At 43.6% G+C, this 72,089-nt stretch overlaps 1 protein-coding gene across 2 annotated transcripts; it reads right to left on the bottom strand.

The window, feature by feature from the left end:
* Nucleotides 1-20,549: 20,549 nt before the first annotated feature.
* On the bottom strand, nucleotides 20,550-62,889 carry WASF2 (WASP family member 2). 2 transcript variants are annotated; one of them, XM_044288029.1, is made up of 10 exons: nucleotides 62,807-62,889; nucleotides 49,198-49,297; nucleotides 33,504-33,634; nucleotides 31,789-31,923; nucleotides 31,486-31,639; nucleotides 31,286-31,403; nucleotides 26,149-26,273; nucleotides 24,495-24,638; nucleotides 22,631-23,103; nucleotides 20,550-22,075 (listed from the first exon to the last, which is right to left on the bottom strand). In XM_044288029.1, the coding sequence occupies exons 3-10, from the start codon at nucleotides 33,631-33,633 to the stop codon at nucleotides 21,918-21,920; spliced, it is 1,437 nt and encodes a 478-aa protein (XP_044143964.1). In that variant the 5' UTR covers nucleotide 33,634; nucleotides 49,198-49,297; nucleotides 62,807-62,889; the 3' UTR covers nucleotides 20,550-21,917. The 2 variants fall into 2 exon arrangements, with proteins under 2 accessions (XP_044143964.1, XP_044143965.1); XM_044288030.1 differs by lacking the exon at nucleotides 49,198-49,297 and having other exon boundaries at nucleotides 62,807-62,887.
* Between the last annotated feature and the right edge of the window lie 9,200 nt (nucleotides 62,890-72,089).

Below are 72,089 nucleotides of genomic sequence, written 5' to 3'. Positions count from 1 at the left end.
GTCATGCGCCTCCTGCCCCGTCTGTCTGCTCCTTCCACTTTATGAATGAAGCAGGCAGGCGGGCGGGACAGGAGGCGCATGATGTCACACTGCGCACAGCAGCATAAGGGCGGGCAGTGGCGCTCTAGTTCAGCTGCCCACTGCCGGCCATGTGAGGAGTGGTGAAGTGGTGAAGAGGCCGCCGCTCAGGAGACTTGGAGCAAAATGTCCTGCAGCAGAAAGGTAGGAGCTGCCACAGGTGCAGTGCCCGGTGCTGTGCACACACCGGCCCCGCCGCAAGTGTCCCTGCCTCCTCCCTTCCCCCCACTAATACATTACTTTACTTTCTAGAAGGCACTTATGCGGGATATCTGTGGATGACGCACTTATGGGGAATATCTGTGGATGACGCACCTATGGGGGATATCTGTGGAGGGCACTTATGGGGGATTCGTATACTTGAGAAAGAAGATATCCAGCACCTCGATTTTTCGTGCTTAAACGATGTTTATTCCATAAACCAAGTGTACAGCGGTAAAATCCTCAGAGTACAAGCCCCAATACGGTCTACGCGTTTCGAACCCAGTGGTTCTTAATCCTGACACGAAGGTCATGATTAAGAACCACTGGGTTCGAAACGCGTAGACCGTATTGGGGCTTGTACTCTGAGGATTTTACCGCTGTACACTTGGTTTATGGAATAAACATCGTTTAAGCACGAAAAATCGAGGTGCTGGATATCTTCTCTCTCAAGTATACGAATCTGGGTCTCTTCCCATCCGTGCACTCTCTTAATTGCTGATGCAGGTAAGCTGGACTTTTACTATTGCTCACTTATGGGGGATATCTGTGGAGGGCACATATATAGCATCTTATGCTATACAGGTCCTTCTAAAAAAAATTGCATATTGTGATAAAGTTCATTATTTTCTGTAATGTACTGATAAACATTAGACTTTCATATATTTTAGATTCATTACACACAACTGAAGTAGTTCAAGCCTTTTATTGTTTTAATATTGATGATTTTGGCATACAGCTCATGAAAACCCCAAATTCCTATCTAAAAAAATTAGCATATCATGAAAAGGTTCTCTAAACGAGCTATTAACCTAATCATCTGAATCAACTAATTAACTCTAAACACCTGCAAAAGATTCCTGAGGCTTTTAAAAACTCCCAGCCTGGTTCATTACTCAAAACCGCAATCATGGGTAAGACTGCCGACCTGACTGCTGTCCAGAAGGCCATCATTGACACCCTCAAGCAAGAGGGTACGACACAGAAAGAAATTTCTGAACGAATAGGCTGTTCCCAGAGTGCTGTATCAAGGCACCTCAGTGGGAAGTCTGTGGGAAGGAAAAAGTGTGGCAGAAAACACTGCACAACAAGAAGAGGTGACCGGACCCTGAGGAAGATTGTGGAGAAGGACCGATTCCAGACCTTGGGGGCCTGCGGAAACAGTGGACTGAGTCTGGAGTAGAAACACCCAGAGCCACCGTGTACAGGTGTGTGCAGGAAATGGGCTACAGGTGCCGCATTCCCCAGGTCAAGCCACTTTTGAACCAGAAACAGCGGCAGAAGCGCCTGACCTGGGCTACAGAGAAGCAGCACTGGACTGTTGCTCAGTGGTCCAAAGTACTTTTTTCGGATGAAAGCAAATTTTGCATGTCATTCGGAAATCAAGGTGCCAGAGTCTGGAGGAAGACTGGGGAGAGGGAAATGCCAAAATGCCTGAAGTCCAGTGTCAAGTACCCACAGTCAGTGATGGTCTGGGGTGCCATGTCAGCTGCTGGTGTTGGTCCACTGTGTTTTATCAAGGGCAGGGTCAATGCAGCTAGCTATCAGGAGATTTTGGAGCACTTCATGCTTCCATCTGCTGAAAAACTTTATGGCGATGAAGATTTCATTTTTCAGCACGACCTGGCACCTGCTCACAGTGCCAAAACCACTGGTAAATGGTTTACTGACCATGGTATTACTGTGCTCAATTGGCCTGCCAACTCTCCTGACCTGAACCCCATAGAGACTCTGTGGGATATTGGGAAGAGAAAGTTGAGAGACGCAAGACCCAACACTCTGGATGAGCTTAAGGCCGCTATCGAAGCATCCTGGGCCTCCATAACACCTCAGCAGTGCCACAGGCTGATTGCCTCCATGCCACGCCGCATAGAAGCAGTCATTTCTGCAAAAGGATTCCCGACCAAGTATTGAGTGCGTAACTGAACATAATTATTTGAAGGTTGACTTTTTTTGTATTAAAAACACTTTTCTTTTATTGGTCGGATGAAATATGCTAATTTTTTGAGATAGGAATTTTAAAACAATATTAAAACAATAAAAGGCTTGAACTACTTCAGTTGTGTGTAATGAATCTAAAATATATGAAAGTCTAATGTTTATCAGTACATTACAGAAAATAATGAACTTTATCACAATAAAGTGCATGCGCTACTTTTTTGCGGTGTGGAGGCACAGCCAGAAGCTCCACGGAAGCACACTGTAGCACTCATATCCCGGATCCTGGACCCATTGAAGTGAATGGGTCCATGATGCGGGCTGCACACGGCCAGTGCCCGTGTATTGCGGACCCGCCGTATGCAGCCTGCAATATGGCAACGGCGGGCACACGGTCGTGTGCATGAGCCATAATAGTCCTTACTGGTACTGTACGCTAGGTTTTAAAAATGTGGCTCTCGAAAGAAATTTCAATCGTGGTTTTGGCGATATTTGGCTCAGTTGAGAAAAAAGTTTGCCCACCACTGGCCTAGCAGAAGATGCTCTGCTGGATGGCACACAGCCTTCCCCATGCAGGGGCTACTCTAGTCTATCTTCTGCAGGCTCGTCTGCTCTGAACTCCCTGCTAACTAACTCCTCCCTCTAGAGAGGGCTGGAATGGATAGAAACTAACTCTGCCAAGATTGCCGCCATCTGCTGGTGAACCAGGCACATTACACCTTAACAGTTGCAAAATAGGAAATACATATACACGTTATGTAGGATCTGAAATAAATACATATGATAACACAGGATCAACCATAGGGAATAGTGGAGGGGTGCAAAAAGTAGCAATACCACTTTGGGGTGTTACACATGGATGTCTTCAAATCACATTCAAAAGTATGGAATTTGATTCACACCGAAGCCATGTGAGGACATGGAGCAAGGAACTCTAGGAAGTTGGGATCACCCATACTACCATGCATGCAGCCAATCAGCAGCCAGCCAGCCCTGTGATGTCACAGCCCTATAAATAGCATCAGTCATCTTAGATTCTGCCATTTACCAGTTCACTTCAGGGAGATACGTCAGCAGGCGCTAGGGCCAGTGTTAGAAAAAACTTTACTGTGTCGAAAAAAACATTTACAAGTGCAGGGAAAGATTATTCAAGGTGTAGGGAAAGGATAGGGAGGAATCATTCCACAGCATTTATATTGAACAGAGTTCAGTAGGGGAGGTTACAGCCTGGGTAATAGGAAAAAACCCTATTACACCTTGCGGCACTGACTGGGGATCCAAATTGCCATTATACAGCTCTGCAATTCCAGCAAACCGTTCCTATTAGGGTGCAAGTGCTGTTTGATACAGCCATTATTAATAGGGTCCCTTTCTTATTTGCTGACGATGGTGTAAAAGGAGTGCATTGAAAGGACAACATTCACCTGTAAGGCTGAGTTCATACTTGAGTTATTTGCTCAGTTTTGGCCCCGTGACTGCCCAAATCAGTGAAGTGTGCAGTGATTCTAAGAGCGACGCCTGTCATCTGCATGTCATACGGACTCTCAGTATTATTTCACTCCCTATGCGTGTTACTGCAAGGCACAGTGTTCTACACCACTATAAAGGCTCTCTGCAGCAAGGAAATAGCCGTTTTAACGCGATTTGACGCAAAGAAATTAGCATCTGAACGATTTTTTCCGAAAATTCGGCGAACTGGCTGAATTGAATTTTATTTTTATTCGCTCATCTCTAGACTGCAAAATGTTAATTTAAGTGAAAGGGTCTGCGATCCGCATACAACTGCCCCACGGTCGGTGCCTGTGCAGAATGGGCACGGAGCCCTAAGGCCTCTTTCACACGTGCGGGTGCGTTACGTACACGTGCGGGTGCGTTACGGGAACACCAGTGATTTATCTGCGCGAGTGCAAAACATTGTAATGCGTTTTGCACTCGCGTGAAAAAAATCGCGCACGTTTGGTACCCAAACCCGAACTTCTTCACAGAAGTTCGGGCTTGGGATGGGTGTTCTGTAGATTGCATTATTTTCCCTTATAACATGGTTATAAGGGAAAATAATAGCATTCTGAATACATAATGCATAGTCAAATAGCGCTGGAGGGGTTAAAAAAATAAATAAAATGATTTAACTCACCTTAGTCCACTTGTTCGCGTAGCCTGGCATCTCCTTCTGTCTCCTTTTCTGAACAGGACCTGTGATGACATCACTCCGGTCATCACATGGTCCGTCACATGATCTTTTACCATGGTGATGGATCATGTGATGGAACATTTGATGAGCGGAGTGATGTCATCACAGGTCCTGTTCATGCAATTAATGCTCACCCCAGGTCCTGTTCAGCAACGGAGACAGAAGGAGATGACGGGCTACGCGAACAAGTGGAATAAGGTGAGTTAAATTAAAAAAATTTAACCCCTCCAGCGCTATTTGACTATGCATTCTGTATTCAGAATGCTATTATTTTCCCTTATAACCATGTTATAAGGGAAAATAATAATGATCGGGTCTCCATCCCGATCGTCTGCTAGCAACCGTGCGTGAAAATCGCACTGCATCCGCACTTTATTGCAGGTGCTTGCGATTTTCACGCAACCCTATTCACTTCTATGGGGCCTGCGTTGCGTGGATTATCGCACCGCAACGCACAAAGAGGAGCATGCTGCGATTTTCATGCAACGCATAAGTGATGCGTGAAAATCACTGCTCATGTGAACAGCCCCATAGAAATGAATGGGTTGGTATTCAGTGCGGGTGCAATGCGTTCAACTCACGCATCGCATCCGCGCGGAATACTCGCCTGTGTGAAAGGGGCCGAACAGTTTTTAAGGCTGGAAAAAAAGACATCCGTCCATCCAGTTCAGCCTGCTATCCTGCAAGTTGATCCAGAGAAAGGCAAAAAAACTAACAAAAAGTAATGAGGTAGAAGCCTTTTTTCCTAATTTAGGCTCCATTCACACGTCAACAATTATCCTTCCGCATCTGTTCCGCAATTTTGCGGAACGGTGCTGATCCATTCATTTCAATGGGGGAGTAATTGCTGTCCACATCAGCACTTCCGTGATGCAGTTCCGCAAAAAAAATGAAGCATGTCCTACTTTTGGCCGCAAATTGTGGTCCGCGGCCCCATTGTACTCAATGGGGCCGCAAAAAAGCGGATGACATGCGGAAAGACACCAAATGTCTTCTGCATGTCATCCGTATAATGGTATGGTACCCTAGCAGCATGTATTCTTCCTTCCTTTTTTATTTCTGCGGAAACACGGAACGGATGTGGATGCACTTTTGTAAAAAACTGAAGGTTTTTACGGAAACACGGATCCGCAAAAAAATGGACCGTAAGGATAATTGCGGACGTATGAATGGAGCCTCATGGGGAAAAATTCCTTCCTGACTTCAATCAGGCAATCAGAATACTCAATGGATCAACGACCCCTCTCTAGTAGCTATAGCCTGTAATATTATTACACTCCAGAAATACATCCAGGCCCCTCTTGAACTCTTTTAGTGAATTCACCATCACCACCACCTCCGGCAGAGAGTTCCATAGTCTCACTGCTCTTACCGTAAAGAATCCTCTTCTATGTTTGTGTACAAACCTTCTTTCCTCCAGACGCAGAGGATGTCCCCTCGTCACAGTCCAGGGTGTAAATAGATGATGGGAGTGATCTCTCTCCCTGATATATTTATACATAGTTATTAGATTTCCCCTCAGTCTTTTTTTTTTTTTTTTACTGAATAACCCTAATTTTGCTAATCTTTCAGGGTACTGTAGTCCACCTATTCCAGTTATTAATCTAGTTGCCCTCCTCTGAAGCCTCTCCAGCTCTTCTACGTCTGCATTGTTCACAGGAGCCCAGAATTGTACACACTGCTCCTTGCATATGTGGTCAGACTAGTGATTTGTACAGTGGCAGGACTATGTTCTCATCACGGGCATCATCTATGCCCCTTTTGATGCAGTCCATTATCTTATTGGCCTTGGCAGCAGCTGCCTGACACTGGTTTCTACCGTTTAGTTTGCTTTTCACTAAAATTACTACCGCAATTCCTTCTCCATGTCAGTGTTAGGGCTTGTTCACACGACCGTGCCGTGTTTTGCGGTCCGCAAATTGTGGATCCGAAAAACACAGATGCTGCCCGCGTGCCCTTTATAAAAATGCCTATTCTTGTCCGCATAACAGACAAGACTTATAATTTTTGCAGTGCCACGGAACGGAGAAACGGATATGGACCCACTGACGTAAATAGGTCCGCACCCGAATCACAAAAAATGTGGCTTGGATGCGGAACCAAACCACGGTCATGTGAATAAACCCTTACCCAGGGTTTTACCATTTAGTATGTACTGGTCACTTGCATGTGCATAACCTTACATTTGTCAGTGTTAAACCTCATCTGCCACTTCTCTGCCCAAGCCTCCGATCTATCCAGATCACTCTGTAACAGTATACTGTCCTCTTCTGTGTTAATTACTTTACAGTTTAGGGTCATCTGCAAAAATTTATATTTTACTGTGCAAGCCTTCTACAAGATTACTGACCACCAATGAATATAATTAACCACTTCACATCTGGGCCATTTACCCCCTTCCTGACCGAACCATTTTTTTTGTTGCAAATCTAACGTGTCACTTTATGTGGTAATAACTTTGGAATGCATTTACTTATTCAAGCCATGTAGAGATTGTTTTCTCGTGACACATTGTACTTCATGTCATAAATTTGAGTCAATATATTTCCCCAAAATTACAATTTTTTTTTAAAATTCTCAATTTCAATGCTTTTAAAACAGAAAGTGATACCTCATAAAATATTTATTACTTAACCCTTTCATGACCAAGGGTCATTGATGCCCCAGTGTCCAGGTCAAAATTTTCAAATCTGACATGCGTCACTTTATGTGGTAATAGCTTTGGAACACTTTTACTTATCCACGCCATTCTGAGATTGTTTTCTCGTGACACATTGTACTTCATGATAGTCATATATTTGAGTCAATATATTTCACCTTTATTTATGAAAAAATCCCAAATTTACCAAAAATTAGGAAAAATTCACAATTTTCCAAATTTCAATTTCTCTGCGTCTAAAACAGAAAGTGATACCTAATAAAATATTTTTTACTTAACATTCCCCATATGTCTACTTTATGTTGGCATCATTTTGGAAATGTCATTTTATTTTTTTAGGGCGTTAGAAGACTTAGAAGTTTAGAAGCAATTCTTACAATTTTTAAGAAAATTTCCAAAACCCACTTTTAAAGGACCAGTTCAGGTCTGAAGTCACTTTGTGGGGCTTACATAGTGGAAACCCCCATAAATGACCCCATTGTAGAAACTACACCCCTCAAGTTACTCAAAACTGATTTTACAAACTTTGTTAACCCTTTAGGCGTTCCACAAGAATTAAGGGAAAATGGAGATGAAATTTAAAAATTTCACTTTTTTGGCAGATTTTCCATTTTATATATTTTTTTTCTTTAACACATTGAGGGTTAACAGCCAAACAAAACTCAATATTTATTACCCTGATTCCGCGGTTTACAGAAACACCCCACATGTGGTCGTAAACTGCTGTACGGGCACACGGCAGGGCGAAGAAGGAAAGGAATGCCATACGGTTTTTGGAAGGCAGATTGTGTTGGATTGGTTTTCTGAACGCCATATGTTTTTTATTTTTCTGCCGATCGTCTTGTGCAGGGGCTCGTTTTTTGCAGAAAGTGTTGAGGTTTTTATTGGTACCATTTTTGGGTACATAGGATTTTTTGATCATTCATTATTACACTTTATAGGGCAAGGTGACCCAAAAATTGGCTGTTTTGGAACAGTTTTCATTTATTTATTTTTACAGAGTTCATCTGAGGAGTTAGGTCATGTGATAGTTTTATAGAGAAGATCGTTACGGACGTGGCAATACCTAATATGTATACTTTTTCTTATTTATTTAAGTTTTACACAATAATAGTATTTCTGAAACCAAAAAAATGATGTTTTAGTGTCTCTATAGTCTGAGAGCCATAGCTTTTTTATTTTTTGGGCGATTGTCTTAAATAGGGTATCATTTTTTGCGGGACGAAGTGACGGTTTGATTGGTACTATTTTGGGGGTCATAAGCCTTTTTGATCGCTTGCTGTTGCACTTTTTGTGATGTAAGGTGACAAAAATAGCTTTTTTGGCACTGTTTTTTTTATTTTATTTTTATGGTGTTTATCGGACGGGGTCCATCACATGATATATTTATAGAGACGGTCGTTACGGACGCGGTGACACCTAATATGTGTATTTTATTTTATTTTTTCATTTTTTTATAGGAAAAGGCAGTCTTTTTTTTATTTACATTTTTATTTATTTATTGATTTATTTTTACTTTTATTATTTTCACTTTTTTTTTTATCAGTTCCCTCTTGGATCTTGAAGATCCAGTGGGGCTGATAGTTGTACTATACTTTGCAATGCTCTTGCATTGCAAAGTATAATACTTCCAGACTGCCTGTAGGTGGCAGCACTGGACGCCTTTGCCATGGCAACCGGACGCTTTTGCAAAGCGTCCGGTTGCCATGGCAACCATCGGGCGCTGCGATCACAGCGCTGCAGCCCCGATGGTGGAGAGAGGGAGCCCCCTCCCTCTGTTAACCCGATGGATGCCGCAACCGCAGCATCTATCGGGTTACAGGAGAGTGTCAGCATAGAGCTGACACTCTGCTGATGGCGGCGGCTCAGGAATGGAGCCGCCGCCATCACACACACAGAATGGGGAATCGGGGGGTAGGGACAATATTGAGGGAGGCTGGGGCAGGAGGGGCGGCCAGAAAACTAATGCAGGGGGCGGGGAGGGGGCGGACCGCATGCCAATCAGGGCAGGAGGAAGCACATGAGCGCCGGCTGGGAACAGATCAGCGAGGCACAGATCGGGGTAGGGGGGGACCACAGAGGGGCACCAAAGGCTTGGAGGATCGGGGGGCATGAGGAACACTATCGGCTTTCAGGCTCTGATCTGCAGAGCGCAGATCAGAGCCTGAAACCGGCATTTTTTCACTGCCGCGATCCGATTGGTTAGTCTGTACAGACTAACCAATCGGATCGATTGCCGGCAAGGGGCCACTCCGATTGGTCCCTTGCCGGCATTACTGCACTGTATGCTGTCCGTGACAGCATACAGGGCAGGGGCAGAAGCTTTAATCCAAGCGTTTTGCAGCGCTTGGATTAAAGAGCTGCCAGAACGTTTATATACGTGGTAGCTGCACGGGGTATGTGCAGCTATCACGTATATATACAGATTGCGGTCGTGAAAGGGTTAACATTCCCCATATGTCTACTTTATGTTGGCATCATTTTGTAAAGAAAACTTTTTTTTTTTTCAATGCTTAGAATTTTAAACATTTTACGAAAATTTCCAAAAACCCACTTTTTAAGATCCAGTTCATTCTACTGACAGGGTAAATCAAGGGCTCTTTTTATAGAGCAGGTTGTTACGGACGCAATGATATCAAATAGGTCTACTTTGTTTCCGTTTCATATAAAGCATTTTTTGTGTCTCCATTTTCTGAACGCCATATTTTTATTTTTCTGCCGATAGTCTTGTGCATGGGCTTGTTTTTTTCCAGGAAGAGTTGATGTTTTTATTGGTACCATTTTTGGGTACATATGATTTTTTGGATCATTCATTGTAACACTTTATGGGGCAAGGTGACCAAAAAAAATTGGTTGTTTTAGCACAGTTTTTATTTATTTTTACAGTGTTCACCTGAGGGGTTGGGTCATGTGACATTTTTATAGAGCAGAACGTTACAGACGTGGCAATATGTATACTTTTTCTCATTTATGTAAGTTTTACACAATAATAGCATTTTTTTTAAACAAAAAAAACCCATGGTTTTAGTGTCGCCATAGCTTTTTTTGCAGGATGAGGTGACAGTTTGGCACCCAAAATAGTACCAAACGCCTTTTTGATCGCGTGGTGATGTGATGTTAGGTGACAAAAAATAGCTTTTTTGGCACTGTTTATTTTTTTTTTACTGTGTTCACCTGCGGGGTTAGGTCATGCAATATTTTTATAGAGCAGGTTGCTACGGACACGGCAAAACCTAACATGTCAACTTTTTTTTTTTATTACACTTTGACACAATAAAGCAGTTTTGAAGCAAAAAAAATATTAATAAACCATATTTTAGTGTCTCCATTGTCCGAGAGGCAAACTTTATTATTTTTTTTTTACCGATTGTCTTAGGTAGGGTCTCATTTTTTGCGGGATGAGGTGACAGTTTGATTAGTACTATTTTAGGGTGCACTTGGTGTTGCAATTTTTGCAATGTAAGGTGACAAAAAATGGCTTTTTTTGGCACAGTTTTTTTTATGATGTTCATCTGAGGGGTTAGGTCATTTGATATTTTTTTGTTTCACTTTAAAACATCATTTTTTGTTTCAAAAATGCTATTATGGTGTTAATGTCTCCATGTTCTAAGAGCTATAGTTTTTATTTTTTTAAGCGATTTTCGTATGTAGGGGCTAATTTTTTGAGGGATGAGGGGACAGTTTTATTGGTACCGTTTTGTGGGACATACGCCTTTATGATCACTTGGTGTTCCACTTTGTGATTTAAAGTGACAAAAATTGCTTTTTTTGACAGTTTTGTTTATGGTGTTTATCGGACAGGGTGGATCATGTGATATATTTATATGGACGCAGCAATACCAAATATGTCCATTTTATTTATTTATTTTTTAATTAATTGGGGACATTTTTTTAATTTATTTTTTATATGTGAAACTTTTATTTTATTTTTTTATAAAAACACCATTTTTTTTTATTTTACACTTTGCGTCCCCCATAAGGTCATACAAGACCTCTGAGGGACATTTTCCGTCACTTTTTTTTAATGCCACTATTGATTTTTCCTGTAACTGGGGCTCACATAGTAGTCCCAGTTACAGGGGAAATACAGCCCAGAGAGGCTGTACAGCAGAATACTTGTAGTTGAGCGCTGTGTATGCAGCGATCTGGAAGGCAGGGACACCTGGGAACTGTTCCTGCCTTCTCCCTGGGGTGCCCTGCTGTCACTGACAGCGTGCCCCTGACACAGCAGCTGCACGATTAGCTTGCAGCTGCGATCTGTGAATGGACATTTCAGAATGTCCATTCAGAGATAAACAACCACTACCCAGAAGTTTATAATCAACGGGCAGATCTGAAGTGGTTAACATTATACTGAGGGGGGGGCTGCAACGCCCCTGTCTTCTGTTTACATAACACAGTCAGTGTTGACAAAGTCTCCAGTTAGGCCCCTTTCACACGGGCGAGTTTTCGACGTGGTGCGTGAGGTGAACGCATTGCACCGGCACTGAATCCGGACCCATTCACTTCATCACTTATGCGCTGCGTGAAAATCGCAGCATGTTCTATATTCGTTTTTCCCGCAACGCAGGCCCCATAGAAATTAATGGGGATGCGTGAAAATTGCAAGCATCCGCAAGCATGTGCGAATGCGGTGCGATTTTCACGCATGGTTGCTAGGAGATAAGAGAGATGGAGCAACCTCGGACTCCATTAAAGTAAATTCATCCATCTAAAGTGTCAATTGAGGGGTTAAAATAATTTAAAAACATATATAAAATCTACAGAACACCTAACCCAAACCCGCACTTCAGTTAAGTAGTCCAGGTTCGGGTCTGGGTACCACATTCAGTTTATCACTTGCTTGCAAAACGCATTGCGCCCGCGCCATAAAAACTGAACAACACAACTCAATCGCAGTCAAAACTGACTGAAATTGCATGCGCACTCGCGTGGGTTTCCCACAATTCACACACGATGCATTCGGAGCAAATCCGGGACACCCGTGTGAAAGGGGCCTTAGGCCTCTTGCACACAAATGTTTTGTTTTCCGTTTATGTTCCTTTTTTTTGCTTTCCGTATATGGACCGTATACGGAACCATTAATTTCAATGAATCCGCAAAAAAAAAAAACAGAAGGTACTCCGTATGCCTTCCATTTCCGTATTTTCGTTCAAGGATAGAACATGTCCTATTATTGTCCGCATAACGGACAAGGATAGTACCATTCTATCAGGGGCCAGCTGTTCCGTTCCGCAAAAAAACTGAATGCACATGGACGTCATCCGTATTTTTTGTGGACCGCAAAATACTGAATAAGCCATACGGTCGTGTGCAAGATTCTTTATGTAAACAGAAGACTTTAGTGCTATTTTTCTAATACAAATGTGCAATTTCAGTAATTATAGTATATTATAAAAACGGTCAGTATCACTGCCTCTATACATTACATAAATAAAAGAATGACAGTTACACTTTAAGTAACCACACCCTCACTTTTTGCACTTCCTTACGTTGATACTTGTCTTTAGGAAAACAATTAGCTCAACACCACTGGCTGTGGGAGGTTTTAGCCGCCTGATCAAAATGTTAGAATTTACAAAAAAAAATAAAAAAAAAATAAAAAATCCAAAGAGGACTGGAAGCTAGACTAATTAATGAAAATCTACTTTTCACTGTAAAGTGTGTTTGTGGCACAACCTCCTTAAGCACCGATATTGTAGCCATCTTCGATACAGATATTAGGTTGCTCAGTACGTTCTGTCACTTTTTCTTGGTCTTTGAGCTAGTATAGTATACACTTTGTACAGTAAAAATATGAATAATTAAGATTACATATTTATCTAAGGGAACAGTGCCCTCTGGTGCTAATTATTGGAAATGCATCATCGTTACTACTGTATATTCTTCAGTTAGAGAAACACTGCTTTGGCATGGTCATGCCCTAAAGGTAAATGACAGCAGTATTTCAAAGGTGCACACTTTTCAGAAAAATTTAAGGGGTTGTCTCACTTCACTAAGTGGCATTTATCATGTAGAGAAAGTTAATACAAGGCACTTACTAATGTATTGTTATTATTCATATTGCTTCCTTTGCTGGCTGTATTCATTTTTCTATCACATTATACACTGCTCGTTTCCATGGTTACAGACCACCTTGCAATCCATCGTGCTTGCACACTACAGGAAAAAGTACTAGCCACCAGAGTGGCTGATGGTTTTTCCTGTAGTGTGCAAGCATGAGCACCACTGATGGACTGCAGGTTGGTCTGTAACCATGGAAACAAGCAGTGCATAATGTGATGGAAAATGAATCCAGCCAGCAAAGGAAGCAATATGGATAATAACAATACATTAGTGTCTTGTATTAAACTTTCTCTACATGACAAATGCAGCTTACTGACGTGAGACAACCCCTTTAACCTGTTGGGGACAGATGCCATTTTTTTTTCCTGTTAGATTTAGGGCAAAGTCCGCGAACACCCGTGCCCCCACGCACGCACGCACGCACACACACACACTCCCCTATGGCCCGCCGGATGTTCTAGGCTGAGGAGGCATATGCCCAGCTTGCCTCCGACTCAGAGAGCCCCAGCGAGGATGAGAATGGCCCCACTTTCCTCTTGTAATCTGCATCCTCCTCATCATCTAGCGATGATGAGCCCCAAAGGCGGCGCAAGGGGACCGGCGTGCCAGGGACCCTGTGGCCCACACTAGTACAAGCAGCTCTGGGGCTCGTACTAGTTTTCCAGCCCACCAGATAAGTCCACCTGAGCCCCCTACTGGTGAACTTGCACGGTGTACCCCAGAGGATTTTTAGCCTGTGATTCCTGATTTTGTTGGCCAACCAGTAATCCAGATTTCCACAGTGGGCTTCACTGAATATGACTGTTTTAGTCTATTTTAGTTCATTGCTCAACACCCTGGCTCCTATTTGGCTAGGTCCGGTGGCTGGACTCCGGTCAGTGCAGCCGAGATAAGGATGTTTTGAGGCCTCGTGCTGCTCATGGGCCTAGTCAAAAAACAGTGTCAGGCTGTACTGGAGTGGGTACAGTACGGCCATGACACACTCCTGTTTAGAGGCCCAAGGTGATCCTGCCTATGACCACCGGTACAAAATCAGGCTGGTCATCAATCACTTTGGGGCAAAATTTTGGGAGGCCTATGTACTTGGAAGGGAGGTCGCGGTTGATGAGTCTCTCATTGCTTTAAAGGGGAGACTCATTTTCCGCCAGTATGTTCCCTCTAAGCGGGCGAGGTATGGCGTGAAGCTGTACAAACTTTGTGAGAGTACCTCAGGTTACACTTACAAGTTTTGTGTGTACGAGGGGCGAGATTCCCGTATTCAACCCCCAGAATGTCCCCCCACTCTGGGTGTTAGTGGGAAACTTGTGTGGGACCTTATGCACCCACTGCTAGATAAGGGTTACCACCTGTACGCAGGGGCGTAGCGTGGGGGGGGCCGGAGGGGCCGTTGCCCCGGGCGCCAAATTGCAGGGGGCGCCAGGCATCCGAAATTTCAATGAGGGCTACGGGAGCCTATGGCTCCCGTCCCCTCCGTTATGCCCCATAGGCTTCAGACCACTAGGCCTGAAGCCTATAAGGCAGTAGAGGCGAGCGACGCAGGACTCGGTCACAATAACCTCACTGTGACCTCCTGCGTCGGGTCTCGCGAGATGACGCGATGACGCGGCGCAGGAAGGCACAGTGAGGCGTTCGTGACCGCCTGCGGCGGGAACAAGCGGGGATGGAGATAGGTAAGTATTTTTTTTTAATGTTAACTTACCTAATTGCAGAGGCTCTGGCGACAGTATGGGGGGTGGGAGAGGAGAGGACTGGAGCAGAAAGGCTTCAATGGCATTGGCACAGCAATAAGAGGGGCGATTATATTAGCAAAGAGGGGGGCCAGTACATTAATAACAGAGGGGCCATTACATTAATAACAAAGAGGGGGACATTATATTAGCAAAGAGGGGGGCCAGTACATTAATAACAGAGGGGCCAGTACATTAATAATAAAAAGGGGGCCATTATATTAATAATAAAGAGGGGGCCAGTACATTATTATTATTAATGTAATGACCCCCTCTTCATTATTAATGTAATGACCCCCTCTTTATTATTAATATAATGGCCCCCTCTTTATTATTAATGTAATGGCCCCTCTTTATTATTAATGTAATGCCCCCTCTTTATTATTAATGTATTGGCCCCCTCTTTATTATTAATGTAATGCCCCCCTCTTTATTATTAATGTAATGACCCCCTCTTTATTATTAATGTACTGGCCCCCCTCTTTGCTAATATAATGTCCCCCTCTTTGTTATTAATGTAATGACCCCCTCTTTATTATTAATGTATTGGCCCCCTCTTTATTATTAATATAATGGCCCCCTCTTTATTATTAATATAATGACCCCCTCTTTATTATTAATAGTAATGACCCCCTCTTCATTATTAATGTAATGACCCCTCTTTATTATTAATGTAATGACCCCCCTCTTTATTATTAATGTAATGACCCCTCTTTATTATTAATGTAATGACCCCCTCTTTATTATTAATGTAATGGCCCCCTCTTTATTATTAATGTAATGGCCCCCTCTTATTATTAATGTAATGACCCCCTCTTTATTATTAATGTAATGACCCCCTCTTCATTATTATGTAATGACCCCCTCTTTCATTATTAATGTAATGACCCCCTCTTTATTATTAATGTAATGGCCCCCTCTTTATTATTAATGTAATGACCCCTCTTTATTATTAATGTAATGACCCCCTCTTATTATTAATGTAATGACCCCTCTTTATTATTAATGTAATGACCCCCTCTTCATTATTAATGTAATGACCCCCTCTTCATTATTAATGTAATGGCCCCTCTTATTATTATTAATGTAATGACCCCCTCTTTATTATTAATGTAATGACCCCCTCTTTGCTAATATAATGGCCCCCTCTTTGTTATTAAAGAGGGGGCCAGTACATTAATAATAAAGAGGGGGCCAGTACATTAATAATAAAGAGGGGGCCATTATAATATACAGGGGGAATGAAAGCTATCTGTCTGGCTTCAGCTCAGTATTGGGGGGGCAGCAGGATGACAGTGTTGAAGGAAGGAGAGCATGATAGTAAAGTGAGGAACCTAAATTTTTTTCGGTGAAACTCTGCAGAGATGAGAAGCGGCTGAAAGAAGTTATCATGGTGGTCTTATCTCTGAATGAAGACGTCGAGGAGAGTCTACATCACAGGAGACGTCACTGGATGTAACAGGTATGGTGCGGTATTCTACTGTAATAATAATGTCCATCCAATATATCTGTTTCATGGTAGGGTTGGGGGAGAAGATTGAGAATTTGGCCCATACTGCCGCATTCTGGCCCCAGACTTCAGGTCACACTGTGTGTGTTCTGAATTCTGGGGCCTCACACCCATCTACTACATTATCTGTACTCAGAGAGTTATCTCTGTGTTATCTGAGGTGTAACATAGGACTGCTAGTGATCTACTATAGTATCTGTTAAAAGTGGCGTGCCTGGGGTAGGCTCGGGGGGGGGGCGCAATTTTTGGCTTGCCCCGGGTGCTGGCAACCCACGCTACGCCACTGCCTGTACGTTATACTAGTATCCCCTTGTTCCAGTCCTCGCTGCCAGAACCACGTCCGCTTGTGGGACCGTGAGGAAAAATCAACGCGGCCTCCCTACCCACCCCCTCCAGGTACCTATTCCCAGGGGTGAGACCCGAGCCCTTACCAGTGGAAACCTGTTGCTGGTCAGATATAAGGACAAGAGGGATGTTCTTGTACTGTCCACAATTCGTGATAACGGCATCACCCCTGTCCCTGTGTGAGGTACCGCAGTAACGGTCCTCAAGCCCAATTGTATCATCGACTACAATTGGTATATGGGAGGAGTTGATCTCTCTGATCAAGTCCTCAGGCCATATATAATGCCATGCGCAAAACCCAGGCATGGTACAAAAAGGTTGCGGTCTACTTGGAACAGGTTGCCTTGTACAAAACTCTTTTGTGCTGTCCCAGAGCGCTGGCAACACAGGGAAATTCCTTCAGTTCAGTTGAGGCAGTCCTCAAGGACCTGATCTTTTCTGACCGGGAAAGAGCAGGCCGGAGTACCTCAGGAACTCGAGGCGCCCGAATCGTCCCTGGCCAACACTTTCCAGGTGTAGTCCCCCATACTGAAAAGAAGGGGCGTACCCCAAAAAGGTGCAGAGTGTGTCACAGGAGGGGGATACGGAAGGACATCACCACTCAGTGTGACACGTGCACCAATCATCCGGGCCTCTGCATTGACGGTTGCTTCAGGGAGTACCACACTTCCATGGAGTACTAAATTTATAATCCCCTTCCCCAATTTTAATTTTATTTAGCCACTGACAATCAAAAAAAAAAAAATATGATTCTCAGACTTGACACCCCCAACTAAAATAAAAAAGTTGACATATTAGGTAATTGCCACGTCCGTAAGAATCTGCTCTATAAAAACACCCCATGACCTAACCCCTCAGATGAACACGGTCAAAAAGTCATATGCCCCCCAAAATAGTGCCAATAAAACCGTCCTCTCATCTCGCAAAAAATGAGCCCCTACCTTTGTTTGGCTGTTAACCCTTGCTTTGTTACTGGAAAAAAAGATTAAAATGGAAAATTTGCCCAAAAAAATAATATAGAAATTCTGAAATTTTATCTCCATTTTCCATTAACCCTTGTGGAACACCTAAAGGGTTAACGAAGTTTGTAAAATCAGTTTTGAATACCTTGAGGGGTGTAGTTTCTAGAATGGGGTGGTGGTTTCTATTATGTAAGCTTTGCTTCTAAACATCTAAGCCTTCTAACATCCCCAAAAAATAAAATGGCATTCCCAAAATGATCCAAACATGAAGTAGACATATGGGGAATGTAAAGTAATACCTATTTTTGGAGGTATTACTATGTATTATAGAAGTAGAGAAATTGAAACTTGGAAATTTTTCCCAATTTTTGGTAAGGCTACTTTCACACTAGCGTTCTGCTGTCCGCTCGTGAGCTCCGTTTGAAGGAGCTCACGAGCGGAGCAGAACGCTTCCGTCCAGCCCTGATGCAGTCTGAATGGAGCGGATCCGCTCAGACTGCATCAGTCTGGCGGCGTTCAGCCTCCGCTCGCCTCCGCACGGCCAGGAGGCGTGCGGATCCGTCCAGACTTACAATGTAAGTCAATGGGAACGGATCCGCTTAAAGATGACACCATATGGCTCAATCTTCAAGCGGATCCGTCCCCCATTGACTTTACATTGAAAGTCTGAACGGATCCGCTCAGGCTACTTTCGCACTTAGAAATTTATTAATGCAGACGGATCCGTACTGAACGGAGCCTCCGTCTGCATTAATATGATCGGATCCGTTCAGAACGGATCCGATCAAACGCAAGTGTGAAAGTAGCCTTACTTTGGTATTTTTTTTAATAAATCAAAATTCTTTTTTTTTTACTCCATTTGACCAGTGTCATGAGGTACAATATGTGACGAAAAAAATAATCTCAGAATGGCCTGGATAAGTATAAGCGTTTAAAAGTTATTCGCACAAAGTGACACTGGTCATATATGGCCGTGTCCTTAAGGGGGTAAGGACAAGTGTACCAAACAAAGATGTTGAGTCTTTACATCCTGATTACAGTAGCCTCGGTTTCTCTACGACTCAACCAGAAAGTATGTAGTGTATAGATTCACTTTAAAAGGACACTAAACACAGAATCCCCAAAAATAAAGAAAACAACCATGAAAACATAACCATCTCCTTATTCATCTCTATTTTTTTTTTTATCAGATATCACAATCGCAGACCATGAAAAATTAAATAGAAACGCAGTATATTCACTTAGACTACATGCACACGAAAAAAATGTTTGTTAAAAAACAGATAATGTTTTTCACGCCAATTTTTCAACCATTTGTGCATCCGTTTTCTGTCCCTCTGTCCGTTTTACATCAAAACAGATGAATTTCATTGGCTTTTTATTTATTTACGTTTTCATAAAGATCCCAACCTCTGCAGTTCCCTCAGTACACATAATGGCACTCAGCAGTAATAATGTCCCTCATAGTGGCCCCAAGAATTAGTTATTTCCCTCTTAGTGTGCCCAAGAATTAGTAATATCCCCATCTGTAATTTTTTGCTTTAGCAAAAAACTAAAAAAACACAACCTCATCCACTTGCACGCACAGAAGCAGTCGCTCTTCTCTTGATTGAAAAGGAACTGCTGAAGGACCTGTGTTCGGGTACTTTGATACTAGAGGCAGGATGGATCAGATAGGCTGTTCACCCTGTCGGATCCGTCCTGCCGCTATTTCGCCGTGCCGCCGCTCCGTCCCCATTGACTATAATGGGGATGGGGGCAGAGCTCCGGCGAAATAGCAGCAGGACGGATCAGACAGGGTGAACAGCCTGTCGGATCTGTCCTGCCGCTAGTTTGAAAGTAGCCTTCAGTGTGAACGAGTGGTGAGGTCATCACACTTAAGCGCAGGTCCTTCGACAGGTCGTTTTCAATCAAGAAAGGAGTGACTCCCGCTGTGTGTACAAGTGCATTAAGTATTTTTTTTTACCACTAAAACTGCATGTAGACTTACACTGCATCCTTGGTTTTTACCCCTCACTATTGATAGTACATGTGAACCAGGAAGTTTAGAAGGATGAGAGAGCTGCATTTAGTCTGGAAAAACTTTGTCTACACAATAGTACAATATACATATGGTAACATACATAGTACCAGCCATACTACATACAGCTGAATAGCTAATCTGTCCAGTTACGCAGTGATAATTCCTCTCATCACAATTGTTCATAGAATCATGGTTGTCCTCATATTATATTTATGGGTCTAGTGCATACAGAATGTATATACCAAGTGTTTTCCACGGCCTTCTGTCTTCTCTCAGCTTTGCAAGCACAGCACTGTACATTGTATAGCGGCTGTACTTGGTATCGCGCTCAGCCCCATTTACTTCTATGGGGCCGAGCGAGATCCCAAGTACACCCGCTATACAATGTACAGGAGCACTGTACAAAGACAAAGTTGGCTGCTATGGGCAATTAAGTCCACTTTCTTTTACATCAGTTTTGATCAATCTCCCTCATATTGTCTGGTTTAACAGTGAAATCTCCTGGTGACAGACTCCCTTTAACGATTGTGCACTGTTCTTATACCAGTCATCTCCGGCTCTTGGCCATATATAAAATCACATGCCAAGCAAGTAAAGGGGTTGTACCACAAAGGACATTTATCACCTGGAGCATCAGTATGACTGAAATGGCGACCCCGGGACCACACCTCCCTCCTTGCTGCATAACTGCAGTCAGACAACCGCTTTACATAGGTCAAATATAAGTTTGCTATAAAGAATGCAAGACTTGGCTGTTTGCCATGAGGACTACAAGTTAATACCCCACTTCTGGATCAATAACACACACTAAAAAAACTAAACAACACACAAAAAAACAGCACAAGGAACTGAATTTTTTCAGGGTTATTATTTAACAGTATACATACACAGGTAAATATAATTTGGAAAACTAAAAAAAGCGAGTTATAAAGAGAAGGATGAAGGACTGGTAGTACAAAGAATGTCAACAGTTTTTCTTTTGGCACTCAGTCCCCAATTCACTCCTGTTAAGGCACTTAAGATCGCCATATTGTCCGTGAACTCAATAGTTTGCAGACTGTTTGCAGAGTCTTCAGTATAGATATATCTATGTACTTAAGTTTGAACAGTTTGAATACATACAGAGTGAACGCTTATATTTTGCATAGACTAGGATTTAAAGCATTGAATAGGTTAATTCGATCTCTAGATACAGTATAATAACAAGTTACACATAATTATTAGGTTTAGATTTCTTTCCCATTATCTCATGTTGCTCCTCAGTGGCTCAGACAGTGTTCCCAATAAACTACCCTGTCATAAGGGCATATATTCCCCACTGGGTCTGATACAAAGACAAAATGACAATAACAAGAAGCAAACAGATTACTATAGTATATGCATAGATCTGCGCCCCATCTGCCCAAAAGTAAAAGATATAGTAGGTTATATGTAAATCCCTCACTGCATTAGGTTTCCAGGACATCACACATTATGGCCACCTTATTATGAGAAATACTAGCATATTTAAATCATAAATTCCACTTCTATCAATACTAAGACACTGACTGTCGAAACATTATTTAAGGCACAGTTATTCGTCAAATTTTTTAACATTTTGCCCATGGCACATCAAGTGCAAATATGCATTTCTTCTTAGGAATGTTCATACCACAAGGTCTGGATTACATTTCCTCGGTCCAGTTTTGGCAGGTAGACAGTCACGTGATTGTCATCAAAAGCAGACATTAAAATACCCTTATTTTACCAAAGGCAAAAATAAAATCGGGAACATATTCCCTTTACCTACATTTTGCAATAGTGAAATTTGTACTTAAAGATGGATTTTTATATTTAGAGGGAAAGGGACCAAGAGCAAACCATTGGACACATTGACTACAGATAGAGTCCCTAGACTGGAATCCAGAAGTGAAGATAGCGGCAACGCAAGTCATTATGAAATTATATTAGTAAAAGAGTGGTCACAGTACATTATATGAGAAATGGTTGAATGAAACTGGACAACCCTTTTAAGTAAAAAAGGCACATCATCAGACCTTTAGCTTCAAAGAATGCCCATGAGTAAGGATATACTACAACAATATAAAGTGTGCTCTCCTTGTATAAATATCAAATTGATACCTTTCTCCTGACACGCTACAGGATGGTCTCTTGGCAGTGAGAAAACCTACATAACACTGATCCCACCACCCTATCTCCAACAAAATCTTTGCATGTTTAATCAGACCAATCATCTTCATCAAATTCCGAGGAGTCATCCTCCGAGTCACTGTACTCTACTGCTATACGACGAGAGAGGATGGTAGCCACATCATTACCCCCAACATCTCGCTTTTCATGCTCCATCTGTTCCTCCACCTTGCGTAGCTGGAATCCTGGAAAATAAATTTTTAAATAGAATTAAGAACAATCTTTTGTACTTTTATAACCAGTTAACAGTGCACAGTGTAATCACAGGGTCTCTGCAAGGAAAATAAGCCCGTTACTATAATCCTTATATGTGGCACAGCCCAACGTGGAGCAAATGTGGCCCAAAAATTATAAACTTAAACAGCAATGAATATACAGTAAATAAAATGACTTCTAATAAAAATATGGATTAACAACATGTCATTGTGTATTTGATGTTTGACGATTGTGTGTTCTGTAAGCGACTTTTCTCATGTGGCCCCACACAAACAGGGTCAAACAAGCATATCTGCTCAAATAGATTTCTAACCTGAGTACTGACTAAATCTATCCATACATAGATACACTGAAAGCCTCATTCAAATGTTCTACTTTTAATAACTCTTTCCCCATTGCCTTTAAATGGGAGCCAGTCATAATGAAAAGACTGTTTAATCTGTAGGCAACATGTTAAAGAGGACCTGTCACCAGAAAACGCAATGCAATCTGAAACCACCATGTTATGTTAGGTGCACAATTACCTTGACGAATTGCAGACAGGAGATCGCTCCGAACATCGCTTACTGGTGGCAGGGAAGTTTTGGGCTTGGATATCTGTGGCAAAGCATCTTCATCTTGTGGAGAAAAAGATGGAGGAGGAGGGGGGCCAGGTGGAGGGGGGCCAAGAGGTGGAGGACCTGGTGGAGGTGGAGGGGGTGGTGGAGGAGGGGGCCCTCCTGCAGGTGGAGCAGGAGGAGGTACAGGAGAGACAGCTGTATAATCTATCACAGAAGGCACTGGAGGAGGGGGAGGAGCAGGAAAGCCAGGAGCAGGAGGGCACGCTGGTGGCGAGGGAGGTGGAAGATAAGTGGTGTCTGGGAAAACACCAACAGGTGGTGGTGGTGGTGGTGGTGGAGAGAAACTGGGCCTTCCACCAATAGAAGGGCCAGTTGGAGATACTGGTGGTGGGTGGATATGGCTAACCAGGCTTGATCGATTGGAGCTTCCAGATGAACTGAAGAATAAAAAGGAAGAGCAGACAATTAAAGGCTATGGAGACATTTGGGGGCATTTTGTTTTACTATTGCATTCTACTCATTTTGGTCTACACATCATTTTTTCAACTGGCCTTTATTACAAATTTTCTGCTGTTTTGTCTGTACAGATGCAAAGTAGCAGGCTTTCTGTTCATAGTGGGACCTGTCAGATGGAAGCTCTGTTTGCTCATGAGTAGCCCTCATCTCTGAAAAACGCTCATTTTAGCTCAATTTTATGAAACTGATAAGAATTTAGCTTAAATAAGTGTTTATAAGCTTTAGGAGTTCAGAGATCAGGGCTTCACAGTAATGAAGCATGCTACAGTCTAAAAGTTACCCTAGTAAGGGGTCTGGTTTAGACACTGACTATACTGACCATTGGGAAGTCCTTTTGCGTAACCAGGCCTAAGTTAACAGCATTAAACTATTAGTCACTGTGTACTTAGGAAGACAGAACAAATTTTGACTTAACGGTTATTAGGACTTTCAGTTTCAAACTATTGCAAGTTATGACACATTGTGTAGTATGCAATCACTTGCCTCAGTGACATTCCAGAAGACATCCTTTAGGCTAGGTTCACATCACCATTTCATTTTCTGCTCTTATGATCCTTCAGAACAACAGAGAACAAAAGAAACACAAAACTGATCCTTTATTTTGAGCATCCGTTATGATCATTTTGCATACGTTTCATCTTTTTCCGTCTGAGATTCATTATTTTAGATAGAAAAAAAAAAAAGTATTTTTTTTCTGTCTAAAATAAAGAATCTCAGACAAAAATGTCTAAAAGAAGTGGAAAATTAGTATACCGGTAATTGTTGCTCAAAATAAAGGATTTTTTTTTTTCTGTTCTTCTGATGGATCAGAACTGAAAACGAAACAATGATGTGAACCTAGCCTTAGCTGGCTTTCCCCTTTATACATGAAAAATCATAACTGGTTCTCCAGTCCCAAAATTAAAATTTATCTGCACAAAGTACCCCAAAACTCAGCATATTTTTGCCACATATCCGTTTTTCATGTCAACACTTTCCTCTCTCTGCTGCATCACTGCATCCTGGCGGGATGTTTACATGCTGAACTTCCCGTTTTCATCAACTTCCTGCTGCGTTTGCTAAACCAAACTCAGCATGGTTTCTCTGTTTCACAGGGCTGGCTTCACCTAACCAACACGGAAGGGAGGTGTGACTACTGCAGAGGGAACAGTGTGGAAGACGGACAAGCCCAGTGAAAGATTAAAGAGCAAAGTATGCAGGGTTTGGTTAGCAAATACAGCAGGAAGCTAATGAAAACATCCTCCCAAGATGCAGTGATGCCAAAAACAGGGGAACGAAAGTGCTCGATCTTTGTGAGGTTACATTATTTTACCTGAATTCCATAGGAGGAGGAGGCAAAGAGTCATCGGGGGCCAGAAGTGGGCTTGGCATGTCTTCATTTGGAGGTGGAGGAGGGTAATGCTGTGTATCTCCCATATCCAGGGGGCTGACAGATCCATTGTGAGTTATTTGGACCCTAAAAATAAATTCTCTTTCAGAAATTGACCTGTCCCATTTTTCCAACAAAAAATACCAGCCAGGTTTACATGGGTAAACCAGGGATTGGTTTTGGGGTGTGGCTTAACACAGGGTAGTATTTGCCACCAAAGATTTTAATTTAAAAAAATTCTTGACATTTTTTTTTTTTTTTACATAAAATGCAGCCAAACGTGATGTAAAGGCATGATGTGTGAACAAGTGTAATAAATGAGCTTTTATAGAGAACAAAATAACCATAAAAGCAGGAAAAATTGATTTCAGTGGTGACTCTGAACTGTACAGCCCTATGCAGGAGCCCAGTTTGCTCTGGTTTGTCATACTGTTTTGTAAAACCAACTGAAAATGATTATTTGTGGCAACAGTCAATGTGAAAGAATGTCTTTTCTGACTAACCTTTTCCATCTGTCAGAGATAGATTAGATATTCCTCTCCAGTGATAGTCATTATTATTGTAGCTTGTCATGGGTATTGCTAGAGAAACGATCTGCATGTTTTACTCAAAGATCCAGTATGGACAGGAGGAACAGTGTAAAATGTTCCTTTATTAAAGTTCATGTGTTTGGTGCATCTAATCTGACATGGATTTGGGTGCTGGTAAAGTAAACATCTTGGTCGTGGTGTCCATAAAACTGCCTAATTAAGCACAGATAGCCGATTAGATGGGAAGCACTCATCTTCCCACTTCCCCTATATGTGACAATCAAGCAGCAAGTATGCTCTCAGATTGATGGAGGCGACCGACTCGGAACCTCCTTTGCAGATTCCACCAGCAATATGGGACAAAATAGCGCAGCATGCAGTGTTCTGTTTTTTTTTTTTTAAGGGAAAAATGTTTTCTAATAGAAACCAGATCCCATTATAGCCAGTGGGGTCCATCAGGTTTGTTCACTTTTCATCATTGAAAGGAAATGCCACTTCCATTATTTTTGTTGTGCTATCCAGCCTTATCCCTTCCCTGGAAACATGTATGATTACAAAGGGACAGGAGGATCTATACCTCTCCTCCTCTCCCTCAGCCCTTCAACCTGTCCCCCACGGCATACTAGCTGGCTGAGGTGTTGGCAGCTTTAGCATGGAATATCTCAGGCTGTACAGTAGCCAGTGGTGTTTTAAAGTTAAGAATCCTTAGGTAATAATACTTACAGATCTTACTCCCAACCCAATCTCTAAGATTTATAGTAGGGGCTGTATGGTGGATAGCATGAAAATCCTAGTCGTTTTTTAAAGCTTAGATTATTAGACCCTTCTACTGCTATACAGCCTGTGATATAGCTATTAATAACAAGTTGGTATCTTATGCTACCGAAAATTACCAACCTCCTGCTGGTAATCCCAGCTAGGCTGGAAGTTTACTAGCCAGGTGGCAACACTAGCCTAAAATTATGCTTCTAAAATATAAACAGCATATGGTTTTTGGCCCACTATAGTCTATTAGAATAATTCAGTTCTGCAAACTGAAATCTTGTTTTCTCACTGGAGAACCATACCCAGACTGTTGAGATTTTGCATCCACAAATTCCGGCCCCATTTTCAATTGTTCCCACTGATCTTTTCGTGTACGGATCTTCCGAGGATTCACATTCCCGCGGTTGGGATTATCTTTCTTTTCTCTCTGAAAAAAAAATGTTAAATGTGTACAATGAGTTCAAGGACAAAACCACAACATTATAGACTGCTGGTTAGCAAGGTTCTTAAATGTAGTTTATGAATGTATACTCGCAGCTGCTAAGACCTTCAGTAATGAGTGCCACCTCCCTTCCTGTTTCACTCTTTGACATCTCTTTTTTCCTTTCTTTAAAGCAAAACACCAAGATGGATTGTGCACGGTAGCATGAACATGAGGAGCAGGTGCACTGGGGGCAATTTTCAAATTCCACTGTACTTTCCACAAGAAGAATTTGAAAATAAATAAGCGCAAAATATATTATATAAGATTTTATGTACATGCCAGTCCTTTGATCTTAAACAGTAATAATAATGAATATGTGGTCTTTTTAGAAAAATATTTCACAGTTTATTTTACTTATCTATATAGCATCAACATATTCTACAGTGCTTTACAGACAATAATCAGTAATGTTATATTTGTGAAGATAAAAAAGGGATACCTATAGGATCTTCCTGCAAAAAGAACTGAGTGTTACTTAGGCGTCTTTCACATGTCTCCGGCAGAGAACAGCTTGCTGGAGCCCTCTGGATCCAGAATGGCTGGATGTTACTGCAATGCCCCATTGACTATAATGGAATCCACTGGAGATCCTGGTGCTACCTGGCAAATATGCAGGAGTCCACTGGACAAAAACCACTGCGTGAAATGTTTTTTGTCCAGCCAAACTCCAGCATATTTGCCAGGTAGTTGCCGGATTCCATTATATTCAATGAGGCCGTCAGGCATTGCATTAATATCCAGCTAAGGCTACTTTCACACTTGCGTTCAGAGCGGATCCGTCTGGGGTCTGCCCAGACGAATCCACTCATATAATGCAGACGATGGGATCTGTTCAGAACGGATCCGTCTGCATTATATTGTAGAAAAAGTTCTAAGTGTGAAAGTAGCTGCAGACGGATCCGTCCAGACTTTACATTGAAAGTCAATGGGGGACAGATCAGTTTGAAAATTGAGCCATATAGTGTAAAATTCAAACGGATCCGTCCCCATTGACTTACATTGTAAGTCTGGACGGATCCGTTTGCCTCCGCACGGCCAGGCGGACACCCGAACGCTGCAAGCAGCGTTCGGGTGGCCGCCTGCTGAGCGGTGCCGAGGCCAAACGCCGCCAGACTGATGCATTCTGAGCGGATCCGCATCCACTCAGAATGCATTAGGACTGGACGGATGCGTTCGGTGACGATTGTGAGAGCCTTTAACCTCTTAAGGACACATTACGTACCGATACATCATGGTGTCCTGGTACTTAAGGACACATGACGTACCGGCACGTCATGTGTTGTTCCGATCACTGCCGCTCGGCCGGCCGTGATCAGAACAAGGTGCCTGCTCAAATCATTGAGCAGCCACCTAGGCTAAATGCGCGGGGAAGGTCCTGTGACCCCCCCATGTCGGCAACTGCAGGTCAATTCAGACCTGCTGTATGATGCGCTTTTTGCAGTTTCTGATCAGAAACTTTATAATGCCCAAAATATATATGTTTCACCTCCCCCTGCACCCCCTTGCAGGGGGGGGGGGGGTTGCGGGCGGTGCGGCAGGCGGGATCACGATCCCCCGCCCGCCTCCCCTTGAATAATCGTTGGTGGTTAGTGGGTATACCAGGGTGCCAGCACATTGCTGACACCCTGGTATAAACGGCTGACATCGCTGACGTACGGACCGCTGTATGAAAAAGGTTAACAGCTCAGGGAGCTCCCTCCCTCTCCGATCGGGGGGCTGCTGTGCCTTTGCAGCCCCCCGATGGGAGAGGGAGAGAGCTTCCAGACAGCCCCCGACAGACCCGTCCTTACCCTTCCCCGTCTGCGCAGTTGTGACCACAACTGAGCAGACGGGGAAGGTTCCAATGGCAACAGGACGCCTTCTCAGGCATCCTGCTGTCCATGGTGCTGAAGGCATAGATCTGTTCAGACAAAGTGTAAGTAAAATATAGTACAATACCCTATATAGTGTATTGTACTGTATTATACAGATATCAGGACCCACTGGATCTTCAAGAACCAAGTGGGTCTGGGTAAAAAAAAAAGTAAAAAAAAAGTGGAAAAAAAAGTAAAAAAAATCAAAACACACATTTATCACAGATTAAAAATGAAAAAAATAAAATAAATTCCATACACGTTTGGTATCGCCACGTCCGTAACGACCTGATCTATAAAACGGTCATGTTACTTTACCCGAACGGTGAACGCCATAAAAATAAAAAATTAAAAACTACGATGAAATTTTAATTTTGCCCGCCTTACTTCCTAAAAAAATGTAATAAAAGTGATCAAAAAAGTCGCATGTACGCCAAAATTGTAACAATGAAACCGTCATCTAATCCCGCAAAAATCATACCCTACCCAAGATAATCGCCCCAAAACTGAAAAAACTATGGCTCTTGGACTATGGAAACACTAAAACATGATTTTTTTTGTTTCAAAAATGAAATTATTGTGTAAAACTTACATAAATTTAAAAAAGTATACATATTAGGTATCGCCGCGTCTGTATCGACCGGCTCTATAAAAATATCACATGATCTAACCCCTCAGGTGACCACCGTAAGAAAATAAAAATAAAAACTGTGCAAAAAAAGCCATTTTTTGTCATCTTACGTCACAAAAAGTGTAAAAGCAAGCGATCAAAAAGTCATATGCACCCCAAAATAGTGCCAATCAAACCGTCATCTCATCCTGCAAAAAATGAGACCCTACTCAAGATAATCGCCCAAAAACTTAAAAAACTATGGCTCTTAGACTATGGAGACACAAACTTTTTTGTTTTCAAAATGAAATCATTGTGTAAAACTTACACAAATAAAAAAAAAAGTATACATATTTGGTATCGCTGCGTCCGTGACAACCTGCTCTATAAAATTACCACATGATCTAACCCGTCAAATGAATGTTGTAAATAACAAAAAAAAGAAAAAAAAAAAACTGTGCCAAAAAAGCTATTTCTTGTTACCTTGCCTCACAAAAAGTGTAATATAGAGCAACCAAAAATCATATGTACCCTAAACTAGTACCAACAAAACTGCCACCCTATCCCGTAGTTTCTAAAATGGGGTCACTTTTTTGGAGTTTCTACTCTAGGGGTGCATCAGGGGGGCTTCAAATTTTCCATTAATTCTTGTGCAACACCTAAAGGGTTAACAAAGTTAGTAAAATCAGTTTTGAATACCTTGAGGGGTGTAGTTTCTTAGATGGGGTCAGTTTTATGGAGTTTCTACTCTAGGGTTGCATCAGGGGGGCTATAAATGGGACATGGTGTAAATAAACCAGTCCAGCAAAATCTGTCTTCCAAAAACCAAACGGCGCACCTTTCACTCTACGCCCTGCTGTGTGCCCGTACAGTAGTTTACGGCAACATATGGGGTGTTTCTGTAAACCGCAGAGTCAGGGCAATAAAGATACAGTCTTGTTTGGCTGTTAACCCTTGCTTTGTTAGTGGAAAAAATTGGTTAAAATGGAAAATTAGGCAAAAAAATGAAATTCTCAAATTTCATCCCCATTTGCAAATAACTCTTGTGCAACACCTAAAGGGTTAACGAAGTTTGTAAAATCAGTTTTGAATACCCTGAGGGGTGTAGTTTATAGAATGGGGTCATTTTTGGGTGGTTTCTATTATGTAAGCCTCGCAAAGTGACTTCAGACCTGAACTGGTCCCTAAAAATTGGATTTCTGAAAAATGTCAAATTTGCTTCTAAACGTCTAAGCCTTGTAACATCCCCAAAAAATAAAATATCATTCCCAAAATAATTCAAACATGAAGTAGACATATGGGGAATGTAAAGTCATCACAATTTTTGGGGGTATTACAGAAGTAGAGAAACTGAAACTTTGAAATTTGCTAATTTTTCCAAATTTTTTGTAAATTATGTATTTTTTTATGCCCAAAAATTTTTTACTTTCTTTTTCCAGTGTCATGAAGTACAATATGTGACGAAAAAAACAATCTCAGAACGGCCTGGATAAGTCAAAACGTTTTAAAGTTATCACCACTTAAAGTGACACTGGTCAGATTTGCAAAAAATGGCCTGGTCCTTAAGGTGAAATAAGGCTGTGTCCCTATGGGGTTAAACGGAACTCACAAGCGGAGCCCCGAACGCTAATGTGAAAGTAGCCTAAGCTGGACCCAGAGAGCTCCAGAAGGCTGTTCCAGTAGAAAGATGTAATGCTAGTGTGAAACTAGCCTTACCCGATAGCCTGTTCAGTACACCACTTATGCCAGTGATTGGCTGCAATGGACAGACTGAAACCGGTGATGCATGTTGGATTTTTAGCCGAAATCTATTTCTCTTGACCCGCTCCTTATTTCAAAGAGTAATGGGCATCTCTATAGTTTAAATAAAGATTGAGCATATTAATCTGATGGTTGATGCTACCATAATTGGCGAACTTGGCTGATAATTATCTAATTTGTGAGGATTGCCAATATATATCCAAATAGCAAAAAAATATATATCATAGAAACTTCTCTATGAATCCCTTAGATTAAGTTATCCCCTATCCAAAGGCCACAGGGGTCCTACCGCTGGCACCTCACCGATCACGAGAACTATGGATAGGGGATAACTAACCAGAATACCCTTTTAAGTAAAGATCCTATTTTGGCATTTTAAGATCCACAACTTAATTTTTTTATTCACTGTGCTGTATAAATAACATGCCATTATACATTTTGTAACAAATACAGCGATACAAAATATGTGTTTATTTCACTTTTCAATTTTGCACTATATAGGGACTGTTAATGGGAAAAATAGATATTAGTTTTGTTTGTGTCCCACATTGGGACTTGACTGTGATCTCCTGACTGGTCATTTTGTAGTACACTGCAGGGTAAATATACAGCCAAATGCTAGTTCCCCTGGTGATGCCACCTGGTGGTTATAAAATAAAAGTATACAGTATTAAATTATGCTTTACAGTGAATGTATGGACAACTTTAATATGGATGTGACAGCGCCTCACCCTATGTTTACGCTTTTCTTTCATGATATCCTTGGTGTCCTGCAACATCTTCTCCTTCCATAAATCAAAGAAATATGAGGGGTCAGTGTAAAACTTCAGTGCTTCCTTTCCATCATCCCTGTAAGTGGAAGGAAGCACTGCTTAGGAAAAATGTACATATTTGAATGCTTCCAAGGGATACTTTTAAAACGTTTTCCCACCTGTACGAAGATAAGATGTCGAGTGGCGGTGGCATGTCACATGTGAAGTATGTTTCACAGACAGGCATAGATAGTGAGTCACGCACAAAGAGTTGCTGATCCTGCGACGTATTACTGTGGAATGCTTTTCTTGTGTTTATACCTTGTAAAGAAACTGGTATGGGGAGAAAAACTAAGTATTAATGACCATTACGAAGATGCCACATTATCAAACACTAGAAGCACTGATTTGTACCGTTAATATGCAACTAGGTACAAACATATCTTATACTGACCAGTGTGATGGATTTTTAAACTACTTACCTTCTTCCTCTTTAGGATCCAGCTGGGTCACTTTGACCTGTAGCTTTTCCACTCTCTCACCCAGCGTTCCCACACGCTGCGCAAACAGACTTGCTTCAATGAACAACTCTCCAAATATATCCTCTGCATAGCGACCTGAATAAAGACAGGAGGTTAATGTAACAGGCTCACAAAAATACACAACAAATTTACAGTAGTAACCAAATAAAGAATTGCAGAAATATGTGACAAAAATGTTCTTGATACTTTATACACATCAGTAATACCTTAAAAGGAGATAACTAAAAAAACAACTGGTCAAATAAAAAAAATAAAAAAATCTTCTACTCACCCATTTCTCAAGCGCTGTTCTCTGCAGTACTAGTCTGGTCCTCTTGCCACTGCCAGTTTACAAACTGCAGTGGTATGTGACTGTTGCAGGACAATGCTTGGCTGCAGCGGTGAGGGGAAGGGGGGGGGGGGTCGAGACAGCGCTGCACAGAATGGGGCTGGAGAAATGAAGGAGTATAAGACTAAATGCACACGATCAGGATTGCATGCAGAAATCCGTGTGGAAAATCTGCACCGTAGGTCATGTACATTGTATTCTAAGAGAATTTGAAATTCTCAATGCACACTATGCAGATTTTTTTCCGCGAGGATTTTGACCTGCAGTGTGGATTTTCTTTATTCACTGAGTAAAATCCGCACGCATTGATGCGGATTAACCGCACAGATTTGTCTGCGAACACCAGTGGATTTCAGTGCGGATTCTCCACACATGAATCCTGAATGCGTGCATGCACCCCAATATGGTTTTTTTCACTTTAGGAAACTGGAGGGCTTGTCAGAGATTTTTAATTATCTGGAACAACCCCTTTAAGGTGTGGAGCCCTATGCCAGTTCTAAAAAAAAAAAAAATTGGGTAATCATTTTAATAATTCCATTGTTTGGAAACTATTACATTTTTGGAATTTCAGGGTTTTAGTATTTGTAATCATTGTTTTTACCATTTTTTGTATAGTAACACGGTTCATTCAACATGTTCTCTTGAGGTTTATGATCAGGATTTCTCTCTGTATCTGGATTAGGGTTATCATTAGTAGAATAGGAGTCACATGATTTGTGACTGCAGAGTGAAGGCTCTAGAGCAGGCATGGCCAACCTGCGGCTCTCCAGCTGTTGCAAAACTACAACTCCCACCATGCCCTGCTGTAGGCTGATAGCTGTAGACTGGGCATGATGGGAGTTGTAGTTTTGCAACAGCTGGAGAGCCTCCGGTTTGCCATCCCTGCTCTAGAGTGAAACATTGCTGGATATTACAGCTTACGTTTCAAGGGCTGATCTCAAGAAACTTTGCACTCCAGTATGATAGTGCACACATTATTGGATCGGAAAATAAACCTAGTTTGGGTGGATCTAGCGTGCTACAATTTTAATGCGTTTTATATTTTATCCATTGTGAGTATAACAAACATCTTTTTTAATCTTTTGGAAGGTTTTCTGCACTATTTTATTTATGTTCTCAGCTGGTGCAGCATTTGGAGTACTAACCACCTAAGTCTCTGTTGTGTGTGCCTAATATCGGACGCCCCTGACTTGGACGGTGAGAGAGGCTGAACTCATGCACGCCAACGTCTATGGGTTTAGAGAAGAGCTAAGTGATCTGACTTGCATGTTCCATTCTAAAATAACCATTTTTATATTGCAATACTGCTCCCACTGCGATCACTTACTAAGGCTTCCTAGTTGGCGAATGACATTAGATAGTGTCAGGTTTGTCATACATTCCAGTTCACTTTGGACATTGGGAAGCTTCTGCCGGCACACATGGCGCGGCTCAATGCAGCGGGCAACCAGCGGCATTCTGGTGAAATAAAAAAAATAACAATTAGTACCCTGGTCTGTCATGCTTTCTTCTACAACAGTATGCCTTTGCAAAGTCTCTCAATATTGTAGTATTAGAATGTCAACCAGGAAGCCTACCGATGTGTGACATTTGAATAAGAATGGCGCATTAATTACTGGTGCGTTAATACTCTTAGTCATGTGTACAATCTTAGCATCAGTAAAGTTAAAGGAGTTCTCCATAACTGACCATAATGTACTTGGATGCCTATTACATGTATACCAGAACCCTCTCTTCTTTTTTTATACTAAAATGTATTGATGTGTGTGTATATAGGACATATCCCAGAAATACCAAGTTCAGCATTATTAAAGTTCGGTTCAGTATATGTCAGAAATGTTGAAAATATGTTCTAAGGAAGCTGTAGCAGGCACTAGCACGTACTTGTACAAATCGACTCCAAGCGATTAGCCTGAGGTCTCCTTAGTAAAGTTCTGCACAAACATGTGGATTCACACATCATGTCTGCTGATAATAAATATCCAGTGGGGTCCATAATTTAAAAGGTTCACTAACTTTTCCAAAAACTTTTTATGTGTTAGAGACATATCAAAAGTTCAGATCAGTGGGGGTCTGAGCACAGAGGAAGAGAAGCGCACGCATATCACACTCTTGCTCTTAGCTGCAGAGGACAGAATCGAGATGGGCCCATAGACTTCTATGAAGCCTGTCTCCTGCAGTGAAAAGTGAGCGCAATAAATGTGCCCACTTCTCTCCCCTCGTTCTAGAGATCAGGGGGGTCTTGGTGCTCAGACCCCCACTGATCACAACTTTTTATATGTCTTTAAGACATATAAAGTTTTTTGAAAAGTTAATGACCCTTAAAGAGTACACCCACAGCAAACCAATGTTACTGGAATCTATTTCACTCAAAATGTTGTCATCCACCTAGAAATAAATTCAGGCTGTAGAATTTGACCAATCCTGCAAGCTGACTCACACACTATACATACGTCATACTACAGTGGGTGCCAATTCAAGTAATGACCGTGAGTGCATAATAAACGGAATTCACCTACAGATGTAACTACGGTATGTGAAGTGTACCTCCAGTGAAAAATAAATTCTCCTACATAATCATGAGCAGAAGCACTGTGGAGCAGCCATTTGTGCTGAAGATCTCACTTCTTAAAAGGAACCTGTCACCATGAAATTCAGTTCAGTCGGCATGTTATAGAGCAGGAGGAGCTCAGCAGATTCATATATAGTTTTATGGGTAAAGATTCATCAAAATTATCTGTTGTACAAGAAATTTTGTAATATGTCTGTAATATGTGAGAAAGGTCTATTTCTCCTGTTATCAGCTGTTTATTGGTCACATGGCCTAGGTACAGCTCAGGTCCATTCAAGTGAATAGGCCCAATTGACAATCCCAAGCACAGTGACTATCCAGTGGATGGCGTTGTGTTTGATAAGCTGTGAAGAGGCTGCAGCACTGCGGTGTCTTCAAAACAGCAAATCGGTTGACGACTTATCCTGAGAATAGGTCATCAATATTAAAGACCCAGAAAACATCTTTAATTAAAAGAAAAAATTCAAGATGCCAAAACATACTTTAGGAGATTTATCAAAACTGGTGTTAAGGAAAACTGGCTTAGGCTAGTTTCACACTTGCAGGATGTTCTGGCAGACAATGCCAGGAATCGGCCAGAAACAAACGCAGCATGCAGAGGTTTGTGCCGGGCCGATTCTCTGCATTGTGTGCCAGAATGCGGCCGGATAAAAAACTGGTTTTACTAACTAAGGGGATGTCAAGTCCTCCTCCTCCTCCTCCTCCTCCTCCTCCATCTCCATCTCCTCCATCTCGCGCGTGCGCACAGGGCTCTGCCTGATGCGCCCGATCAGACTTCTCGATTTGGCTTCTTAAAGCGAAGTGCGCATGTGCCGGCACTTCGCTCAACCCAGGTATGACCTGCACTCTGGCGCCAGCCTCTCAGAGCCCTGTGTGCACACGCAAGATCTTACAGCAGGAGGAGGAAGAGGGAGAGCGAGAGGCAGCACAGAGGATTAGGAGGCGGTGCAGAAGTCTGGAAAGGCGGCGCTGGGCCACGAACGGCAGTGGGTGCGGCCGGCACCTTGCATCCCTTGGGCACCTTATTTCTTTGAGTGACAGGTTAGTAAAACCTGTTTTTTAGCAAAATAAGGCTATGGATCACATTTAGAAGCCCACATTAGGAATCCTAATGAGGCCCTGAACATCAGCATATGTTTAGCTGACAGGGGTGAAACCTGGTGACAGAATCCCTTTAATAAATCTTCCTTACTATGTAGGCAAAAAGGAGTAAAAAAAAAAAAAAAAAAAAAAAAAAAAAAAAGGGCTACAAAAACAATTAGAGTCAGGCTTTTCTGGCCCAAAAAAGTCATGAACAAAACTGTGTGAAGGAATCCTTAGGGATGTTTCACACGAGCATGTCCTGTGCGGGAGTCACGCTCCATGCGTGAACGTGATGCTCCGTTCTGGACACTGCTCGTCTTGCAGGAGCTGCTATGTGCCTCTGCATGAACTTATTTCTAGAGGATCATAGTAACACAAAGATGTCACTATGATTCTGTATTAGTAAATTCATGCAGAGGCACATAGCAGTATAAATCAATATAATGCAGTGTGCTCCTGCAAGATGAGCAGTGTCCAGAATGGAGGATCAGGCTCACATACGGAGTGTGTTATTCCCATACTGCACATGCTCATCTGAAACAGCCCTTCAGACGTGATCGATAAAGCTGCGGATTTTCTGCATCAGAAAATCTGCATTTCTGCTTCTAATCTGCATCAGAAAAAAAAAGCACCAAAGGGTGCATACACACGCTGTGGATATTATTTAAAAAAAAGCTTTAGGTTAGAAGCTGTTTCATTCTTTGCATTGGAAAGGGTGAAATCTGCAATGAAGCCAGCAGTATAAATTGACATTCCGCCGTTTTCAGATCCGCAATACTTAAAGGGAATCTGTCACCAGAGTCACCATTAAACTAAAACTATTGTCTTGTAGCATTTACTACCTCCTTTCCAGATGTGCTTTTCTTTCCTTGCTGCTTGGTTTCTATCTCGAAAAAAATCCACTTTATTCCTTATGCAAATGAGGCAGTAAGGTGCCCAGAGGGGTGTTATTTTTGTTCAAAGGCGCCCAAGAACACCCCCATTGAGTGCCCAGGCCCGCCCTCCAGCAGAGCCCAAGCACGCCTCTCCTCGGCTCATACTCTACGCCCCCCAGCAGCGCCGTTGCCCCCCCCCCCCCCCCCCCGCTATATCACTAACAGCAGAGAACCCCGCCCACCCTTGCCTTCAGTTTCTCCGACAAATCTCGCCGCGATCTTTCAACAGAGGATGAAGCAGTCACTGGGCTCGGCGCATGCCCAGTGAAACATTTGAGGCTGATGCCCTCAGTTGAACCGGAAGAGTGGAGGCGCAGGCAGTAATCGGAACTGAGGGCATCAACCTCAAATGTTTTACTTGGCATGTGCTGGGCCCAGTGACTGTTTCATCCTCTGCTGGAAGAGAAAAAGCACAGCGAGATTTGTCAGCAGCACTGAAAGCAAGGGTGGGCGGGGTTCTCTGCTGTTAGTGATATAGCGGGGGGGGGGGGCAACGGCGCTGCTGGGGGGCGTAGAGTATGAGCCGAGGAGAGGCGTGCCTGGGCTCTGCTGGAGGGCTGGCCTGGGCACTCAATGGGGGTGTTCCTGGGTGCCTTTGAACAAAAATAACCCCCTTCTGGGCACCTTTCTGCCTCATTTGCATAAGGAATAAAGTGGATTTTTTTGAGATGGAAACAAAGCAGCAAGGAAAGAAAAGCACATCCGGAAAGAAGGTAATAAGTGCTACAAGACAATAGTTTTAGTTTAATAGTGATTCTGGTGACAGACTCCCTTTAAAGGCTATGTACAACTTTGGCAGCAATTTGTCTTTTATGACTGCATTGTACTCTATTTGAGCTAAAAAATCTTTTTTTCAATTGATCTTTATTAAAAATATGGAACCCTTTTTTCTGTACAGAGCTGAGATGCTCTAGAAGCAGCCTGTGGATTTTCTCTTTTCCATCAGTTAGGGAGCTGACGGGCTCCTAATCTCTGACATTATGACATATAGCTCAGTTCTTATCTTACTGATAAGAATGTGGCTTAAATAAGTGTTTCAATGAGTAACAGGTCGGCACTACTCTTGTGGAGTTGTGGTGCACTTGTCAGTGGATTGGCGTCCAGAGAAACAATGTAGCAAGAAGACCGGCAATTTGCATAAATTTCAGTCTTCTTGCTACATTAAAAAAGCGTTTATGACGTCCAAGTAGTTTACAGATAAGGTTTATTAGATGATCGAGCACAAAGTGAAAGTTAAAATACCAGTCACACAAACACTAGACAAACAGTTAACCCTTTGTAACAGAATGACTCAATATTGTTTAATAAAAGCCACTTTGAAAATATGATTTTTAGCCAAAAAGTTGTAAAATGCATAAATTTCCCCCGAAAGTGTATATAGTCTTTAAGCCTTTCTGCTTTTTTATGCAGCATTTGGATGAGAATTCAGAAACTGGTACTGTACAACACTTGAATTTGCTGCACAAAAATCTGCACCAGAAAACCCGCAACTAATCAGTCACGTGTGAATCCAGCTTTAATGAGCACGGTTACTCCATGGATGGACAAAGTGTGAAAGTGAAGGACTGCAGTAAGGGTACTTTCACACTTGCGTTTTTCTTTTCTGGCATAGAGTTCCGTCACAGGGGCTCTATACCGGAAAAGAGCTGATCAGTTTTATCCCCATGCATTCTGAATGGAGAGTAATCCGTTCAGGATGTCTTCAGTTCAGTCGTTTTGACTGATCAGGCAAAAGAGAAAACCGCAGCATGCTACGGTTTTCTCTCTGGCGAAAAAAACTGAAGACTTGCCTGAATGCCGGATCTGGCATTTTTTCCCCATAGGAATGTATTAGCGCATTCAGAATACCGGAATGCTGGATCAGTCCTTCAGGCCTGCGAATGCGCAGACCGGTAAAAATGTGAAAAAATGTCCAAGACAGATCCGTCTGTCCGCATGACAAGCGGAGAGACGGATCCGTCCTTGCAATGCATTTGTGTGACGGATCTGCATCCGGATCCGTCTCACAAATGCTTTCAGTCAGCGGCAGATCGGCGGATCCAGTGGCCAGTTCCGGCGGAATTGCCCGTCGGATCACACTGCCGCAAGTGTGAAAGTAGCCTTATTCAAAAGTGTGCAGCCTGCATGTTAAGAAAATCAATAGAAAGTGCAAATAGCTACCTTTTTTAAAGTTTTAGATAAATGGATGCTGGAGATACACTGTAAGGGCATTTTTGTTTTTGCTAAAGCCAGACATAAAAGAAGAGTATCAAACGAAAAACACTAAACTGCTGGGTGTGAACCAGGCCTTAAACAGTGCAGTTACTTTATAGATTGAAACATCAGTAGAAAAATAATCCTGCCAAAACCCTATAATGGGAATTACAGACTACTTTTTTCTGGCAACCAGACTAGATTTAGGCAAGATTAATGTAGGTCAGATGACAAATCAGTTATCATCACCGTGACCATTTCCACGTAGTGAGTATGACTGCAATCTGTTGTTCTCAGCTAGCCTGCAGTGCGAGATGCCACCTGTAACCGACTGTGACTCTGCACACTGAGCACCCCACATAACGGTATGCACAATGCAGGCTATATGCTGATTATACACCCATACAGGAACATCAACTCGACACTGTAAAAGAATGCCGATAATGCCCATTATGTACTATTGTGCAGCTCTGTCCGGGGAGAGAGACAGGGAGCTGAGCAGAAGCAGAATGTTCTGGATAGCTCTGCAGATAGACAGGATGTAATGCCTTGCCAGAGGGGCGGGAGGGGAGTCGAGTCTCTGCCGGACATCCTTAATTAGCAATTCCCAGCATGCCCTGTTAGCCACAAGACTTACTAATCGGCTGTATACATGACAACCTGGGCTTTAGAGATGTGCACGCAAAAATCAGGGTCTATCCTGTGCACACTATAAACCAGTGACTCACAGAAAACAAAGATTTAGGCTTATTGTTTCAGTAAGCTTTACCTGGATACCATTCTTCACTAAGAAAACCGATATACTTGTTACCTAGTGATAGACTGTAGAAACCTATGAAGAACAGACCAGCACTTACTTGTATTATGTATTCTTTATTGTCACATTTCTTTTATGTGACACGTTAAGGCTAAATCAGTCTTCTGAAGACTGATTTATGTGTCACGCAAAAGAAAAGTGACAATAAAGAATACATAATGCTATCAACACGTGAGTGCCGGTCTGTTCTTCATATGCAAGCGCCTCATCCTATCTTTACCGAAGTGCCGACTTACACACACTATTGGACTGTAGAAACAGTCTGTACAGTGGGTCTTTCTAGTTGACATGCAAAGAAGTATAAAAAAAAGACAAAAAAAACACCACAACCTTTGGAAGAAAAAACACGCTGGCTCAGATTTATTAAAGGGGTTGTCTGGTTTCCGATACTGCTGACCTATACCCAGGATAGGACATCGATATCACATTGGCGGGGGTCTTACTCCAGGCAGAGGAGATGTAATTACACCTGCTCACTCAATGTCAATGTTGATGGAGAGCAGCTCAACAGTGAAGAGAATGCAGCGCTCATACAAGAGCTGCGTTCTCTTCATACAGCTGATCGCCAAAGGTGTCAGGAGTTGGCCCTCCGCCGATCCGATATTGATTACCTATCCTGAGTGTAGGTCATCAATATTGGAAACTAGACAACCCTTTTAAACCTATTGAGGGTGTAGACTTCAACAGGATGTCTTGACCTGCACAAGATTTATCACAGAGGCTCAGGCAGGATGAGAAATGTGGTGCGGGGATAGACACTTCTGTTTCAAGGTTTTGGCTACACAGCAATCTTAGAGTACTTTCACACTTGCGGCAGGACGGATCCGACAGGCTGTTCATCCTGTCGGATCCGTCCTTCCGCTATTTCGTCGTGCTGCCGGACCGCCGCTCCATCCCCATTGACTATAATGGGGACAGGGGCAGCGCTCCGGCGCAGTACACGGAAAAAGGCAGCTGGACTAAAAGTCCTGCATGTCTGACTTTTTAGTCCGGCAGCCTCTGACCGCGAACTGCTGTACTGCGCCGCCCCCGTCCCCATTATAGTCAATGGGGACGGAGAGGCGGTCCGGCGAAATAGCGGAAGGATGGATCCGACGAGATTTCTCCTCTGTAGTAAAAAAGATACGTTTGCCGAAGCTTATGAGCCAAGGGGCGGTGTTCATATGCTTTGGCAAACACTTTGTATATAAAATATTTTTTTTTAAAAACCCTGGCAATGATTTATTTATCCACATCGATTGATGTGAATGGAGAAATCGGGTTTGCCAGGGCATACGGGCTGAGTGGGTATGGATGTTGGGCGGAGCTCCTATGTCCTGGCAGACGATCAATGCAAATGAAGAAATCTGTGCCGTTCATTTTTTCTTTCAGCCCAGAGGCTGAACGGAAAAAAAAATAATAATCGAATTACCTGTATGCTCAATAAAAGGAGAATAGCAGAAACTCCTAATGCTGGCCATACATGTAATGATTGTACTGCCCTGGCATTTGAGGGTCTCCGCAAACACCCCACAAATGACCCCATTTTGGAAAGAAGACACCCTAAGGTATTCGCTGATGGGCCTAGTGAGTTCATAGAAGTTTTTATTTTTTGTCACAAGTTAGCGGAAAATTATGTTTTTTTCCTTACAAAGTCTCATATTCCACTAACTTGTGACAAAAAATAAAACTTCTATGAACTCACTATGCCCATCACGAAATACCTTGGGGTGTCTTCTTTCCAAAATGGGGTCACTTGTTGGGTAGTTATACTGCCCTGGCATTTTAGGGGCCCTAAAGCGTGAGAAGAAGTCTGGAATCCAAATGTCTAAAAATGCCCTCCCAAAAGGAATTTGTGCCCCTTTGCTCACCTAGGCTGCAAAAAAGTGTCACACATGTGGTATCGCCGTACTCAGGAGAAGTTGGGCAATGTGTTTTGGGGTGCATTTTACATATACCCATGCTGGGTGAGAGAAATCTCTCTCTAAAATGACAACTTTGTATAAAGAAAAAAATGGGAAAAGTTATCATTTTAGAGAGATATTTCTCTCACCCAGCATGGGTATATGTAAAAATACACCCCAAAACACGTTGCCCTACTTCTGAGTACGGCGATACCACATGTGTGACACTTTTTTGCAGCCTAGGTGGGCAAAGGGGCACACATTCTAAAGAGCACCTTTAGGATTTCACAGGGCATTTTTTTACACATTTGGATTTCAAACTACTTGTCACGCATTAGACCCCATTTTGGAAAGAAGACACCCCAAGGTAGTTCGTGATGGCCATAGTAAGTTCATGGAAGTTTTTATTTTTTGTCACAAGTTAGTGGAATATGAGACTTTGTAAGAAAAAATTAAATAAAAAAATAAATCATTTTCCGCTAACTTGTGACAAAAAATAAAAACTTCTATGAACTCACTATGCCCATCAGCGAATACCTTAGGGTGTCTACTTTCAGAAATGGGGTAATTTGTGGAGGTTTTCTACTGTCTGGGCATTGTAGAACCTCAGGAAACATGACAGGTGCTCAGAAAGTCAGAGCTGCTTCAAAATGCGGAAATTCACATTTTTGTAACATAGTTTGTAAACGCTATAACTTTTGCGCAAACCAATAAATATACACTTATTGCATTTTTTTTATCAAAGACATGTAGAACAAGATGTAGAACAATAAATTTAGAGAAAAATTTATATAGAAATGTAGTTTTATTTGAAAAAATTTACAACTGAAAGTGAAAAAAAAAAAAATCTGTCAATTTCGATTAATAACACAAAAAGTTTAAATGTCAGCAGCAATTAAACTACCACCAAATGAAAGCTCTATTAGGCTGGGTTCACACCTGAGCGTTTTACAGCGCGTTCCTACGCGCTGTAAAACGCTCAACAAGGAGAAACCAATGATTCCCTATGGGAATGGTTCACACTTGGGCGTTTTACAGCGCGTACGATCGCGCTGTAAAACGCCCGACGCTCCAAAAAGTACATGAGCGACTTTTGGGGCGTTTGTGGCCATAGGACACTGTAGTGAATCACACAAACGCGCGTCAAACGCGCGTTTACTATTACAAAAACGCGCATAAAAATGCGCGTCAAAAACGCGCGTAAAACGCGCGTTTGCGCAACGCTCAAGTGTGAACCCAGCCTCACTGAGAAGAAAAGGAGGCAAAATTCATTTGGGTGGTAAGTTGTATGACCGAGCAATAAACTGTGAAAGTAGTGTAGTGCAGAATTGTAAAAAGTGGTCTGGTCATTAAGGGTGTTTCAGCTAGGGGAGCTGAGGTGGTTAAAGGGAACCTGTCCCCTCCAAAAAAACATCCCAAGCCGCCAGCAGCGTGTTTCCGACGTCAATTTTCTTCCCAAAAGCCGATGCGGCTAAAGCTCAGAAAACGTTGTTTTATCCTCTGCAGGTGCGCTTCTCTAGTCATGCTTGAAGTCAAGGGGGCAGCGGCCTCCTTGCTTCAAGTCAAGATAACCGCACCCCCTTCCCGTTGCTCTGACTGACAGCCGGCAGTTTGGCTTGCTTTGCCGAACTCTCTGCATAAGCGCTGTCAGTCACAGTGAAGGGGCAGGGAAGGGGGCGCGGTTATCTTGACTTGAAGCAAGGAGGCCGCTGCCCCCTTGACTTCAAGCATGACTAGAGAAGCGCACCGGCAGGGGATAAAACAACGTTTTCTGAGCTTTAGTCACATCGCCCTTCAGGAAGAAAATTATCGTCGGAAACACGCTGCTGGATACTGTCAGGTACTGCTGGCGGCTTGGGATGGTTTTTGGAGGCGACAGGTTCCCTTCAAGTATTGCCAGTTAAAAAGGGGATTTGCAACTATTTTATGCCCCACTGGAATTTGCACCACTTTTTAGACAGGTTTTAGGTGCAGACTCCAAGTAAATTGTTATACTTCATTTCCACGTACAGAAAGTGTTGCGGCTTTTTAAGGGTGAGGGATAAAGAGTGCAAGCTGTAAAAATGGCCTGGATGTGCATTAGTTCCAGCATTTAGCACTGATCTGACAGCTCGGTCACTGGACCTTGGTCAGATTTTACCATATATGTGCACAAACTAAAATTCCACTTTCCGAGCTGCTCTGCAAGAGGGCATGCTTACGGTAGGCAGCAGTCACCTGGGACAGGCACAGGGTAAATGTTCACTGCTGCATGGGCACAGCGCCCATACCCTGATTTATGGAATTCTATACACATACATACACAGAAATCTACTTTAGTCATGACTAACGTCATTATGTTTACTGTTGGTATCTGGCTCTTGGGAGGAGTCGCTACATCCCCCATTTCAGAGGCCAGTGCTGGCTTGATCATGCAGGCGGAGGCTGCAGGCCCTAGAGGGATTAACAGAGAGACAGAGAGCTGCCAAGAGATCCAGGTGTGAAAGGCTGGCACACCCCTTCTCCACATCTCATTGGTTACAGCTCAGAGCCTGCAGCCAGATACTGCAGCTGTAACCCCTTCAACACTACAGTCCATGTGACACTGCAAATGCTTCCCCGCACACAAACAGCTCCTCTTTCACAATCTAGTGAGGCAAACATTGCACGTCCGAATGAACTTCAAACGGTTTCTGCCTCAAAATAAGCTCCAAAAATGCCTCCCGTTCATTTAAATGGGAAGTAGCACTTGCGGGGGTTTTTTTTATACGTAGAAAAAAAGCAGCAGCATGTCATATCTTGGCGCAGAATCGGCGCCGAATTTCTCATTGAAATGACAACGGATGATCTGTAAACATAATTGACATGCTCCAGATTTGGAAATCTGCACAGCAGGTCAATTTCTGCACAGAAGAAATCCGCAAAGTGTACATGAGATTAGGGTAATCTCATACATTTTGGTGGTACTATACCGTGCCGCGATTTTTTAAAACGGGAATCCGTGCTGAAAAACCGCATGCATTCTGCAACGTGTGTAGGTGCCCTTAGGGTGGCTGCACATAATGCTGATTATATGCGTTTTCTGTGTGGAAAAACCACAGGGTAAGGCCTCAGGCACACAACCATAGCAGGTCCATGCCTGTATTGTGGCCCATAAACCGCAGGTCTGCATTATACGGGCACCAGCCGTGTGTGCACCGTATCACTTGAATGGGTCGGTAATCCGGGAGATATGCTGAGGAACATAGGCAAGGATTAGAAGTTCTCTCTCTCTGCCTCCGCCCCGCCATATTTTTTTTTTTTTTGCGGGACCGTCGGACCATCCGATGCTATGGCTCTGTCTCATGTTTGGTGTGTATCCTGCACATACGAAGGGAAAATCTAAAGTATACACTGGGCATATAAGCCAAACATATTTGTATGGCATACAGCTGCATGGCTCTTAATGCCTCCCATTGAAAAAAATTAATTAAATACAGCTCAGTAGCCTTTTCATTGTTTCCAGGGGCCGTCTACCTGTGCATCATCTACTTCATAGCAGCTGTGCAGAAGATTTCAGCTTTTTCCGTTCACTTGAATAGGATAATTGCCATGGCTCCCTCAAGTAGCTGATTGAGGCTTGCAGACACACGCAGCTAATGTCCGGGATTGGTGGTAATAACGCAGATCACGGACATTCAACCCCTGAGATGCCGTAAACCCAGAAGTGCACGCGTGGAGGGCAAGAATGCATCCCCCGGGGGCAGAGATCTGGGAAGGCGTTCCTTGTAAGTAAGCAATATTAAACAATGCCATTAGAAAGTACAATTTGTTTGTAAAAAACAAGCCCATATACGGCTACGTGAACGTAAAAATAAAAAAAAAAGTTATGGGTCCAGGAAGACAGGGAGCGAAAATGCAAATATGAAAATCGCTGCATCAGGAAGGGTTTAATGTAAAAAATGAAAATCATACTGCATACAGGACATGACAATCTCTTTCTAATAAAACTAGAACCATTCCTGTATCTCACATGAATCCAGAACTCTCAATCATTTGACCAGTTGCTCTCCTAGATTTACGGCAAGCTGGCAGCTTAGTTTGTATGTCCTTTTGCTGCAGCTGGTGGAACGGAGCATGTACGTCCACCTCAGTGAGGTGGACAGAGAAATTAGGGAAAGAACAAACAGCAGGTGGTGCTATACAGATAAAGTCCATCGAAAATAAATGTTTAATTACATAAACTTACAATACTATTTAGCTCCAGGTGCCCTTTAATAGGCTTAAACTGGAAAAAGAGAATTGCATAATTTCCCAGGAAGTAATGCTGTAGCAGAATTTACGACATTTACGTAAATGCAGGGAGACAGCGGACACTACAATTTATTCACTGGATGACAGAAAACAATGGGATCAGGTCCGACATCCATCTCCTTCCGATGTTTCAATATTACACTGGAGGGAAAAAATACAACAGATGGGCAAATATATGGAAACAAGCCCTTACTCTTCCTGACAGTATGTGAAAGCAAGTATCCTGCTTTCATCTATATGTACATGCATATATGCTTGACATGTATGGATCCATCTGCTATCAAGTTCAGTGAAAAATTTGACCTTTATTTCTGTATATTCTGTCATGGTTATGAGAAGCATATCCAATGCTAATTAGTCTGGAAAAAATGAAATATATGCCAAAATGGTGCATCAAATTTATGACTACTTGACACTATGGGGCACATTTATTAAGACCAGCATTTTAGACTCCAATCTTAATTAAGTCCCTGCATTGGCGGTGGATCTGCTGAAGTTATGAAGAAGAGCTTCCTAGTCTTACATTTATTTATTTTCTGCACTTATATAGCGCTACTATATTCTGCAGCGCTTTACAGACATTACCATCCAGCTGTCCCCGATGGGGCTCACAATCTAAGGTCCCTATCAGTATGTCTTTGGAGTGTGGGAGGAAACCCAGGGAGAACATGCAGACTCCATGCAGATGTTGTCCTTGGTCAGATTCAAGCCTAGGACCCCAGCGCTGCTAGGCACCAGCGCTTACCACTGAGCCCATTTTCTATGCCTAAAACAGGCGTAGAAATTGGTAAATGAGACAGGCATGTAGGCCTGCCCCCTTCCCCGCTACGCCCACAATTTTAGACATGGCATGAGCGGGGAAAGATTGCAGATAGCAGTGCTCCTCCATCTGTGCCTGAAATACGTCTAATTTAGGCGCATTTCAGATTAGTAAATGACCATCAATTAAGAGTGGTATTATTACAAAGTGGAAGCATTTAGGAATCTCAGCAACTCAGCCACATAGTCCTAGACTACGTAAAATTATAGACCAGGTCAACGAGTGCTGAGGCACATAGAGGGGCATAAAAGGGATGTACATATTAATGACCTATCAACAGGATAGATCATCAATAGGGATGAGCGAATCGACTTCGGATGAAACATTTGAAGTCTATTCGCATAAAACTTTGTTCCAATACTGTAAGGAGCAGAAGCGCCGTACAGTATTAGAATGTATTGGCTCCGATGAGCCAAAGTTATTACTTTGCGAAGTCTTGAGAGACTTCGGGTAATATAACTTCATAAATTAATTTGTACTGTAAAAAACCATTTCCCCTAACGGGATCCGGTTCGGTTCGGTTCCAAGGTGAACCTGGTGTAGAAGAACTTGACTGGCCACGTTGAGCCCTGACTTCATCACTATTGAACACTTTTGGAATGAACTAGAACGGGGATTGCAAGCCAGAATCTCTTGTCTAACATCAATGTCTGAACTCACGAAGACTCTTCTGGATGAATGGGAAAACATTCTCACACTCCAAAATCTTGTAGAAAGCCTTCCCAGAAGAGTGAAAGCTGCGTTAGCTGCAAAGAGAGGACCAACTCCATCTTAATGCCTATGGATTTAGAATGTGATGTCAATAAAGCGGTTGGTCATAGAGCTATTCCAACTGTCCAAGGCTAGTTTCAGAGGAGCGTATTCTTCCAGGAAACAGGCTTGGTGTGTGATCCGAATTTCCTGTCTTGAACGCTACTCTTGTAACATTATAATGATTTATAATATGGTGAATTCCAGTCTCACCACCGATTTACTGAACTGCAGTCACCACATTATGTGATAGCAGTTCAGCAGATTGTTGGTGAGAAGAATTTACAACTTCATATATCATTATAATGTTACAAGTTCACTCCACAGGAGCAAGCGTTCAGGCTGGAAAATACCACTCACACATGGAGCGTGTTTTCCCTTCGTCCATTATTAGAACAACTCTAATAGATTTATATTCGCTAATTAACGTTTATGGTGCTTGTTGATACAGAAATGTAGAGCCACGAAAAAAATTATAATAAAAAATTAAGTGTATTGCAATAGATTTCTGAAAAGGCTCTGTACAACATTTTGGGAACGGTGTATAGTTTTCTCAGTGGTTTTCGGTCATTCAGCATCATATCACTACCATATGTAAAACCAACTTAACGAGTTTCTGATCACTAATACCAGTGGAAATGTGCTCACTCCACTGTAAAAACTTGTGACGGCACTGGATAAGAGCTCCACTGAGCGTATCACTACTGTCTCCCCTAATCAATAAGAAGGAGGATCAGCGACTGCCAGACATATTTGGTGCCACTTATCTTTAGGGAAAAAAAAGGAATGTACAGTAAATATCAGTCTTGATTTCCTCAACATCTGGCAGTTCCTACAGACAAAAGATTGTCAGGAGATCCAAGGAAATGAGACTCCACTAATAAAAACCTATTTTCTATGGCCATCTCCTGATAAACATCTAACTTGTCTTGGCCGAGTTTTCACGTGTATTTCAACAGAAAGAGAGGGGAAGAGGGGGCCCCTTTCAGGCACCATTGGCAGCATTTATCTCCTTGGAGAACAGGTCCAAGTCCAACATGTTCATCCCATTAGGCTGGTTTCACATGTCAGTGTTTTAGCTGTATGTTTTGGAGTGTTTTTTCCATTTTATTTATGTAGCCAGATGCTATTTTAAAGGCTATATAGCAAATTATAAAATTCACAACAAAATTATTTTGCATGCAGTTTTTTTTTTGCCTTCCCTTTGCTGCTTTTAGCATTTTTGTAGAACTTGTTTTTTTTTCAACCATTTTTTCCTAGGAAAAAGACTTAAAAAAAAAAAAAAAATATTAGATCTAGATCACTGATGGAATTGACATGTGTTTGGCTACTTTCACACTCCTGTTAAGCTTTTCCAGCAGGCTATTCGGGCAGGGGAACAGCTTGCCATATCCGTACTACCGTTTTCCCACGTGTGCTGCCGAAAGTCCGCCCGGCCTCATTCACTGGAGATCCGGCTGCAGTACACCAAACACGCCGAGAGGCAGCTGCACAAAAATCGCAGTTTTGTCTCTCGGCCATGTCTGCCAGCTTTTTGCCAATTTTCATGCAAATATAAATTAATGTATTATGACCTCAAATTTTTTTAAATTTGTATTTTTTGGTTTTGTTTCAAGTGTAGCAATAATAAATGACTTTGCAAAGTGCTACATCTGTCTCATATGACAAATGAGTCATGAGCAAACATCTTCCTCACCTTGCTCCAGTGTCAGAGGTCCGCGCAGCCGACAGAACAGTGAACACGTGGCTCCATGGTCAGTCAGATGTGAACTCAAGGACACACACAGGTCTGTAAACTACACAATAAAAACTGGTCTAATACATGTTGTATTGTGGATTAAAATCAGAACCATCAATACACTGAGAATTTCACATGCAGATGGACACCAAAAAGAGCAAGAATAACCCTTTCCTTTAGGCATTCCACTCCTGGCTTAAAGGGTTTCGGTCATGAGAAATAACGTTATGTAGCTGACTGACATTAGCGATGTGTTTGTTCACTCCCTGCCTGCCGCCGTTCTCTTAAAATGAAGACTTTTAAAATGTGCTAATGAGCCTCTAGGTGCTATTAGGGAGTTGCTTCAGCACCTAGAGGCTCGGTTTTCTCACCCATTGGCACGCCAAGGTCCAGTTGATTGACTTTCGAATTCTCCTCAGTGTCCAGTAAATCCTGCGCCGTCCCTTTTAGTATTCTGCGCAGGCACAGTGAGTGAAGTATGCGCTCCTGCTGCCAGCTTCCTTCGGCGTAGTGAGGAAGCCAGCAGAGGAGTGCATCCTTCACTGACTGCACCTACGCCGAATGCTAAAAGGGACGGCGCATGTGCGCGATTTACGGGAGGATGAGTAGAATTCGAAAGTCAATAAACTGGACCTGGGTGTGCCAAAGGGTCCCTATACCGAGCCTCTAGGTGCTGAAGCAACGCCCTAATAGCACCTAGAGTCTCATTAGCATATTTTAAAAGTCTTTATTTTAAGAGAACGGCGGCAGGCACAGAGTTATAAAGCACACTGTTATGTAGTGCTGACATTAGCACATCGCTTATGTCAGTCAGCTACAGAACGTTATTTCTCATGACAGAAACCCTTTAAAGATGCACATGCTATTATTCCAGCTGCCTGCCATTCACTCAAGCAGCAGAGAGGCACTTTCAGGTTTTTGTCTTAAAATTTTTTAAGGGGTATCGCTTTTTCAGTCGTTTATGGTATATCCACAGGTTACGCCATGTATGTCTGATAGATGAGGATACAGTTGATGAGCAACAGCAGCTATGTGAACTGTCCACTGACCCCTTTTTCCTGCCTGGAGGCAATGGCATGACGGTCTGTGGACCCGTTCTCAATATAAGGGAGAATTCACATGACCGTATCCTTTTTGCAGCCCGCAAATTGCTGGCCGTGTGCATTCCACATTTTGCGTAATGTACACACTCAATAGCTGTTGGCTGAACACAAACTCCCATAGCAACTGGTAACCAATCCGTCCAGGGTTCCGTTATGCAGGAGAGGATTCCAGCATAATGGATCCGTTATGCTGGCCATGGACTTCTATTATGACGTAATGAATAACGGAATGCCTCTAAAGGCATTCAGTTATGCATTCCGTCATAGTATTAAGTTATGGTCCGTGGTAACGGAATCCATAATGCAATTCACAATATAACACAACCCGAACTTCAAAATATGAAATTCGCTCATCCCTAATAGTAATAAAAGGAACGACCCAGCAGCAAGCTGTACAGACATAGTAATAGAAAGAACGCCCCAGTCCCAGCATTAAAGAGAGGTCACTACTCGTCCCGGAGGGGACCCTGTTCATAAATTTGTGTGGGGCTCAGTCATTTCTAGTTGTGCCACTGGATGTAAGCCATGAACAGTATGGATAGAGAGGGAGATTTATAATTTCCCTCGTTTCTGAAAAGTGGCGTTAAAAACGTGCAAACTATGTTGTTGCAACTTTTTAACTGGGCCTCTATAAAAAAAATATATATATAAAAAAAAGGGGGGGTGACAATGGCAAGGAGGGGGTGTGACCAGTCGCCCCAACAAATTTATGTTCATTTTTGCCAGTTTTCTGACTCAAATGAAGCCAGAAATCTATTGCAGAGGAGGGTCTGTTGAGTGGGAGTGGGGGGGGGGGCAAGACCTTTGTTGCACAAGAACTCTGATGAATACATTGTACAAACCGATCTGCTGACAGAGAGGAGCCTCCTGTCTATCATCACACAACTTACTCCAGCTGACAGCCTAGAAATCATCTATGAAAATATGACTGCCCTTCACCTGGGGAAAAAGGGGGGACAAGTGTAGTCAGGCATCTCTATATACAATGTACAGGGGCTCACACATCTGTATTATATACAGTGTACAAGGGGTCGGGCATCTCTATATACAATGTACAGGGGGTTACACATCTGTATATACAGTGTACAAGGGGTCGGGCATCTCTATATACAGTGGGGTGGGGTGGGGGGGTCACACAACAGCATATACAGTGTACAGGGGGTCCCGGATCTCTATATACAGTGGTGGTGGTGGTGGGGGGGGGTCACACCAGTATATACAGTGTACAGGGGGTCACAGATCTCTATATACAGGGGGGGGGGTGTCACACATCAGTATATACAGTGTACAGGGGGTCACGGATCTCTATATGCAATGGTGGGGATGGGTGACATATCACTGTATGGGGGGGGGGGCTCACACCAGTATATACAGTGTACAGGGGGACACAGACCTCTATATACAGTGGGGGGGGGTCACACATCAGTATATACAGTGTACAGGGGGTCACGGATCTATATGCAATGGTGGGGATGGGTGACATATCACTGTATGGGGGGCTCACATCACTATATACAGTGTACAGGGGGTCACAGACCTCTATATACAATGGGGGGGGTCACATCAGTATATACAGTGTACAGGGGGGTCAAGGATCTCTATGTGCAGTGGTGGGGGTGACATATCACTGTATGGGGGGGTCTCACATATCACTATATACAGTGTACAGGGGGTCACAGACCTCTATATACAGTGGGGGGGTCACACATCAGTATATACATTGTACAGGGAGTCACAGATCTCTATATGCAATGGTGGGGATGGGTGACATATCACTGTATGGGGGGGGGGCTCACATATCACTATATACAGTGTACAGGGGGTCACAGACCTCTATATACAGCGGGGGGGGGGGGGGTTCCATCAGTATATACAGTGTACAGAGGGTCACAGATCTCTATATACAGTGGGGGGGGGGGGGGGTCACATCAGTATATACAGTGTACAGATGCAATTGTAACAGAAACTGCAGCACTCTCCAGCCTTGGTCTTTTCAAACTTTTATTCACCAATACAAAAAATGCTTGGGAAAGATCACACAGATCGAAACGTCGCATTTTTTGTATTGGTGAATAAAAGTTTGAAAAGACCAAGGCTGGACTCTGGAGAGTGCTGCAGTTTCTGTTAGGGTTGTTGCGGGTAATCGATACTTTTTCCGTTTTTTCGATACTGGGCTGCGCTTCTGCGCAGCCTAGTATCTCTGTCTGAACATGAGCGCGCTGCTATCGGCGCGCTCATGTTCTCTCAGCAGCACGGGGAGAAGGAAGCTGTCCTCCCTCCCCCTGTGCTGCTGCCACCGATGAGAAGAGAGGGGGGGGAGGAGGGGCGGGCGGGCGCACTGCGCCACCAATGAGGATAGAGGGGCGGAGGAAGGGCGGGCGCACTGCGCTACCAAATAGGACTATTCCCATTTCCCACAGAGCGGCGCCCAGCGATGTCCCAGCACTCACCATTAGTCCTGGGCGCCGCTCCGTTCGCCCGCAGTGCTCCATTACTGTCTCCTCTCCTGCTCCACATGCTGCTGATTACTATCGGAGCGATGGGAGGAGACATCAGCTTCACTAGTGGGCGTTCCTTCTCCCTGCGCTGCGATTGGACAGCGCTACAGCCAGGAAGAAGGAACGCCCACTAGTGAAGCTGATGTCTCCTCCCATCGCTCCGATAGTAATCAGCAGCATGTGGAGCAGGAGAGGAGACAGTAATGGGACACTGCAGGCGAACGAGCGGCGCCCAGGACTAATGGTGAGTGCTGGGACATCGCTGGGCGCCGCTCTGTGTGGCCTGATAGTGAAAGTCTGGACTCATATACAGTAGTCAGTCTAACACAATACAGGAGGCGGGTGCCGGCAGCAGAATCGCATTGCCGACACCCTGCCCCTGACAGGGAGCTGCGATCAGAGGCAGTTAACCCCTCAGGTGCGGCACCTAAGGGGTTAACTGCTGATCTGCCAGTACCCGCCTCCTGTATAAAGGGGTAATTTATCATTGGTGGTTCAGTGTGCCCCTCAACCCCCCATCCCATTAAAATCATTGGTGGCACAGTGCGCCGGCCTCTCTCAACCCCCCAGTATTAAAATCATTGGTGGCAGTGGCCACAGGGACCTCTCCCCTCCCCCTCATTGGTGGTGCAGTGGCAGCTTCTGATCGGAGCCCCAGTTGTGTAAGCCTGGGGCTCCGATCAGTTACCATGGCAGCCAGGACGCTACAGAAGCCCTGGTAACATCCCTGATGCTGTGTGCACAAGGCACAGAGCAGCAGGGACAGTGTGAAGTCCTATTCACCCTGATAGAGCTGAATGGGACAAGGGATGAAAGATCCCAGGTTCTAGCCCCTAAGGCTACTTTCACACTTGCGTTCAGAACGGATCCGTCTGAGACGGATCCGCTCATATAATGCAGACGGTGGATCCGTTCAGAACGGATCCGTCTGCATTATATTGTAAAAAAAAATTCTAACTGTGAAAGTAGCCTGAACGGATCCGTCCAGACTTTTACATTGAAAGTCAATGGGGGACGGATCCGTTTGAAGATTGAGCCATATTGTGTCATCTTCAAACGGATCCGTCCCCATTGACTTCCATTGTAAACATTGTAAGTCTGGACGGATCCGCTTGCCTCCGCACGGCCAGGCGGACACCCGAACGCTGCAAGGAGCGTTCAGGTGTCCGCCTGCTGAGCGGAGCGGAGGCTGAACGCTGCCAGACTGATGCATTCTGAGCGGATCCGCATCCACTCAGAATGCATTAGGGCTGGACAGATGCGTTCGGGGCCGCTTGTGAGCCCCTTCAAACGGAGCTCACAAGCGGACACCCGAACGCTAGTGTGAAAGTAGCCTAAGGGGGGAAATAGTTATTAAATAAAAAGTGTAAAAAAAAAAAAAAAAAAAAAGTAAAAAAAACCCCCACCAAAATATGAAGTATAAATGACCCCCTTTTCCCAATTTCACATATATAAAATATATAAATAATAAACATATTACATATCGCCACGTCCAAACTATTAAAATATAAAAAAAAATCTAGGTGGTGAATGCCGGAACAGAAAAAAATTAATAAAAACTGCGCGATTCGCCATTTTTAAACATGTGGAATGCACGTGGCTTTTTTGGTTTATTTTTTTTTTCGCGTGGTATCGAATATCGCAATACTTTTTCATGGTATCGAAATCGAATCAAAAATTTGGTATCGCAACAACTCTAGTTTCTGTTACAATTGCATCTAGATTTGGGAAGTACAAGACTGGCTTCTGACACAGCGGGCACCACCACAGTAAGGAACAACATTCATTTTTTGTAGTGCTGCTACATTTTTCTTTTTTCTATATATACAGTGTACAGGGGGGTCACAGATCTCTATATGCAGTGGTTTATTTCTGCTGTTAAGGAGGGGGCGTGGCTTTCAATAGCAAGGAAACCAGGCAGATCTTTAAGATACATTAATAAGTGTAATATCGCCCTACTTTCTTCACAGGGTTAGTAAGTTCTAATAGAGTGGCCAACCCCTTTAAGCTTTGGATCATAGATCAGAAGTCGATTCGTTCAAAAACTTCAGAGGTCATTTACCAAGCTGAAATATGCCTATATTAGTCGTATTTCTGGCGCAGATGGCAGCACAATGGCTGGTTGAGCCTCAATCTGCGACTTTTCCCAGCTCCTCCCTGATACACCTCCGACCGCGCTGTGCAGCATGCGGTCTGCGGTGTATCCGTGTAAATGGCAACATTCGCCCCATAAGACGCACTGCCATTTTCCCCCAATTGGGGGGGAGGGGGGGGCGTCTTATAGGGCGAAAAATACAGTACTTCACAACAAAGAGCTGCCTCATCCCCCTCTCCTACTTGTCAGGGATTATGATCCTGAATACAGATAAGATCTTCAGCTGAATCTTTGTAGGAATGGAGTTCATGAGGAGACCTGAAGTACAGAGAGGACAGACAGCACAGACTGTGGTAATGGAGACTGCATACAAGTGCTGCTCATTTGCTACATCTGTTCATGATCTCCATTTCTACAGAGATTCAGCTGATAATATTAGGCCTCTTGCACACGAACCCGCATAAGGCGGGTCCGCAATACACGGGGCACCGGCCGTGTGCATTCCGCATCACGGATGCGGACCCATTCACTTGAACGGAAGCAAGGAACGGAATGCTTTCGTGGGGTACCGTTCCATGCTTCTGTTCCGCAAAAAGATAGAACTTGTCCTATATTTTTGTAGGGCGGACAGATCTCGGACCCCATTGAAGTGAATAGGGTCGCGATCTGCATGCGGCTTCCCCACGGTCTGTGCCCGTGCATTGAGGACCGCAATTTGCGGTTCGCAGCACACATTCGTGTCCAAGAGGCCTTAAACTGTATTCAGGATCATAACCCCTGACAAGCAGATATGAGGATGAGGCAGCTCTTTAGCTCAGTGTTGTGAAGTAACTTGTCCTCCTGTGTGATTAGGACAGGTTTTGTGTGTACTAATAGGACGGCAGCCATTTTTTTCCCCCTAATGATTGCTCCCCAGACAAAACGAGCCATTATAACTAATGTAAAGTATTTGGGAATATATTTATAATAAAGTAATATTTAAGTATTTTCATTTTTTAATACCTGGTCAGGGATTTCTATCAGTGATTGCATGCCAAAACCAGGAGTGGAAGCTACACCGAGATAAGATATAAGGGAAAGATCTGCACCTGTTCTGTGTTTAAAGCCGCACCTGGTTTTGGCTCATAATCCCTGATGGAAATAACTGACCGAACACTGAATAAAGCCTCATTCACACACCAGTGTTCCATGTTAGTGTGCTATATGTGTTCTCTACGTACAGAACACCTCCCCATTAATTTTAATGTGTGTATTCACACATCACTGTTTAGCAGATCCGTGGGTCCTTTTTTTAGCACGGTTGCAAGCTTTATTTTGTCTGTGTTTGTAATCGATTATGCCTATTATAGTCTATAAGTCCATGAAAACCATGAATGCAAAACGGATGCCATCCGAGTTTCACGGATCATTGGGAAGACATGCTTTGAAAATTATTATTCAGCTGTTCAGTGAAACACGGGTGACACACGGACAGCGCAAATGGATACACAGACCCAGCATGGATCCTTCACGAACACTTTCACCGGAGGCATCACTGACCAACTTTTCACGGATTTAAGCAGTTCCGTTCTCCCGCTATGTCCTCCGGTATGTTCGGGGTCTTGGTTATAGTAGGCGGAGTCTGCCCTTGTTCTGCTGGGCGTTTCCTTCTCCCAGGCTGTAGCGCTGGCCAATCGCAGCGCAGAGCTCACAGCCTGGGAGGTTTTAGCCGGAGGACATAGCGGGAGAACGGAGCGGCGCCCAGGGATAATAGTAAGTGCAGTGAGATCCCTAGGCGCCGCTGTATATGTCATGACACTTATTGGTGTTTTTTCTGGAAAAAAAATGCCATTCAAACATGCATTAAGTAAGCGTGTGTGTGTGTGTATAAAGGCCCTTAAAAAGGCTTCCATTCACAGTTAAGAACTCACTACATGGCTTGCATTGTGCACCAAGGAAAATTTACAGAAACTGCTCAGTGTAGTCAGCCCTCACTTCCTCTTCTGAGGTCACATCCTTACGCTGGCATGACACAATCCAGAAGCCCTCAATACTTGCAGACTCAGCTATTGTCACGCTCTGCATTTTGGTCAATATTTCAGTATGTTGCTGGATGCAGAATTAGCTTATGAGCCTGTGTACAGTGTATAAACTGGTTCAATCACACTAGGACTGGGGATCTGCACCTATCCACAGTCAATCACCATATTGTAACTAAAATCATGACAAACGTAAAAAACAAACAAAGTTAGGCTACTTTCACACCTGCGTTAGGTGCGGATCCGTCTGGTATCTGCACAGAGGGATCCGCACCTAAAATGCGGACGCTTGTATCCGTTCAGAACGGATCCGTTTGCATTATTCTTTTAAAAAAAAGTTTAAGTCAAGTCTTACATTCAAAGGGGGATGGATCTGTTTTGAACTGCACCATATTGTGTCAGTGAAAACTGATCCGTCCCCATTGACTTACATTGTAAGTCAGGAAGGATCCGTTTGGCTCCACATCGCTAGGCGGACACCAAAACGCTGCAAGCAGCATTTTGGTGTCCGCATCCAGAGTGGAATGAAGGCGGAACGGAGCCAAACTGATGCATTCTGAAAGGATCCTTATCCATTCAGAATGCATTGGGGCTGAACGGATCCGTTTTTAACCATTTGTGAGATCCCTGAACCGATCTCATAAATGGAATTCAAAACGCCAGTGTGAAAGTAGCCTTAGCAAACTATGGCTACATCTTCATTTACTATGGAAATCATTAAAGGGGTTTACTCTTTAATGATCGGTGGGGGTCCGACATCCGGGACTCCTGGCAATCAGCTGTTTATGAAGACTGAGGTGCTCACAGTAGTGTCGTAACCTTCTTACTTTTGCTGGGCCAGTGATGTCATGGTCATTGGTCATGTGGCCTAGGAGCTGCTCAGCCTCAGAAGTGAAAGGGGCTGAGCACAATACCAAGCACAGCCGCTATACAATGTAGCCACGTGCATGCCGCATAAAAAAAATGGCGAATCGCGCAGTTTTTTTTTTCTGTTCCAGCGTTCACCGCATAATTTTTTTAATATTTTAATAGTTTGGACTTTTTTGACGTGGCATATGTTTATTTATTGTTTATGTATTTTATATGTGAAATTGGGAAAGGGGGTGATTTATACTTTTATAAAATAATGTATTTTTATTTTTATTTTTTTATAACTATTTCCCCCCTTAGGGGCCAGAACCTGGGATCTTTTCATCCCTTGTTCCTCACACTGTCCCTGCTGCCCTGTGCTTTGTGGACACAGCATCAGGGATGTTACCATGGCAGCCAGGACTTCAGTAGTCTCCTGGCTGCCATGGTAACTGATCGGAGCCCCAGGATTACACAGCCGGGGTTCCAATCAGAAACTGCCACTGCCACCAATAAGAGGAGGTGAGGGGACTCTGTCGCCACTGCCACCAATGAAGAGGAGGGGACCCTGTGGCCACTGCCACCAATGATTTGAATACTGGGGGGTTGAGAGGGGCGGGTGCACTGTGCCACCAATGATAATTAACCCTTAATACAGGAGGTGGGTACTGGCAGTAGATCAGCGGCAGTTAACCCCTCAGGTGCCGCACCTGAGGGGTTAACTTCCGCTGATCGCAGCTCCCTGTCAGAGGCAGGGTGCCGGCTATGCGATTCTGCTGCTGGCACCTGCCTCCTGTATTATGTGTTATATGGGTCCAGACTTTAAGTAGCAGGCTACACAGAGCGGCGCCCAGAGATGTCCCAGCACTTACTATTATTCCTGGGCGCCGCTCCATTCGCCCACTGCCCCATTACTGTCTCCTGCTCGATATGCTAATTACTGGACAACGCTACAGCCAGGGGAGAAGAAAGGCCCACTAGAGAAGCTGATGTCTCCTCCCCATTGCTCCAATAGTAATTAGCATATGGAGCAGGAGACAGTAATGGGGCACAGCGGGCGACCGGAGCGGCGCCCAGGAATAATAGTAAGTGCTGGGACATCTCTGGGCGCTGATCTGTGTAGCCTAATACTTAACTAAATCCGGACCCAGGAAAAGTCCTATCATTGGTGGCGCAGTGCGCCGCCCCTCTCTTCTCATTGGTGGCAGCGGCAGCAGCACAGGGGGAGGGAGAGACTGCTTCCTTTTCCCCTGTGCTGCTGAGAGAACATGAGCGCGCCGACAGCAGCGCACTTATGTTCAGAGATACTAGACTGCGCAGCCCAGTATCGAAAAAATGGAAAGCCCATTATCGTATCAATACCGAGACAAAAGTATCGATTGGGTATCTGAATTTCGATACCCGCAACAATCCTAATGCTTAGTGCTGATCTCTGATAATCCATGGACTTGTTGTTAGTCACCTCCTGCCATCAGAAATAGAAGGTAAAGCCTCATGTACAAATTTTTTTTAAGGCATGTAGGACTTTTCTCTCTGATACTTTTCTGTGATGGAGGCGCCAAACATAGATGTGACCGTACGCTACGGCTTCTATCACCCAGCCGTCAGCAATTTGCGGTCCGCAATGCATTGGCACCATGCGTGCGGCTGCCGCAACGGATCCAGACCCATTCAGCTTTAATGGATCCATGATCTGTCCTTACCACAAAAAAAAAATAAAAAAAATAGAACATGCTCTATTGTTTTGCGGTGCGGAGGCACGGAGAGAAACCCCATGGAAGCACTCCGTAGTGCTTCTGTGTATGGATGCGGTGAGCAAACGGCCAATGCCCGCATATTGCCTTAGGGTGGGATTAGGGTGCATTCACACGTTTTGCATTCAATTTAGCGGACCGGGTGTGGACCAATTCATTTCAATCGGGCAGCATAGGATGCGGACAGCACACCATGTACTGCAAGCATGTCAAACTCAAAGGCTAACATGGGCCAAAAAAACTAAATTTAAGTTTATGTGGGCCGCATAAAAAAAAAACGCCTGGCCGTGCGGAGGCGTGCGGATCCGTCCAGACTTACAATGGAAGTCAATGGGGACGGATCCGTTTGAAGATGACACAATATGGCTCAATCTTCAAACGGATCCGTCCCCCATTGACTTTCAATGTAAAAGTCTGGACGGATCCGTCTGAGGCTACTTTCACAGTTAGATTTTTTTTTACAATATAATGCAGACGGATGCGTTCTGAACGGATCCACCGTCTGCATTATATGAGCGGATCCGTCTCAGACGGATCCGCTCTGAACGCAAGTGTGAAAGTAGCCTTAGGGGCGAGAACCTGGGATCTTTCATCCCTTGTCCTATTCAGCTCTATCAGGGTGAATAGGACTTCACACTGTCCCTGCTGCTCTGTGCCTTGTGCACACAGCATCAGGGATGTTACCATGGCAACCAGGGCTTCTGTAGCATCCTGGCTGCCATGGTAACTGATCGGAGCCCCAGGCTTACACAGCTGGGGCTCCGATCAGAAGCTGCCACTGCACCACCAATGAGGGGGAGGGGAGAGGTCCCTGTGGCCACTGCCACCAATGATTTCAATACTGGGGGGGTTGAGAGGGGCTGGCGCACTGTGCCACCAATGATTTTAATGGGATGGGGGGGTTGAGGGGGGGGGGGCACACTGCACCACCAATGATAAATTACCCCTTTATACAGGAGGCGGGTACTGGCAGATCAGCAGTTAACCCCTCAGGTGCGGCACCTAAGGGGTTAACTGCCTCTGATCGCAGCTCCCTGTCAGGGGCAGGGTGCCGGCAATGCGATTCTGCTGCCGGCACCCGCCTCCTGTATTGTGTTAAACTACTTTCACTATCAGGCCACACAGAGCGGCGCCCAGCGATGTCTCAGCACTCACCATTAGTCCTGGGCGCCGCTCGTTCGACTGCAGTGCTCCATTACTGTCTCCTCTCCTGCTCCACATGCTGCTGATTACTATCGGAGCGATGGGAGGAGACATCAGCTTCACTAGTGGGCGTTCCTTCTTCCTGGCTGTAGCGCTGTCCAATCGCAGCGCAGGGAGAAGGAACGCCCACTAGTGAAGCTGATGTCTCCTCCCATCGCTCCGATAGTAAGCAGCATGTGGAGCAGGAGAGGAGACAGTAATGGGGCACTGCGGGCGAACGGAGCGGCACCCAGGACTAATGGTGAGTGCTGGGCGCCGCTCTGTGTGGAAATAGTCCAATCATTGGTGGCGCAGTGCGCCCCCCCTCCCCCCCTCTATTCTCATTGGTGGCGCAGTGCGCCCGCCCCTCCTCCCCCCTCTATTCTCATTGGTGGCGCAGTGCGCCCGCCCCTCCTCCCCCCCCCCTCTCTTCTCATTGGTGGCAGCGGCAGCAGCACAGGGGGAGGGAGGACAGCTTCCTTCTCCCCGTGCTGCTGAGAGAACATGAGCGCGCCGATAGCAGCGCGCTCATGTTCAGAAATACTTGCCGGGCCGCAAAAATATTCATTGCGGGCCGCATGTTTGACACCCATGATGTACTGCCTGCATCCGTTGTTCCATTCCTTGGCTCCACAAAAAAAAATATAGAGCATGTCCTATTCTTATCCGCAATTGCCTACAAGAATAGGCATTTTCTATATAGCGCCGGCCATGTGCGGTCTGCAGAATGTACATGGGCCAGTATCCATGAGGATCTGCAATACACTTACAACGGTGCATTCACATGACCGTAACAAAAACCGCCACCGCTGTTCTCTTGGGATATATATTTGCATGTGGAAGGTATCTATATTTTGCAGTCCAAAACAGGGCTGGGGTGGAAATGGGAAATTCATAATGGCAGTTATCTGCCTCGGTTATCAATCTGACTGCTAGCTAGGAATCCGCTACTTCGTCCAAAAATCTGATCATACAAGTTTTGGGGAGGAGGATTTGGTGCTTCAGCCATGTCTCCTAATGCACAGATGTTGATGCTGAGATAACTATATATATATGCACTTGGCTTGAGAAGGATCCCGGAAGGGAATTGAAACGTTGCCTATTTTGTGTCACATGTGTGAATAAAGACATTGCGTTTTGTTTTACAAGAAGAGTGCTGCGTTGATTTTTCCTTGAATATATATATGGTATGTATACTGCTCCCCATATATATTATATATGGTATGCATACTGCTCCCCATATATATTATATATGGTATGCATACTGCTCCCCATATATATTATATATGGTATGTATACTGCTCCCCATATATATTATATATGGTATGTATACTGCTCCCCATATATATTATATATGGTATGTATACTGCTCCCCATATATATTATATATGGTATGTATACTGCTCCCCATATATATTATATGGTATGTATACTGCTCCCCATATATATTATATATGGTATGCATACTGCTCCCCATATATATTATATATGGTATGCATACTGCTCCCCATATATATTATATATGGTATGTATACTGCTCCCCATATATATTATATATGGTATGTATACTGCTCCCCATATATATTATATATGGTATGTATACTGCTCCCCATATATATTATATATGGTATGTATACTGCTCCCCATATATATTATATATGGTATGCATACTGCTCCCCATATATATTATATATGGTATGCATACTGCTCCCCATATATATTATATATGGTATGTATACTGCTCCCCATATATATTATATATGGTATGTATACTGCTCCCCATATATATTATATATGGTATGTATACTGCTCCCCATAATACATCACTGTAGCATACATACATCCGGCTTCTTACCACTGGAAGCCTTTTCATACAACTATTCACTGGCCCAACTAGAGTTGGTTGCCTTCAGCTGACAAGTTATATATGGTCACCCATCTTAGCTGATAACTTTTCCACCGCCAACTTTGCAGCAGAGAAGACTTTCAGGCTCTAATTACATTATCTATGTAAAGAGTCAGGAACCCCCGTTAAACCATGCACCGAGAGTCCCCCGCTGCTCCTCACCTTAACCGCGGGGTCTCCGCTACTGACACCGGGTGACCACCAAGACTTCCAACTAGGACACCGCCCCACCAGTACCCTCCCCGGGATCACTGTGATTGGCTACAGTTATTGCATGAACGCTGTCGATTGGCTGCCCCCAGCTCGGTCGTTGTTTGTGATTGGTTTAGAATACTTCCTTCATGCTTCTGATAGGCTGCCCGCTGCTTCCTCCCTGACACTGATTGGGACTTACTGGGTTGGTATTGCAGTCATTCATGTATCTTTCTGTACCACATATCGTGTGCGAGAAACCATTTTTAAGAAGACCGACATGTTATTGAGCCGTGTGAGGAAAACCGCTGATAAAATGACCACTTTCAGGAGCTCCGTACGTGACGTGACTGCCTCAGGCGCTGACGTATTAGGGTGGTCTAGACTCTAGGGCAGTAGCATACTGCTAACTGCTGCCATATACTAATTTTAAGCGCTCTTCTTCTGAAGGAAAGTTGGGCGTAGGGAACAGAAAAATGATATTTATACGCTTTGATGGACACAAACGGTGGCTGAGGGACAGGGTCACGTCACGGTATCCGCCATTTCACCACAAGGAGTTTAATCTGCATGGTTTTTACAGCAAATATGACTGAATTTGTGACTGGGGCGCAGACCACGCCCCTAAGGACATAGTCACATCTGGGTTGGTGCCTCAGTGCTGATTAAAAACAGCAGAATTTTTTCCCCGGCCAAAAAAGCGCACACCTGGACGACCCTATTATAGTCAATGGGGGATCGTGCTATTAGACGGGTGTAGTGGACTTGGGCCTGTTCCCATCCGATTCCCAAATACGTTTAGACATACATTAAAAAAGTATACAGATGTATGCAATTTTGAGGTTAGCTTTCTTTTTTTTTTTTTTACGTATACGTTTAACGGATGTGCAATGCATACATTTCAATAAGTTTGTGTCTGTTTTTTTTAAACAAAAAGGTATACGTTTTTGTGAAACTTTAATTTTTTTAAATAAAGATTGAAATAAATCAAGAGGAAGTATTTGGATAAAAACAGATATGTACGGTATGCTACGTTATTCTATCCTACAGAAAAACATACATAAATAATGGCAAACAGAGTCAAAAGTATGCACTTCTGAACTACTTTTGCCTAATTATAGTCTAAGGGTATTTCATGCCATACGTTTCCTGGGGGTGCAGAGGTAGCAGTTGCTACTGGGCCCAGGAGCCTGTGGGGGTCCTAAGACCCTTGTGCCATATAAAAGACACCGGTATTCTAGAAAGTGCATGCAAGTCAAGTTACACCTCTGTCTGGAGGGAAGGGGGTTAGGCCTCATGCACATGACCTTATATATTTTGCGGTCGGCAAAAAACACGGATGGCGTCCGTGTGCTTTCCGTATTTTGCGAAACGGAACAGCTGGCCCCTAATAGAATAGTATTATACTTGTCCATAATGCAGACAATAATAGGACATGTTCTATTTTTTTGCAGAACGAAAATACGGAAACAGAATGCACACGGAGTAACTTCAGTTTTTTTGCCGATCCATTGAAATGAGTGGTTCCGCATACGGTCCGCAAAAAAAAACTGACACAGAAATGCATGAGCCCTTAGGTGAAGAATTTGGCATGGAGGGGGTTGCCAGTTAAATTTTTTCCTCAGGCAGCAGGAAGGCTATGTGCTTCCCTGCCCCTGGCCACAAAGCACTGAGGGAAGGGGGACCCAAGCAGAACTCTTGCTCCGGGGCCTATGAGCCTCTAACTACGCCCCCTGTATATTTCTATACATTTTTTCTGTTCACAAAGTTGAGATGTGAACAGCCCCTTTGCCTGTCACTGTTTAGCATAGCATTTCTAAAGAGTCACACAGCAGGTGATGAATTAGACGATGCAGCTTTGTATTTGTCAGGGTGCCAGTGGATCGCGTGCAATTAAACTACTGGTTGGTGGGTGGATTAGGTGCACAAGTGCAGCAAAAAAGTCACATAATAGATAAAAGGTTGCATATTGGATATAAAAAGTTGCAACACAAGTTGTATGTTTGTGAAAAGGCGCATGTCTACCACAAGATGTGCCTTTTTAAATAAATGTTGCACGGCTCCACGCAAAGCTGATGAAAAAACGAAGCCACCGTTTGAGTGTTATAAAAATTTGTACGTTTTTGCTCCTAATTAATGCATAAAAACGGCGTACCTACATAAATAGGCCAAAAAAAAGGCAGAATAAGTTTAAAAATGAAACTTGTCAAACTAGGCACAAATGCCTCCAAAACAGTAGCACTTTCATTAGTAAATGAGCCTAAAAAATTATGGGGTAATTTATCAAAATGGTGCAAAGTAGGACTGGCTTAGTTGCCTATAGCAACCAATCAGATTCCACCTTTCATTTTCACAGCTCCTTTGGAAAATGAAATGTGGAGTCTAATTGGTTGCTACGGATATCATTTGTTTCCGGATGCAGATCCATCTGACAAATGCATTGCAATACTGGATCCGTATCTCCGGTGTCATCCGGAAAAACGAATCACGTATTTATCTTTTTCACAGATTTAAAGGTCTGCACATGCGCAGACCGAGAAACCGGATCCGTTTCTCCGGAACACTCGGTACTGGATCCGGCAATAATACATTTCAATGAAAATTAATGCCGGATCCAGCAATCCGGTAAGTGTTCCGGAATTTTGGCTGGAGAAAATATAGGGATCGACCGATTATCGGTTTTACCGATATTATCGTCGGCCGATATTCAGGATTTTGACCGTTATCGGTATCGGCATTTATTTTGCCGATATTCCGATAACGTATGGGGAACACAGATAGCGCTGCTGTCAGCGCACTCCGTGTTCCCTCAGCAGCACAGGGGAGAAGGAAGCAGTGTCTCCCTCCCCCCTGTGCTGTTGCTGCCGCCAATGAAGAGACAGATAAGAAGAGAAGGGGAGGGGCTGTGGCCACTGCGCCACCAATGATATTAACTTACTCATTCATTCAAATTGAACAGGAGGCGGGAGCTGGCTGCAGAATCACATAGCCGGCTCCCGACCTCTATGAGCGGTAGCTGCGATCCGCGGCAGTTAACCCCTCAGGTGCCACGGATCGCAGCTAACGCTCATGGAGGTCAGGAGCCGGCTATGTGATTCTGCAGCCAGCTCCCGCCTCCTGTATATGAATAAATGAGAGATTTATCTTCATTAGTGGCGCAGTACGCCCCCCAAGCCCTCCAGTATTAATCATTGGTGGCGCAGTGCGCCCCCCACCCCAGTATTAAACACATTGGTGGCGCAGTGTGCCCCCCCCACACACAAGCCCCCCCCAGTATTAATCATTGGTGGCAGTGGCCACAGGGTTCCCCTCTCCCCTCCTCCTCCGATCGGAGCCCCAGCAGTGTAAGCCTGGGGCTCCGATCAGTTACCATGGCAGCCAGGACGCTATTGAAGCCCTGGCTGCCATGGTAAGCTCCATGCTGCTGTGTGCACAAAGCAGCAGGGACAGTGTGAGCTCCTATTCACCCTGAAAGAGATCTATTAGGGTGAATAGGACATAAAAATATTAAGTATAAATGAAAAAGAAAGATTAACAAAAAAAATACCTACACATACACATTAACAATAAACATATTCATTTTCAGCATATGAGTAGAATTTTTTTTTTTTTTTTAAATGGAAATTCACAGAATATCGGTATAAATTATCGGCTATCGGCCTGAAAGTTCACAAATTATCGGTATCGGCCCTAAAAAATCAATATCGGTCGATCCCTAGAAAATACCACAGCATGTTGCAAGGGACTGAACCAAAGACATCCTGATGCATACTTAACGGATTGCTTTCCATTCAGAATGCATTGGGACAAAACTGAAGCATTTTTTTCCCCGATATTAAGCCCCTATGATGGAACTAAATACCAGAAAACCTTAACGCTAGTGTGAAAGTAGCCTTAGTCAATACTTTGAAAGGACCACCTTTCGCTGCAATTAAAGGGAACCTGTCATCAACTTTATGCTGACCTCACTGAGGGCAGCATAAAATAGTGACAGAAATGCAGATTTCTGCGGTGTGCCACTCGTGAGCTAAAAGTAACTCGTGAGCTTTTCCAGGCCCAGTCTGCAATGTTTGTGATGTTTCTCGGCAACCATTTACTTTTAAATGACAGACCGCTGAAATCAACTCACCTGTCTCTACTTTATGCTGATGCTGCCACCCTGCCAGTTTTTTTTTTAAATATCACTTGTATGCCCCCTGCTGTTTTTCCACCCAGTATATTAATACTGAGCATCGGTACAGGGAGGAGGAGACGCCAGGGTTTCTCAATGGGCGTCTCCTTCTCCCTAGCTGTGCCACGATCCAAACACAGCAGAGAGCGTTACAGCCACGGAGAAGGAGACGCCCATTGAGAAAACCTGGCATCTCCTCCTCCCTGTACCGATGCTCAGTATTAACATACTGGAAAGAGCAGGGGGGCACAGCGGGGCATACTAGCGATATTAAAAAAAAAAAAAAAACGGTGGCAGCATCAGCCAGTACCCGGCAAAGAAATGTATTTAATTAAACAAAAAAGAATATATATATGAAACGTCCTCTTAAAGCTACAAGTTTTTGGGGTACGTCTCTATCAGGTTTGCACATCTAGAGGCTGAACATTTTGCCCATTCTTCTTTGGAAAATAGCTGAAGCTCAGTCAGATTGGATGGAGAGCGTCTGTGGACAGCAGTTTTCAAGTATTGCCACATGTTCTCATTGGCATTTAGGTCTGGACTTTGACCGGGCCATTCAAACACATGAATATGCTTTGATCGAAACCATTCCATTGTAGCTCTGGTTGTATGTTTAGGGTCATCTTGCTGGAAGGTGAACCTCCGCCCCAGTCTCAAGTCTTTTGCAGCTTCTACCAGATTGTCCTCCAGGATTGCCCGGGATTTACCTCTATCTATCTTCCCATCAACTCTGACCAGCTTCCCTGTCCCTGCTGAAGAAAAGCATCCCTACAACATGATGCTGCTACCACCATGTTTCATGGTGGGGATGGTCTGTTCAGGATGATGTTAGTTTTCCACTGGACATAGGGCCAGATTTATCATTACTCTGACAGCTCACTCCACTTTAACATATGGTTAAAGTCAGTTTTAGCCAAGTCAGATTTATGATCAGCCCTTTAAGACTGTAATAAATGTGGTTTGACTGTAGCAGTTTATCCGTCAGTAAGCAGCTTTACAAAAGTCGCACGTTTTTATGAAAAAGTCGCACGTTTTTATGAAAAAGTCGCATGTTCTATTAAAAAGTCTCATAAGATAAGCATGGTCCTCACTGGAGTGAAATTGCAAATTTTTTGCGACTTTTTTGCGACTTTTTTTGCGACTTTTTAAATAGTCCCAATAGTAAATCTGTCTAGAGATTTATTTACATAAGAAAACACGCCCACTTTCAGAAAACTGGCGAGCATAGTGCAGAGCAGAAAAAAGTCTCAAATTTTTGCGCAGTTTAAGCGATTGCTCAAAAATTTGCGACTTTTTCACTCCATTATTCTGACTTGAGCTAATGATAAATCTGGCCCATAGTGTTTCGCATTTAGGCTGAAGAGTTCAACTTTGGTCTCATCTGACCAGAGAACCCTCTTCCACATGTTTGCAGTTTCTCCTACATGGCTTGTGGCAAACCGCAAACAGGACTTCTTATGGCTTGCTTTTAAAAATGGCATTCTTCTGGCCACTTTTCCATAAAGTCCAGATTTGTGGCGTACATGATGACTAATAGTTGTCCTGTGCACAGATTCTCCCACCTGATCTGTGGATCTCTACAGCTCCTCCAGAGTGACCCGGGGCCTCCTGCCTGCTTCTCTTTTATTAGTGCTCTCCTTGCAAGTTTAGTCGGAGGGCAATGTCTTGGTAGGTTTACAGTTGTACTATACTCCTTCCATTTTCTTTTTTCTAATTTACATTTTAGTGAATTTTAAAGTTTTGATTCATAAACAGTGTATTATTATGATAGCGGTCGAGAATAGTCAGACCTTCTCAGATGACAATGTATAGAAAAAAAGGAAAACATAAATAAATGTAAACAACTGGATTGCAGTCTTACAGGTGTGCCAACATTTCTGGAATTTGGCCATTGTGTTCCACTGGAACGCCACAGAGTATTCCAGGGCTCTACTATCCTGTATCTGGGCATATTGGTCAGAACTTGTAGGAGGATTAGGACATCTCCAATGAAGAGCAATCAAACACTTGGCTGCAGTTAGTATGTGAAGAAGCAGCCTGGCGCCGTGGCCTCCTAGTTTCTCTAGTACTACATTGAAGAAAAGTGTCAGAGGGTCTCTAGGGATATGAACATCCAAAACATCCCGTATCAATCTAGTGACCTGTAACCAACATGGCTCTATAATTGGGCAGGACCAAAAGATGTGGAATAGAGAGGCTTTCGGTTGGGAGTGTTGTGGAAATTTTATAAGGATGTGTTTCTAATATATTGTGTATTGTCATCATGTCTCTTAGTGTCAGGGTAAACCATTGGAGTGGATATCTTCCTGTGTATGTCGTGTCACAGCTGCTGGGCGCAGAGGTCTCCGTCTGCGAATGTTCCATGTGCTAAGCACTGGGCTGTGGGCCGGGGAAGACTGATGTGTTCAGCAGAGCAGTGTTTTGTTGGCTGATGTATGGACACCGGCTAGGGCAAGACTCAGATTTATTGGCTTGGCGTGGATGCATTTGTTAAGAGAACAATATATGACAGGAAGGTGCATTTGTTGTCTCTAGTGCGCCTGATCAGCTGCTGGAGATAATGACGTTGTCCTGTAAATAAACATGCATTAGGATCATAGTAACTTTATCTGGCATTGATCACTGAGCAAGGCTCGATAAACTTAACTCCAGTGGTTATAGGATACATCTGTTTGTTAGTTGGCTATGCTATTCTAAATGATGGTGTCTTGTCTTTCTGTATGTCATCACTTCCTTCATCCTTGTTACATGAATTAAGTGGTTGGGTGATGGGCCAGCCCCTTTTCTATTGTTACTGTGACTAAATAAAAGGTGAGCAGACTGTGGAGGAGGGGGAGTGCTCAGCAAGAATTCAAGATGGTAACACCTTTGACTGCGGTTGAGAGATTTGCCTGTCCTTACATAAAGTCTGATGAGAGCGGATTTCTACTATTAATATTTTTACAACAGGAGCATCTCCAACAGAGATCTGGCAACCTCAGGTTCATAGCATGTAGAGCTCCTGATGTGTAATACCAGAACGTTAGAATCTTCAACTGGTTCTCTTTGTGAGTTATGGAGGTAGAACTAGAATATGCCTGTCTCCACACTGTTCTCCATATGTCTGGGGAGAGCTCCCTCTGTAGCCAATCTTCCCACTTTTGCATGTATGGCTGTTTGTAACCTAATGGGAAGTCCAAGGAGGTCAAGATCTGGTATATATCAGAAATTAGACCCTTGGAAGAGGGGCCTCGGGTACATATGCGTTCAAAAGGGGAGAGGGTTGGGAATTCCGTTGATCCCAAAACACTCCTACAAAAATGAAGCACTCTACAGTATTGAAATGCTAAAGTGCTTGGCAAGGGAAATTTAGTCTGGAGCTCTTCAAAGTTCAGAATCCGAGCAGAGAGAGGGTCCTTGGTGCCAGCCACAACCGCTCAATTTTAGTCCAACAATTGTACAAGTGGAGCGTAGACCAAGATGCAACGTGTCTCAAATGCGTTAGTATATGGCAATACTTGGAAGGGCCAAACCTCCATTAGAGACTGGCGGTACCAAGATCTGTTTGGAAAACCTGTGCTGTTTGTAATTTCAAACAAAGTTCGCAAAAGCGGACTGTATAGTATGAAGGACTGCGGCAGGCACTCTCACCAGGAGGGTCTCAAACAGGTACAGGAATTTTGGGAGAATAGACTTTTTTATGGTCGCTATGCGACCCAGGAGGGAGATCGGGAGCAATTTGCACTTGGTAAACAGATTGTTAATTTCTGACAGTAATGGCGGGACGTTAGCCTTGTAGAGAAGGGAATACTTAGGAATAAGGTGTATTCCTAAATATTTGGGTACGCCAAGTGTAGTTAAACCGGGCTTGGAGGAGTTGAAGCCTGTCAGGGGGGATATTAATTGGTAGCGCCTCGGACTTGGTGGTAATAGGTTTATACCCGGACAACTTGCTGTATCTGTCCAGGACCGTGTGAAGGTTGGGAAGAGAGAGTAAAGGGTTAATTAGGTTAAGCAGAACGTAATCGGCAAAGAGAGAGATGGGGAATGATTTATCCCTGATTGGAATTCCCAGGATGTCTTGGCTATTGCATATTAAAGCAGCTACGGGTTCAATACTGAGTACATACAGAAGGGGAGAAAGAAGGTACCCTTGCCATGTCCCATTATAGATCAAGAGGGTGGGAGAGTGGGCGTGTGGCAGCCTGACCTGTAGCATTCACAAATTGCCCTCTAAATCCAAAATGATGTAGTGTACGAAATAAAAAGTCCCAGTTTAGGCAGTCGAAGGCCTTTTCTGCATCTAGGCTGAGTACAAGGTCCTCCACTCCTCCTCTGCCACGTCTATTAGGTCTATAGCCTTTCTGGTCTTATCCCCTGCCTGGCGAAACCAAACAAAACCCACCTGATCTTTATGGACCAGATGGGGGGGCCAGAAGTTAAGCCTATTTGCTAATAACTTCGTAAATATTTTCAAGTTAGAATTTAGTCGACTAATTGGCCTGTAGCTTGAGCAGTCAGTAGGGTCTTTACCGGGTTTGGGAATGACGGTTATGTAAGAACCGAGCATGGTGTCAGGGACTCTATCTCCTCACAGAAATCCATTAAACAGTATGGGGAGTTAGTAATTCTCCAAATGTTTTAAAGTGTGTATATGAGAGTCCATCAGGCGAGGCGATTTTCCATTGGGCATTTCCGCTATAATGTCTGTGATTGCATTTATTGTGACAGCTATGTTTTGTTGGCAGGAAGAGTAGAGGGAAGAAATTCAAAGTCGTATAGCAGTTTAGCTATAGAATTTAGGTGGCATTGGAGTGTACCTTGTTGATCTTCAATAGCGTGCGGGGTAGAGGCCGCCAAACGTTCTTTTAACTGCTGGGCCAGCAGGGTGTGCGGGTTGTTCCCATACGCAAAAAAATGTTGTCACAGACGTTCCTGCGACGGATGGCAGTAGATCGGTGAGACAATATAAACCGCCAAAACCGTCATTTCTTTGCTTGTTTCAGTACAGCCATGGATCCTATTGCTGCACTGGCCAAACATCTGCAGGGGCTGTCTTTAGAGGTAGCTGACCTCCGCACAACCATCTCACAGATCCAGAGA

The sequence above is a fragment of the Bufo gargarizans genome, chromosome 3 (genome assembly GCF_014858855.1).
Source record: "Bufo gargarizans isolate SCDJY-AF-19 chromosome 3, ASM1485885v1, whole genome shotgun sequence".
Taxonomy (NCBI): Eukaryota; Metazoa; Chordata; class Amphibia; order Anura; family Bufonidae; genus Bufo; species Bufo gargarizans.
This window is presented reverse-complemented; position numbering and strand designations above follow the sequence as displayed.

Bases quoted from the DNA above. Each gene is read 5' to 3' on its own strand.
- WASF2 (XM_044288029.1), bottom strand. From the start codon at position 33,633: ATGCCGCTGGTTGCCCGCTGCATTGAGCCGCGCCATGTGTGCCGGCAG. The intron at 26,274-31,285 runs GTGAGGCGCTGT...TTTTTTTTTCAG, and splicing joins AAGAAAAGCGTAAACATAGG to AGAGAAAAGAAAGATAATCC. The intron at 23,104-24,494 runs GTAAAATAATGT...TTTATTCTTCAG, and splicing joins CCTCCTCCTATGGAATTCAG to TTCATCTGGAAGCTCCAATC.